Genomic DNA, 61,053 nt, shown 5'->3' with positions numbered 1-61,053 from the left:
GTGGGGGGTGGAGGGACTAACTATCCTTATAGAATATCTTATTACATGATGATCATTGATCACAATATGCACGTGCACGCAACACATAATTCTTGCCAATATGGATATATAGCTAATTGATTGTCACATGAGGGTTTCACAAGCTTTCAATTTTTCAATATATATACCTAGTTCTTTAAGTTATATGATCTACAAACCTTATAATCTCAGTTATGCTAGGTCTACTACTCAATTGCAATAGTCCATATTCAACTACGTATACGGAGTAGCCTCAATAGAAAACTCGAATACAAGTCTATGCTTCTTAGATTGCCAAGGAAAATGAGAATTACTTAGGGCCTGTTCTCTTCATATTATTTTCAGTTAAGTTAAGTTCAGTTCTTAATTTCCTCCTCTCATAAAATATTCAGTTCAGTTCAGTTCCAATAAGTTCAGTTTAGTCAGTTCAGCTTAGTTCAGTCAATCAGAACAGACCCTAAAGTATTACATGACTAGTAACTAATCTCTAGGTATTTGGGCAAGAGGCCCCGGCTAAATCATCAAAGTAATTTGCTTGTAGAGTAAGTTGAGGTGCAGCATGTATAAGGTTGCCTTAACCAATTGTACTAGCAATGTATCTTAATGCACGGCTTAAAACTTTTTGGTAATAAACCCTAGGTTGCTGAATAAAACGAGTCAGAGTTTACAATGCATATAGGAAAGCTCAAGCCTATAGTGAGTCAAGATCAATCCTAATATAACCTAGAAATGTTAAATATAACCTAGAATAACCTTCAAAAAATTCCAAATAATAAATTAATAAATAAAATTAAATTGGATGACAAAGTACATGTCAAATGAGAAAATCTAAGAACATTTGAAAGTATCACATTTAATCAAAAAACTAAGATTAAAACTCTTCTTCTAGTTTGCTATACTAGTAGTGTTCATCTTTGCTAGGATATTGTAATAAACATCCTTTTTCTAATTTCTTTATTATTAGGCCTAATACCAATTTTAATTTATATATTGAACCGATTTTAGATAAAAGAGTGAATCATAGTAGGAGCTAGGAAGAAATTTTTTTTTTTTTTTTTTTTTTGGCTAAAAAAGTAGGGACTAAAAAACCTGATCTACTTGGATACAAGATTCTTTTTTTTTTTTTTTTTAATTTTTTTTTATTTTATTTTGCATGACATACGTACAAAACACCACGCTCCATTCTTTGAGCTCTACACTTAACTAAAGTTTTAATGGAACATTTCCCTTTATTTGATTGTTTTTCTTCAAAGAAAACAAGAGATCTAAAATTTTAAACTTATAATTTGGATAAGAGGGAAAAAATAATGTTTTAGAATTTTTAATCCGGAGTACTAATATTGACTTAAAATAGTTTCATACTACTAATAAACCAAGCTTATTGTTCTAGAATAAAGAAAAACGGTGCGAGATAGACTTGAAAAACCAAAAGTCTATTAAAATTCTAATTTCCATACCCTTTTTTTGAAAAAAAATTAAAAAAAAAAAGATGTGAAAACCCAAAACTACCCTAGATAGACATTTCTCTACTTGGAAAAATATCACCACCCAAAGGCCACGTAAACCCAAAAAATTGGGCAAATTAATTACTAGATGACGTCATCCAAGACTTAGCTTACGTAATCCTGACCCAAGAACTTTCTTCGCGGACTATTCCTTATATTTTCTTCACACATAATGGACTATATATATGTACATCACTTCATGTACTTTGCTAACCAAAATATTCTAACTACACAATTCACACTAGTAAACCAACACAACTTCTTCGTCGTCTCTTCATTTTCTCTCTCTAAAAATTATAATGGAAGGTAACACTAGCGATATTGTAATGTCATCACCCGTAGGAGGGGGTGCATCGCCGTGCTCCCCCCGGTCTCCAAACTCTCCTCCTTCTTCCGGACATGGTTACCAGACAAGTTCTGGTAGCCCACCGGTTGTAATGAGCCCGTGTGCGGCTTGTAAGATTCTTAGACGTCGGTGTGCTGACAAATGTGTGTTGGCTCCTTACTTTCCTCCTACTGATCCCCTCAAATTTACTATTGCTCATAAGGTTTTTGGTGCTAGCAATATCATCAAGTTGCTCCAGGTATATATTCTATATCCTTAAATTAATCGTTATTCATAAAGTGATGCTATATGGCTTCAGCAAATTTCATTTTCATTTATATTGTTTTTATTTAATCCCTCTATTTTAACAATAATCAATAAATTATACCGCAAATTATTATTATTGTTATTACTTCGTATATATTGTAGCAAAATGTCTTTATTTTAATTTTATAAAATAACAATTAGATACATTAAAAAATGGTAAGAGTCAAACTCGTATCTTGAAATTAATACAAAGTCAATTATTATATATGGTCTACTCGACAATGGTGGAGAATACGTTAGCATAGTCATTAGGGCATGTAAGTCAAGTCCCTGCGATTGACAGAAGGTTCTACAAAGAAAATTGTAAAGGAGAACCACAACTTTTACATGTTCAATCTTCAAAAACACATGTTAGTTGTTAATGTTTGTAACTAAACACCCCTTTTGTCTTCTAAAATTGTATCATACCCTTCCTTCGCTTTTTTAAGTGTTGGTTCACTCTAAAGCATGCATTTCATTTTTCTCGACATATGGATTGATAAAGGAATAATATCTACTGTAAAAGGAATGAGACAAACTCAATGAAATCTACGGAGTATAATTTTGCTGGTATATTATGTATTGTTTGCCATAAAAAATAAATACATTATTGGTCGATAAATTATCAACTACTTAGAAATTTTGCACTTTGTATTCGTCAATAATGAGGCCAGCAAGTTATATGATCGAAAATTCATTCCATGTCTAATTGGCTATCAATCTTGGATAAATGAAAATGATGACAATATCGATTATTTTAGGATAGGATAATAGGAAATTAATAAATCCTTTACAATTTTACCAAGAAGTAGAAAAAAAAGCTTAACTAAACAAAAGCAAAGTACTGATTTTTGGACAAAAGAAATAATTAATTTATTTATTGATCAAGTATTAGCTATGAACCTGAACCCATAAGCTAGAGAGCTAGATATTAACTATTTTAGATAAAATTTGTAGCATACTTTCAAATTTCGATAGCTACTACACGTTATTAAATCAAAAAGTAAAGTACCATTTGGTATAATACAAGGTCCTAGGTTGGTAATCCTTGACTAATAAAATCATATGATCATATTTATAAAGTCATATTTATACATGAAATTGTGATTATGAAATTCACTTTTCTTTTTTAAAGTAAAATCACAAAGTCAAAATTACATACTTTACCAATCAAAACATGCATAAAAAAGCATGATTAATGATAAAGCGGGTTAAAATTCTATTGGTTAACATAAAATTTTTTATTTCTTTGATCAATTATATGTCAATCTCAAAGAAATAATTGATTACAAATAAAATAATATTTTTTCACATTAAACGAGGAGGATTTGGGACCAATGACAAGGGAACACATAACCCACTAAACGGTATCAAGTGTTAATTTCATCATGCAAAATGGTCAACTCGTCCTATCACTTTAATTAGGATAAACTATATACTTAAAAAAAAAATGAAAATATATAAATGTAACACTATTATAAATTATGTGGGTCAAATAACCATGCATATTGTCCAAGCATTTACAACCACAATCCATAAAAGATTAAAAGTACATTGTCCTTATATGTACATACACTTGCATTTTCACATTAATTTGTAGCACCCTAAATTGTTGCATTTCATATTTAGAGTTTTAGACCTTTTTATTATGTATGAACACATAATTTTTTTATACTACTAAAGTCACACGGTTGTAATAATTTTTTTTTTAATAAAAAAATAAAATAAAAGATCTATATGTAGTGATCCAATTGCATAATATATATACTTATATTTGATATTCGTATCTTTAATAATATGATTTTATATTTATATGTACTTCGTAATAAAATTAGATTACGTACGTTATCCATACATTATTTAAGCATTATATAGATATAATCAATTTTTTATCTTAAAAGTACTATCATAATTTTGAAAACTGAAAATAAAGTAGGACTTAAAAAAATGCATGGCATTGAATTTTTGTTGATTAACGAGTATTTTGTCTTTTAATAAATGAGGTTTGGAACTTGTCTAATTAGACGAGAAAGGAGAAAATGATTTGATGTTCATTTTATTATTAGTGTCTTATTATTTCACATATATTTTAACTTTTGCAATAATTTCATTCATGTATAATTTCAAGGTAATTCTAACTAATAATAACTAAGTTACAAATATTCACCAACTTGAGGGACAAAAAACTGGGCTTCAATTGACCTTTTTTTTCTAGGTGGGGAAGGAATTTTGACTGTACCATATATTATTGTCTCTATAATAGTTAGATGAAACACTATTCAGAAAGATAGGGTACTTTTTAATTTTGTATGATATGTTATAAATGCATTCATATACTTAGGATCATATATTATACATCATATGACATTTGACTAACATATGTTATTTTTATGTGTGAATTATTCATCATCAGGATCTTCCAGAGTATCAACGAGCCGATGCAGTAAGCAGTATGGTTTACGAGGCGAATGCTCGGCTTCGTGATCCGGTGTACGGATGTGCCGGAGCAATATGCCAGCTTCAAAAACAAGTTAGTGAGTTACAAGCAGAATTAGCAAAAGCTAAGGCAGAAGTTGTGAACATGCAATGCCAACAAGCTAATTTACTAGCCTTTATTTGCATGGAAATGACGCAATCTCAAGATGTTGTCATGCATAACACCACGTCCTCGTCATCGCCACCACAAGACCCGTACGAGACAAGCCCTAATAATAACAGTTTCTTGAATTTCTATGATGATAACAACACTTTAAGCTCAATTTGGGAGCCTCTTTGGACTTAGAAGAAAATTTGATATGATATTTGATGTTAGACATTTTTTTTTCAACAAAATAAGCCTAAAATTCTTACTTAGGAAAGAAATTAAATGGGAAAAAAATAGTTGTTTCATTAAGTCATAGTTTTATTAGAAGAAGAGAGACTTTGAAATTGGAAAAAAAAAAATAAAGAGGAAAAATGACGGTAATGCTATCCTTTCAATGATAGCACTTGTTAGCTACTATAACTAGTATACTAATTCTTGTATCAAACTTATCTCTTATTTGGTAACCTAATTTTATCATCTGTAGTATTAATATATTTTTTATTTAATTTCTCTCTTGGATCTTTTCATGATTATTATCAAGTAACTAATCGATCGATTTATATATACGTCCCTTTCTTCTGAAACATTTTTATGGAGTATTTAGTTTTAGACGGTGGAATTGAAATATGTATCGGTGTAGAGAACCATAAAAGATAGTAGTACAATGTTTTGTATACTCGTATATAATACAAGTATTGATTATGAAATCATGATCATGTATAATTCATGACCGTTCAATATTAATACTTTACCGATTAAACTAGCTGAGGTCCACAAAGGTGGAAGGACGATACATACATGATATGATAAAGACAAAATGGAAGCTTAATGTCAACGATTTATGTCTCCTGACTTGGTGTTGCGTTTAGACTTCAGCAATTGTGAAAAAGTACAAACTATTCGTTCTTTTAGAATAAACATAGACGAGAAAATTCTCCTGCTGTCAAACAGTGGACTAAGAAATTTCTGTCGATATAATAGTCTTATCGACGTTATCATTGATCTATTCCAGCTTACTATGACTCCTGGCTATAACATGTTCTTTTTTTCTTTCTTTAACGCGGCATGTTCTAAGTTTTTAACATCATCATAACTGACTTAAGTACTGAAACGTCATATAAATAGAATATATAGGAAGTTTCCTTGTGAGGGGAACATACATGTTACGACTGTGAACAAATAAAATAATGTTAAGGGTGTATTCTGTTCACCTTATATAAATTAAAATAGTAAGTTTTAAAACAAATTAGGTATAACCGCGGTTACTTAGGACTAATCAAGTCCAATCTCTTCGAATATTTGCTTCAAATTGTTAGTGGGAAGTTAACTCCTAACGTATAGGAATGTGCTCTATTAAGTGATTAGTTTGTGTTAGTGTGTGGAGTCTTAAGAGTAGTGGCTTGGGTTTAGTGAAATAATATTAGCACGCATGATCTAACAATCATGGGAGCAAGTTCCTTAATTTTAGTTTAGTTTTGCATGCACTAATCATATGGTTACATGTAGTATGTTTTTCAAAGGATTGAATAGACAAAAAGCTCTTCTTTCCCCTATATCTCTCATCTCTCTATTTATAATTTCAACATAATTAGGTGCACATATAACATGAAAATCGATTAACCAGATGTACTCAGGTCTAACAAATTAAGTTTGATGATATAAGTTCGGTAAAGAGAACACACATCCTTAAAAGCACTTAGCTTTAAATATCAAAACACGTTCCAATAAAAATTAATTTTGACTATGTCATGCCTCAAGTCCTCTACGACCAACCAATATGGGGTTTCATTACCTATCAATGAGTCGGCCCGTCGGGGATTCGGAGTCTAGGGGCAATGGTTATGTGGACTCGGAGTCTAGCTAGGGGCAATAGTTATATGGGCTACATTTTCTATTTTGGGACTATCTTGAGGTTTATTCTATAAATTTTTAGGAGTACTAAATAAATTTCTTATGTTCGTTATTAAACTACATCATTCTGTAATATGTATTATATTCAACATTTGTATAGACTTACTCTCGCCAAATTTTGAGACGCACATACCTAACACCTAACACATTGTTAGTAAGCAAGCCACGTAACTTTATGCATGATTGTTTTGTTCTACGCATTAATCTTTTCCACAATTCCACTTATGTTACAATACAATGTAGCCAGTCTATTACTTGCTATATCTTCTCATCTTGATAGATATGACAATGTCCAAACTTCGAATAACATGTTTCTTATTCTAATGAACTTTCTTTTCTTTTGACGGGCATGTTTTAGCATGTTATGTATACAAGTCATTGAAACGTCATAAAAATGATTTGAAAACATGTATATATAAATTGTCATATTGATGCTAATATTTGTGTCGATATATGTTTACTAGTATAGGAATAATAAATTAACAATGCATGTCTTTTGTCCATTAATGTATATACGAATGAAGAAGTGATAGTGTAATACTACTAGCCGCAGAATTTAGTGACCCATTTGGACCGTTCACTTTATATTGTTCTAAATTCTACAATAATATTAATAGGTTTGAAACAGAAAAAGAAATCGCCTACAAAACAAAATTTTGAGCAGCCTAGTTGTTAATCCATTGAAGAATTTTTTTACTAAAAGTTAAATTAATTAAGTAAACAATTTGGCAACTAATCTTAGTTAATAGTCTTTTTAGTGTCTTTATGAAAGGTATGTGATGTCAACAAGCACAATCTGTTTTTGACTTGTTGTTGCTCAATTAGTATAATGACTTTATGTTATAAAAAAACTGATTCCACATTCATATAATAAAGTTATTTATCATCATCTATAAAGTATTATTTACGATTATAAAAAAAAAAAAAAAAAAAAAAAAGTATTATTTTCATTTTTTGATATAAGTGATGGTGATTGCTTGTTTAATAGTTGATACTCAGGAATATATTTTATACCTTATCACACGCCCCTTTACACGAGAACTCGTTAGGCTTAAAGGAGGAGATGGATACTTGTACCAAGTCAACCAAAATGTTAAGCTGATGGTTGAGGCCCACAAATATGTTTTATACTTTATAAGTGATACGAAGTATACAAGAGAATATAACAACTCCAAAACAATAATCAAGGTCAAGCTTTAAAAGTGATTTCACGTGTGATATTCAAAGAAGGAAAACTTTACTTTGAAACAATAATCGAATTCATCTTAGCTTAGTGAACTAATAATGATACATAACACAAAGTTTTTGTCCGTCGTGTCGGTAAAATTAATGAGAAATTATGAAAATCTACTTTCTTAAAGCATCTACCATATCGCTTTTGTTGTGCATGCAAGGAGACAACAAATCCTTTTTCATTATGATCATATTATATATGTTCATATTACCATATATATCGGTTGGACTTTCATAGAAAAAACACCTTAAATGTTAGATTGTGTTTAAAGTTTAATAAATACTTTTTGTACTTTGTAATTAAATTGCAACCGTGTAGATGTATAAGGTGTTATAACATCAAAATAAAAAAATAAAATAAAAAATAAAAAAAGTCAAATATATTTTGTGAAAATTATAAGATTATTGTAAAGGGTGACAAATCATGTTTCTTAATTATTATACCCATTATTAGCCTCACCATGCCCCAATTAAACTCAAAGTTGTTTGATTAAATTAAAAATCACATTAATAAAGTTGTTACTGATATTTTAAGCAACCTTGGATTTCTAATAGTTTTTTTTTTATTTTTTATTTTTTATTTTTTTTAATAGAAAAAATATTTCATATATTAAAAGTCATACAACATCTACAATAGAGATTTGATGTTAACAAATACGGAGTACATAAGATATTGAATCAAATAAAATTTTCCTTCATAAAAACTACGATCGTCGAGTTGATCTTGCACTGTGGAACATTTTCCGCTTATATCGCTGGAAAGTACAGCTTGTTGGAGAGACATCCGCTTTTGTAATAGTTAGCTTAGTCTCAAAATTATTACTACCTCTATCTCTAATTAAATTTTTGCGACTTTTGATGGTTTCTAAGTGTAAAATGAAGAGAGAAAGATAGAGATGCATGTGATGAAGAGAGAGATATGACAACTTATAAGGAAAAGAAAACATTTGTTAGTAAATGATATGAAACATCTATTTTAATTTTATTTGTGAATTTTGCAATAATATGAAATAAGGAGCTAGTACATACAAAGTATTTATTTTGGTTAGCTCATTTTGTGCTCAATTTTTTTCCATTTATATGTTTATTTTATCGAAAAGTTTAGGGTAACTCAAAATTTTGGTTAAATATGTACTTCCTCCGTTTTCTTTTACTTGCAACACTTCCCTAAAAAGGAAATATCGCAATACTTGCAACACACTATAAAAGGAAAGTTACTTTAGGGAAAAATTATACTATTTCCCTTATCTAAAGCACATGGCCCACTAAATTACACTCCTAACAACCACTCATCCCATTTTAAAGTGTATTATATCATGTGAACCCAACATTTCTTAAATACCGTGAAAAAGTGTGTGTTGCATCTAAAAGAAAATGGAGGAAGTATATGATTAATGATATGGTGTAGCATTTTTAGTGAATTTATCAATACTAAAAATGTCAATATTAACACACTTCTTTCCCGTATATTTACATATAAACATTATTACTCCAATATTTGCCGATTTTAAATACAATATTTCTTGAACAATCATATTTTAATTCTGAACAACTTATGCAAAATCTTAAACGAATCTAAAGATATGATACCTATAAAGAGTAATATGATAGTTGTATTCTACCTAAGTAGATAATCGACAGATCGACAAAACAGGCCAAAATGGATTTGATTCTTGACAACAGAAGAAATAAAATGCTACACAAGTAGAGTAGTCAATTCAATTCAATTGAGATCCAAAAATCTGACTACACACTTCCAAAAGTTCATGTCCAACGTAACACTAGAACCATTGGTATCTTAGCTTCTTGCTGTCGGCTTTCGACTTCTACTGCATCATAGATCGGATTGTTCATACAAGCATTGTTACTTAACTTTCTAGATAATTTATTTTGTTATGCTATGCCCTTTTTAAAACATACTTGTACATTGTAATTAACTATCTACTAATTATTTATGTACCTTCTATAATAATCTTTCTTGGATTATTTGTCAAGAATGTGTGTTGCAAGTAATTGAAACAAATAATGTATAATGAATTATATCCCTCCATTTCTAATAAATTGTTCAATGTTAAATATGTAGACATGCTAATGCTTATATAAATGTATTCTTTAAGCATAAATATACATATTTTAAAACAATAAAACATACGCGGTAGTCATATGAAAATTTGTTAGATAGATTTCTTATTACCAAAGGTAATAATAATTTTTTATTTTTAATACCTAGTAAATTAAGAGACAAACTTATCTATACTTCTATACTTTTATACTAAAGTAATCCCCGTAGTTATCCCCTAAGTACACGTGTCACCACCTTATACAAAATTTTCCTGCCAAAAAATATGTTTTTAATTTATTTATTTTTTTGTTATTTGTCATTGAAAGAAGTTTGTTGTTGTATCTTAGGGAGAAGTTTTAGCATTATATTTATTAAGGAATGATGTCAAACAATAATGATTTAAATTAAATTATAAAATATAGTGCTAAAGAATAACAAATGCTACATAATAATATAAAATACTACTTATGATATTATCAAAAAGTATGATTATTTAATTTTTTTTGTTATCTCCTTTCATCTTACGTACATTAATTATACCATAAGTTCACAATGTTTATTGTACTTTTTTTTATTTATGTTTTTTATTTTTATTTTTTTGTAGTTATAATAATTTCGTTTTGTACAGTTTCTAGTAAACGATTAATGAAATACTATTGTAAAATCGTGCATAGCACGGGTTTGAACCAGTAACTTAGGCCCTGTTCTTTTCACCTTAAAAAAATAATATTAAATTAAAATAATTTCAGTTCAGTAAAAATAAGTTCAATTCAGTAAAAATAAGTTCAGTTCAGTAAAATTCAGTTTTCTTAAAGAAGAATTATAATAGAAAATCAGTAAAAATAATTTCAGTTCAGTAAAAATAATTTAATTTCAGTAAAAATAATTTCAGTTCAGTAAAATTAAGTTCAGTTCAGTAAAAAAAGTTCAGTTCAGTAAAAATAATTTCAGTTCAGCAAAATTAAGGTGAATCAAACAGGACCTTATTGTCACAAAGTAAGTTGGGCTAACTATAACATCATCCAATATTCCAATCCCTTCTCCGTAGTATTTTGCAGTAAGTTGGGCTTGGGCTAACTGGATTTCATTGGACCAATTGCCATGATTTTACAATGTTAATAAATTGATGATTATGCAGCTCATATAATCATATACAAGTATGACCGACTTGCATGAATCAACCTTCCCCTCATCAAAACCTTTTATGCACATCCGGATGCATACAAACTACAAAGATAAGTCAAGTGTACCAAAAGATGGTTTTTTTGTTCATTTGACTTTTTTTTTTTCATTTTAAATTCTGAAATGAACAAAAAAATATTAATGGGATTTTCTCATTTTAAATTCTGAAATGACCAAAGTATATTAATGGGCTAAAAATTTATAGAGTATACCAATCGATCTTTACAAATTTTTCACTACACTCTAATGTAGGCAATAATCCCTGCACCCCCTTTAAACGACGCCGTATCTCAATTCTCAACTCTGCTTCATTGCTGCCCCCTACACCCTATTGCTCCTGCAGCACCACCTCACGCACCTAACAACTTTCACGTTGCCACCAGCCACAATTAGGCTATTATCCACCGCACAAAGAAAGCAGAGAAGTTACCGAGTTCGAATGCGCCTTTATCAACTTCGCTCAACCTGTATCTTTGCTCGAAATTCGGGGCAGAGCTTAAATGTATATCATAGAATTTGAATTCTTATCTCGTTATCTCTGCAAATTTTCAAGAAGAAAGACAGTGTTAGAGATCAATTCATGGTACCGATATATTTGATCACAAATTGATTATCCTAACTTGTATTCAATCAGTTTAACAAGCAAACTACAAGCCTTATTGAAGCAAAAATAATACTATGCAGGATAAAGAGTATTTGATAGAGTTTAAGTTATGCATAAATTTAAATCTTACTCGTATAAAAATTGATAGTGTATGTTTAGATATCTTAGTTTATTGTCTAGTAGGTTGCTGTGTAAATATTGTGCACTACATAATTAATGAAGGTTGAATACTATGCCTAACTTTACAAATAACAAGCAAATAACACAAGAATCCTAAAGATTGTTTGATCCAAAATTGCCTAATTTTTGTTGGGACTTGGGAGGGAGATTTGACCAAAGGTTGTAATAATGCTGATTTTTGTTGTTGTGGCAGCGACAATGATGAGGCAACAAACAGTTACTCCAAAATGTACAAATTGTTTAATGAAAATGAACATAATTAGCCTCTTAAAATGAACATGTACTTATATATTAGGATAAATGGTTCATTATATATTTATAATATATGAAATATATAAATGTCAATGTTTGAAAGTAAATGATACTTGTATATTATTAACATTTGAAGATCTTCAAAAACAATAAAAAAAAATTTGGATGAATATCTTTAAATTTGAAATTGAACATTTTATAAAATTTAAATAAACATTTATTGAAGTGAAAATGAACATTAGCCAATATATGTACAAACCATTATATATGAATGAACATTTAGCAATGTGGAAATGATCATATATTAGTATGAAAATATGGACATTTATCATAATTCTAATGATCGTTTATTAATATGTGATATATACTAATATATAAATGAACATTTAACAAAATGAAAATGAACATTTAACTAAAAGACATATCCGTTGTTTAAATCATTAAATGATAGACACTATAGGTTGTGCAATCAATTTGATCTCTTATAGTTATCAACTTATCATTTTACTTGTATTGTCAATATATGAAAGTCCCAAATATCATCTAGAGCTCACTAACTTGATGTACATGTATTAATATGACAATGAACATGCATCCATATCTAGATGAATATATTTCAATACAAGAATGGACATCTATTAGTAAAATATTAGTATGTAATTCAAAGAAAATATAATAAATATCTTGACTGTGCATTTAAATTATGGGATTGAACAATTGTAATGTCCCAATAAACATCTACTAAAGATTCAAAATATACATCTATTAATATCTTGACTATATATCTGCTACATGAGAATGAGCATAAGACTTTGGTAAGAACATCAAATCTATTATTGACTATGTATCTACATGTGAATGAGCCATAAGAACACCAAATTTATTTAAAAGCAGTTAAATTTTAGTAAATTTGAACATAATACCCTCTACATATATATATGACATGAAAAATAAGTGTAGAAACTAACATGATCAACATAATATGTAAATGAGCATCTACTCATACATATATGAACATACATTGGAATGATAATGAACATGACATGAAAATTAACAAGCATTAAAATTATATGGGGTTAAACAGTTAAAGCTCCCTACTCATTGTATTTAGGGCCTGTTCATATTTACTTAATTTCAGTCCAGTTCAGTTCAGTTCAGCTCCAATCAGTTCAGTTCAGTTCCAATCAGTTCAGTTCAGTTCAGCTCTTAATTTCCCTCTCACATAAAATATTCATTTCAGCTCAATTAAGTTCAGTTCAGTTCAGTTCAGTTCCAATCAGTTCAGTTCAGTTCAGTTCAGCTCAGTTCAGTAAATATGAATAGGCCCTTAGTCTTTTGTTGCTTGCATAATATATATTTTTGTATTAGTTGTGACTTAAAAGCTAAGTACCACATATACTTAATTAAATTACTTACGACTTCATACTATACATAACAATCTTACATTATAATGTAATTTCAACATGAACATCTATTTATATGAGATTGACCATGTATCTTTATTATAAGAATAAACATGGATTTAAATTTAAAATTAAAGTTTACATCGTTCAAAATGCGATTAATTATATACCCATGTTATAACTTTATAATGAGAATTTTACGATACAAAAATGAAGAAATATCAAGAATCAAATGTACATCTATTATTAGTGGATAAATGACCGAAACATGTAACAATTTAAAAATGAACATTTTACTAAATGAGAATGAACATCATATATATATCGAACAATGCGATTATTGAAGGCTTATTAGCATCCAATTTTGAGCAATGAAGTTCACTTTGTTTATTTTTTGTTAAATTATCAAAGTTGCACTTTAGATCAACTAGATCATGCCAAATTCAATAAGGAACTACAATGAAACATCAACTTAGATCAGAAAAGGTTAGTTTATTTTTTAAAAAATCAATGTACAAAACCATAAGAACAATTGAGCTATAATCACCAACCCAATGATATAGTGGCAGCCACAAATCGAAAATGATGAAAAAAAAATAGAAAAAGAAAAAGAGAGAGAGAGAGAGAAGAAGAAGAAAACTGAAGAAGGATAAGAGATGCGCCTTGACAAAGATGACGTTATATTATGGCAGTGAATAAATGGATAATGGGGCACTGGAGATCAAACGATGCCGTTTAAGTGGGGGTGTAGGGAAAGATACATGCTTTAGAGTGTAGGAATATATAATTAATCGATCTTGGGTTCAATTATTAACTTAAGCTTTTAGTTGAATTAGTTCTTTAACTTGATATCGAGAGCTAGTGTGACACAAAGATCACAGGTTAAAATCTCATCTACCCACCACTTCAATTGAAATATTTTGTGCTGACCCTATGAGAGTTTAAATGTCATTGATTGATTAATGTTTTTTTTTTTAATATATATATATATATATATATATATATATATATATATATATATATATATATATATATATATATATAATAAATATAAGCTTGTATTTTCTCAAAACTGATTAAGTAGCAAAATAGGATATATATTGTTATCAAAATTTCTTTTATTTTGAGAGTGGGTTATTACTCCCTTCATCCCAAAATATAGGAGTATTTATTATGGAGCTTAGAGTGTACTTATTAGTATGGACTATCGAGCAAAAACAAATAGGTTACCAATGAGGGAAGGGAACCTTAATGACTCTCACATGGTTACTTCCAAAAAAAGACAAAATTGGAACAAAATATTGATAAAATCTCGGTACCAGTGTGATATTTCAGAATTGCATAGAAATGGTAGCTTTTTATGCCCAATTATGAATTTTTTAATTAAGTAAAAAAAATTGGAAAATCACATTGAGCCGCGTGAATTGTTCTAATAGAATACTCGTAGCATCGTAGGAGTAGAAACTCTAATTATTAAATAAAATTCATACGACATGAGAGGTTTATACCTAACAAATAACTTCATATATAATAATTGAGTTAAGGTCTATTCTCTTTTACTGAATTGAATTGAACTGAACTGGACTGAGCTAAATTATTTATGAGAGAAGAAAATTAGGAACTGAACTGAAATAAACTGAACTGAACTGAAATTAAGATGAAAGAGCAGACCTTTAAATACAAATAATGTTTCTACAAATTTATAATTGTTGTTGCAAATCATATATTTTTCTTACTCTCTTTTACATCACCCTTTCTTAACGAGGGGTTTATGATATGTTATAACAATGAAAAAAGATTAACCTTGTATTCAATCTGGCATAAATATTAATTTATGAACAACCTCTACTATACTAAACTAAAGAAAAGTAGTACTACACTCAAAGAATGTAATTTTATTGAAATTGAAAACAAAAAGTGAAGAAATAAAGGAATTGGATCGGAAATAGTCAAATTTTCAGAGAAATTTGATTATTTCCGACCTAGAAAATACTAATTTTGAGGAACCCTATGGGCGTAGTGAAGGAATATTGATACCTTATATGCAGTGCCAATTTCTACAGATATCGTCCCAATAAGAGTAATATGAAGTATGTGTAATATGATAATCAGCCTTCTCTATGTAATTATAATTAGTTAAGAGTCGTTAGAGATACTGATAACTGAAAATTGCACATTGACAAAGTAAAATTAGACACGTTAATTAAAATTGAATCATAAATAAAGTGTGATTGAGAAATTGGCAGATATAAAGGGGTCACATTGACTGTCATGGGTGAAAATGCAATAGTGAAAGTCTAAATGCCTAACTAGGTATTACTTGTAGAAATTTGTAGCACCTAAATTTGTCACAACACTTGAGAGTAGAGGAGAAAAATAGTTTGGTTTCAAGTGTATCTCACTGAACCCAAACTGATTCAGACGCCCGAATCAACACCAATGAAAACAGTGGTTCATGACCTTGGATTACTTGGCTAGAAAACAGATGACTAGGAGCAGAGACACAGGACATTCATGGTGATACTACATTAATCTTCCTCAATTCCATTCATAATCAATATCGACGAAAAACTTGGATTATAAGCTAGCCAGGGAAACTAGCACAGTCCATATATGAGCCAAGTCATAATGAAAAAGCCAATTCCAAACGCTAAAGTTAAACCTATGGCATCAACAGATTCAACACACTCCATATACAGATGCTTTTGAGGACTTAAAACTAGCCCCGTTCATCACCAGCAAAAGGAGGATAGGGGAAAAGCCACACAGGTGCAGGGGAGTTTACTCAGCAATAATTGCGTAAACAGAATCAGTCAAATTAGAAAGTTCCGAGTTCAAGAAACCTTGTATATTATGGAAGCAAGAGTACAAGAGGACATAAAAATCAAAATTGTCAAAATGCAAAATCTATAGTAACAACCGTTCAGTCCTTAAATCAGAACTACTTCTGAGACGAAGCTCAGAACACGCCTTTATCTAGTCTTCTGCATCTTGGAGTCATTCTTCAACTCTTTTGCAACAAATAAAATGATCCTACATCCAATTTCTGTACGCTCCTAAGAAAAGTCGGGGAAAGGGAGGAGAGGTGGGGGTAAGACGATCATGGATAGGTAATTATCTGAAATGGTTACAAATACGAGTGCTTTTTATTTATGCCTAGGCCCTTGAACCCAAGCACCATCAATGGAATCGAGAACTCCAGTCAAGCCATCGTCAACAAAATCACCAATACTCTTTACTTTTCCCTCCTTGGGCTCAACAGGGTACTCCCCTGAAAAACAAGCATAACAAAAGTTGGGTGAATCGTCACCCAGCATTTTCCTCAAGCTATCAATAGACAAAAACGCAAGCGAATCAGACCCAATGTACTCCCTAATTTGCTCCACATCCAACCTATTTGAGATGAGCTCTTCAGAGCTAGGAGTATCAACACCATAATAGCACGAGCCAATGATGGGCGGGCAAGCAATCCTCATATGTACCTCCTTTGCACCAGCCTCCTTGATCAATCGAACAATTTTCGATGATGTAGTTCCCCTAACAATCGAGTCATCCACAACCACAACCCTCTTCCCCTCCAAAACAGCCTTCACTGGTGCCAACTTAAGCTTCACACCAAAGTCCCTAATCCTCTGGGAAGGCTCAATAAACGTCCTACCCACATAATGAGACCTAATCAAACCCTGCTGAAACGGCACACCGGCCTTCTCAGCATACCCAAGAGCAGAAACAACACCAGAATCAGGCACAGCAATAACCACATCACACTCAACCGGCGATTCAGTAGCCAAGATTATACCAAATGCTCGCCTAGACTCATACACAGACCTACCAAACACAATCGAATTCGGCAACGAAAAGTATATATGCTCGAAAATACACTGCTTGGACACAGGATGAGGCATCAGACACAATGACTGAACCCCATCTTTGTCCACAACTAAAACCTCACCAGGATACACTTCCCTTTCATAAGTAGCCTCAATCAAATCAAGTGCACAAGTCTCCGAAGCAAAAACAACAGCCCCATTACTCCTCCTACCCATAACAAGCGGGCGAAACCCGAACGGGTCTCGAACCGCCACCAGCTTATCCTCGGTCAAAAACACCATACTATAAGCCCCTTCTAACTGTTCACAAGCATCAACAATCCTCAAAAAAAATGGTCTAGCCTTAGAAATAGCAATCAAATGAAGCACAACTTCAGTATCAGAACTAGTATTAAAAATTGAACCATTTTCTTCCAAATTTTGTCTCAAAGCTTTATAATTAACTAAATTACCATTATGAGCAACACCCACTGAGCCGAACCGGTAACCGGCAACAAACGGTTGAACATTCTTAAGCATAGAAGACCCAGCAGTCGAATATCGAACATGACCAATCGTTGATTTTCCCGGTAACTGGTCAAGTTTCGTCTCATTGAAAACCTCTGAAACTAACCCAACTCCAGTAATACTCTGCAAAACGCCGTCGTTTACAGTGACGATTCCAGCACCTTCTTGCCCACGATGTTGTAGAGCATGCAACGCGAGATAGCAGAGACGCGACGCCTCGGAGTCGCCGTAAATTCCGACAACGCCGCATTCTTCGCGGGGTTTATCATCGTAGACATCGATGAATTTTTCGTCGTTATCTGGGTGTTGATTTTTGGGGGAGAAAAAGGGGGAAATAGGGTTGATTGAGGATTTGAGGGAGGTGGGTTTTTGGGGGGATGAAAAGGGGGAAAAACAGGGTTTTGAGAGGGTTTTAGAGGAGAGAGAAGAAGGGTGAGGAGAGAGAAAAGTGGGGTTTTGAAGAGATGGTGAGCGTAAAGCTGTTGACGCCATTGATGAAAGGTTGGAGTTTTGGAGGAGAGAGAAAGTTAAGAGAGAGAAATTGAAGGATTGGTTATGGCGGGCTAGGGTTTTGAGAGAGAAGGGGTGATAACTGATAAGAGAAGAGTGAGTGGTGGTGTTCGGCTAATTCAAATTGATTTTTTTGAAAACGCTGCGTTTTAGGGTTAGGGGAAGGAGTGTGGATGTTGAAACGATGCGTTTTGAGGGGGTGTGTTGTGGGACTTGTGTTGGGCACAATTTATTCCAAAAAATAAGGAAAAATTATCGGTTTTACAAAATAATATCTGGATACTAAATGATATAAAGATATTATAATTTAAAAAAATAATTTATTTGATTTTATTTATAAAGGAATATAACTTAAGTTTGAAGTTTTCTATGTAGGCTTGTAGGGTTGATAAATTTGTTTCAAGTTAATGGAATGTAGTAATGTGATTTCCCTAAAAAAAGGAAAGTAATGTAATTGTTTATTGTATTGTAATTTTCATATTATTATCCTTTGAAATACGTATTAATGTCATATGAAATACGGATACTCCTTATAAATTCCCATTAAAAAAAAAAACATCGCATAAGTAAATAATTCAATCATTTGAGGCCGAAAAGTAAAAGATAATAATTATATGTACTCTTACAAAAAATAATAATAATAATAAAAAAAAACTTAGTTAAATGGAGATAAGAGACATTTTCATTTATAATATTAATAATACGAGTATTTTCTAAATATATAATCACTTATACATTGACTATCCACTCAGCTCATTTCAACAGGAATAATTAATTTAGTTCACAAAAGTTTGTTCAAGAGAATTTGGGTTTAGTTAGTCTTGATTCCAATGATAAAGGTTCTCTTTCCTTTTGAGGTTGTTCCGTTAGAAGGGGAAGATAACCATTTATTGCATGGAGAATAATCAACTCAACGAAATAGTCCTTCAATAAATTATACTCCACCCAAAATAGCCGTATAATCTATGCAATTAAATTACTTGTACAACCAATATCATCAATTCAAAAATGTCATTTTCAGGAATATTTCCATCATTATCTTGTAACGCAAAAGAATAAGCACATATCATCACACTTTTTTCTGCCTTTTGGCCTTTGTGTACACTAAACGGCTGTACAATGTGCATGCAATGCAGCCGTGTTTTATGGGAGTCTTTAACTGAACGATTCAAGATTAAATTATCGTTCGAGGGACCCGAAAAAAATAAAATTGTGTTGTTTTTTTGACCAGGAAAAAGGATCCTATAGGTAATGAAAGTGATGAAAAAAGGGATAAATTCTGCATCAACAGTTTCCAGAATCGCGTTTCAAGCAAAAAGATGTAACTACTTCTGATCTATGGAGTTACGACATCCATGGGGCGAATAGATTCCCCCCTACAACAAAAAATAACTGAGGGTGTTGTGAAGTGATACATGTTAACGCTTGACCCATTGGAAGCTCTTTCTTGCTTTAGCTTTACCGGGCTTTTTACGCTCCACGACTCTAGGATCTCTTGTCAAAAACCCAGCTGAAATGTGATGCAAAGAATCATTAGAATGGTAGGAATGAAAAGCTGCAGAATAAGAATACAATGCCAAAACAATAATGTAATAGGCTAGAAAATGCTTTGCGAGTGACTAGGATTCTATACCTTCTCTGAGTGGAGGGCGCAACCCAGGTTCCCAACATTGCAATGCCCTGCTAATCCCTAAACGGATTGCATCAACTTGACCTGTTCCAAACAAAAAATAAAGTTAGGATTAATTCTTTTTCCTCCTTAAATAAATAAGTTCCAGAAAAATAAAGTAAAACAAAGTTTTTGCAAGTTCCAATGAAATCATTCGAGTCCAGGGAAGGCTACACAAGTTCGATGCACAACTAACATAGATTTAGACAAGTTCATGCGAAGTACTGTATAAGTTTAGATAATCTTCCAATTGAAAAGGAAAATGTGAATACATGCAAGAAACAGCAGCCAATTGCTTGAGTGCCGCTATAATAAGCAATTGTCGTTCACACCAAAGACTAAAAACTCAAAATTGATAATTCAGTTACAGTAATTGCTGGAACAAAAACTAGAAAACCTACAAGTCCAAAAGGTGGGGGAAAAACAGTAGAGATTGCTCTGATAGAAGACATGAACTTCACCAGTGCTTTAGTAAAAGATGGAGCCACATGATATCAGCATAACCAGCTTAATGAATTGCAAAACAAACACATGTATTACAGTTTTCAATTTTCTGACTGATCTAAATCATATAATGCACCACCAAATCAGCAAACTAACAAGAGAAGAGTGAACCAAGCTCCCATGACCCCTCTGACGGTCAAGATCACAAATGCCTTCGAGCATGTTCAGCAGCACTGCTGTAACTCTAAAAAAGGACAGCAACAAGTAAAACAAGCTCAAATGTATCTCAAAGATACCCAATAATAATATTCTCATACCAACATCCAAACCAAGCTTCATTGCTTGATAACTCCGTAAATGATGGTCTAACGATCTAACCTTTGGTCTCTCACTAACTCTTATTTAGACAATAGACATTAAGAGTCCTTTATCGTTTACATGGAATAATACATTTATATTAGATTATAATGAATAATCTTGATGTTAAGCAAAGTGGTCAAATTGACCTTGAGTTTTTACAAATATGCTTAGGTTATGGATTTCCCTAAATGATGACAGAGAGTAACACAGTAAGTAATCCTCTCCTGTCTTCCTGGTCTTCTTAAAGCTAAATAAACAGGTTATATCTTTCATATGAAAAATAAAAAGAAAGACAAGGAAATAAAAAATCTACCTCTCTTTTACATACCACCCCCCAACCACCACCAATACCCTTGCAGCCACCACTCACTCCAACCAAACCTTTCAACTAGTGGTTCTCATTCTTCTCAATGTTACTTGTTTTTCTGGCTGACCTAAAAAAGGAGGGGAACTCAGAGAAAGAGAGCAGTGTGTCATGTACTGACAGCACAGATGATTTATGCATTGTAGTCATGATTATTGGCAATGGTGGTGACACAACTGCTGTTTGTGACGTGTGAAGTTTTGGATAAAATATCAACAAATTGTTAACTAGTGGATAAGGACACTGTTGTAACAAAACCTTAAAAGTTAGAACGGTTAAGGTCTTCAATAATCTGCTGAAGAGAAAAAACTGTTTCACGAAATGTTAATACACAAAGATAAACTAGAATGCCTTTACTAAGCAGTTAGCAAAACAAGGGCCCCTTACCTTTAGGAAGGCTTCCATACATGGAATAGAATGTCATCTGCAAGCACATTCCATAGGGTTACAGGAAAGGGGAAAACTTTCAAGGATAATTAGAGGTATGGTCTTTTAGTAAAGCATGTGATTGGACACTTGGAGAGGAGACTAAGGGGCTGCCTGGAATGGGTGTAATGGGAGGGGAAAATATACACGAGTAATAATTCTAGACTTTTTTTTAAAGTTGGGATCTAGGGTAATTGATTAGTGGGGTAATCTATTCCCCTAAAAGGGAGTTAATAATCACCCACCTCCCCCCTAGCATAACTATTTCCCCTGTAAAAAAAGCACTCTCCTCTGTTATACTGCATCTTCCTTCTCCCTTGCTATATACTATCTCCTTCACCTCCATATTCCTCTGCCGAATTGAAGTTGTTGGCCGCCATAATAGCCGCCATAATATCAATTCCAGCGAATTACGAACATGTATCTTGAATCGGAGCCATTGGTTGAAGAGACAGTTGAACAAAAGGTTAGGGCTTTTGATCCTTCAAGTGAGGCGATGCTTGTGGTGATCTCAAAATGATCGACGACATGGTGGCTGCCGTCGATTGCCATGAAGTGGTGGTCTTTAGCCCAGCATTGTTGCTAAACCTTAGAAAATGAATTATTACTCTCTAAATCAATACTCAAGTAGAATCTACCCCATTAGATATTACCCCCTTCATAATTTCTGGAATTCCAGGCATGCCTTAAGATAGTGTTTGGATACTAGCATTTCATTTCAAATTTGGAATTTCAATTCTGAAATTTCAATTACAGACTTTCAAATCTAAATACTTTGTTTGGGAAAACTTAGAATTTCAATTCAATCATTTAAAATTCACTGTATTTTTTAGAATAATATGCCATTTTTATATAATTTGAAGCTTGAATTCTTCTTCAACATTACTATATATATATATATATATATATAAAAAAAAAAAAAAAAAAAAAAAACTTCTTCAACACATTTTCTCTCTCATGATCGGTCAAATCGGGATCAGATCATCATCAACAACTTCAACTCACCGTCAATTGCTTCTCACCGTAACCCTAACTCCGTCTCATATTTGGCCCAAGAAATCGTCTTCAAATGTCATAGTTGTCGGATTAACGATGGAAAATCGTGTGTATGCCTACTGTTGTTGTCCAAATCGTGCTCTAAATTCATAATCCCAACTTGAATTCCATAAATTTCCAGTAAATAAATGCCGTGAATTGTTACGGCAACGAGGAATGATAATCATGAAAAGGATGAGGATGAAGAAAGGGATTCAATGGCACAAAAGGCTCACTCACCGCTTCAATGGAGAATCGAGAGTACAGTCTAATGGAGGAGAGAAAGCATGGAGGAGGACACAACCTGTTTCAATGGAGGAGAGAGAAAATTGGGAGCCAAGCAAGAGAAATTGGAAGTCGTGATTTTTTCTTCTTATTTTTATTTTACTGAGTGTTGGAATTTGAAATGATGGGTTTAGAGTTGGAATTTCAATTTTATCAAAATAAACTTATGTCTTCATAATCTTGGAATTGGGCCAAATCCAATTCCCAAATTCAAAGCACATCCAAACAAGGTAATTGGGCCAAATCCAGAATTTCAAATGAAAATCTGATTTCCAAACAGGCCATAAGGGTAATTCTTTAACAGCCCATTTGGTAGATAATAATAAATTATAGTATTGTGAATGAAGTCAAATGTAATTCATGTACACATTAATGCAACTCAATTTCAATCTTGTTTTTTTCTTCATAAATAACAATCACACACAATACCTCTCAAGCGATAGTGGATGGCAATGAAATTTTATGAAGAAATAGAGATATTTTGGGAATTACCATGAGCATATTGCATAATAATTTTTGGTCATATGTACATATATATTCATTCTCAATACCACTATTTATTACTACCTACCAGATGGGCCATTAGAGTTTTTTTATAATTTCCCTCACCAAGATTTTCAGGGTTTATCCTTCCATTTGCCACCGCATAGTGCGTCCCTCTACCCATATGGTACGGTGAATGATTATTGCTCCCATATAATAATTGACACTAAAATTTTATTTATAAGAGAATTTATAAGCCCTACTTGGGTAGTCTTCAACATCGTACACAACTTTGGAAACTTCTGTCTGAAAAGTTCTTTTTACCCCTTAGTCAGCAGAAACTCTTGTTCTATGAAGTGATTTTGTAAAACAAATTACACATGATAAAATTAAAACTGCTTATACATAGTAAGGCAATCAATCACATTATCTAGCTCCACAAATGTATAAAGAACTTGTTGCATGTCCTAAGGGGCAGAGCTAGTGTGGTTTGGCATATCTTTCCAGCTTAAACAACTTTAAGAAAAACACGACAGTAGAAAATGAGCCATACTAAAATATAACCTGGCCTACACTTTTACCCTAATCCCTACAAAGTATTTGGTTGAGAAGAATCATAATCATTATCCCAGCATTTTAAATGAGAATCTTTCCCTGGGGGTGAAGAAGGTCACATGATGTATGGAGCCTTTTTGATGATAATGTATGCCTTACACTGCAATGTACAAAGGCTGTTTTGCTTAAACCCTTGATTTTAGTGCTTTGACTAACTACAGCCATACAAAGTTTATTGAGCTATTTTGATCTAATAATTCCAATAACTCAAATTAGTAACATTACCATATTGCCAAATGCCAACAATAATTCATTCAGCTTCATTGGCAATGCTTTAAACAAACGTAGAGTGAGGCTAAATACAAATACCCTAAAATATTTAATGTCATAGCTATTTTAAGCATGGGATACTGTTATTTCCCCTTCTATACCTAACAATTAGGTGCTTCATATACAAATCCACATAACAGGTAGTGCAAGTATTTTCAGGTTTGATCCAGGTAGGTAGTGAGCTAAGAATCCATCCTTTCCTAGGATATTCTAAAAGCTAAGGAATTAGCATCAAGGCTGAACATTTCATGAGAGAGGTGACAGAAACTGATGGTCAGCGGTGATTCATTCACAATTTTGCTACTTAAGTGACAATGGGAAGACCTTTTTCTGATGGAGGGGCATGTATAACTTGCTACATAGGAGAGAACCAGGTACAGATATGTTACAAGGAGAGACAAAAGTTCATAGGGTAAAAAATGAGCTACCATGTCAGGTTAGGTATAGAATTTGCTTCAATCCTTTTGTTTAGATGCATGACATACATCTATTCAAAGTGATCATAGGCAATGATAAAATTAACAATTCTTCAATATCCATCAGCTGATCAGCATCAACCCTTCTTCCCTCAAAACCTCATTTGAATAACAAATTGATAATCAGCCGCCATTTAATTACATACTTTAAACAACACTAGTAAAATATAAAAAATATCATTCAGTGAATAATTAGCGAGCTAGCTGTTAAGACTTGCTGCTATTCCTTTTACTAATTATTACCATCCTTGTTACTCACAACCATTACACTCCATCCATACATAACCTTTTTTATTCCTGAAAATCCTTATGTGAACACAAACAAAAGCACCAAACAGCATTGGCCAAAAAATTTCTTACTCTCATCAGTCTTTCCATCTACACCCCAATACCTATACACCAAAATTGCACAGCAAATCTTATAGCCATACTTGGATGTTCTTTATTATTTTCTCAAGTTTTAGCAATTTCTATAGAACAACCAGTACAACCATGTGCATGGTACAACCAAGACTATTCTCTTGGCTAATCTACTCATTTAGGATAGTTCCAAATGAGTAGATGTGCCCAAAAATAATCTTGGTTGTACCATGCACATGGTACAACTATTGTATTATCACTACTCAACTTTGACCTTCTTTGGTTAATAATACCAAAGGAATAACACAACAATGTGGGATCTTGTTAGATTTGTCTCTGTGTGTGTATATATATATATATGTGTGTGTGTGTGTGTGTGTGTGTGTGTGTGTGTGTGTGTGTATATATATGTATATATATATATATATATAATATATATATATATATATATATATATATATATATATATATATATATATATATATATATGTATGTATATGTATATATGTATATATGTATATGTATGTATATATATATATGTATACATACATATATGTATATATACATATGTGTGTGTATATACATATATATTCAATACATCAAATTTCTTTAACAATCTTTACTAATAGAGAACTATTAATACTAAAGGACAAAGTTGTGTGATGGAATACGTTACAAGTCAATAGGGTAGAACTATCAGTAAACAAAGGAAGTAATTATCTACAACAACGCTCAAACAACCTCTTCCAGACAAACCCAAACAACCCTAGAAATTCCAAGGGATTACAACAAAACAAACACAAGACATGATGATACTCCATCGCCTCATCTAGACCAGACCACCCTAATCTCCAAAGGGGAAAATAACACCCTTATCTGTCTATCGGGGCTAACTTGCAACTATCTTAAGAGCTAGCCACATCATATGGCAAGCCTGAAGGGGAACAAAGTCCCTGATATGTAGGTGCTTTCAGGGCACACTTATAACATCTACTTTAATATTTTGATATAATAGCTTAATATTGAAATTTCTTTTCCTGTGCAGTCATCAACTCATCATGTAGCAATCTCCTGAAACTATAGCTCTTATTCTAACTTAGTTATTGAGATCAATTGTGTCTTCACACACATCATCCCCTGTAACACACTAACCATACTTGAAAAATAATTACATACGCCAGCATTTGATAACCAAAAAGTGGAACTCTTGCCTCTTTTGGTAAGGTTGAAGAAAGGACTGCTAATCCTCAATTACAAGTGCACTTTGTACCCAAGTGAGTTGGATAATGAACACTACCTTAAATTTAGATTGAAGAATTTGCTTATCCATTTAAGCACTAAGAGTCGGACCCCAAACCCCACTAACTCTTCTACAAACTTGAAGAAGCGGCCATTATAAGTCAAATCATTGTCACAGTGGTCGAAAGGTGTCAACATCACCAACTAGACTGTCTGCTTAGACAGGAGGTACAAAGTGAAGCAAGAGTTAAAACAAAATACATAAAAGAACCGAGCAAAATAATAAAAAGAAACCCTGCTGTAGTCAGTATAGATAATACTTCGACAACACAGCCTAACACTAAGCACTATATTGAAATTTCTTTTGAGCCTTACATGCTCATTTTACAGTCCATTAGTGAAAATGGGCATTAGATATTGCCTAAAGTTTCTTAACCCCCAAGGAAATAGCCTAGCAATCTATCTTACGATTCTAGAAGTATATCCAGATTTCAACGTTGTGGGAATTGCAATAAAAGATGATTTATCATTCAATGACTTTCAAAGAGAAATTTCGAAAGGATGTTTCACTCAAATGTTACTGTAGAATACAGCCACTAAGAAAAACCTTTGGCTAAGGGATTGTTCGTCGTTTTTTGTTTCCAGTTTTCCATTTTTTTGAAAACAAAAAACAAAAATATGACTACCAAAAAAGGTGACTACCAATTTTCAGTGATGAGTATTCAAAATTAACATGATTAGTACAGGTATGGCTAGTTTTAAGTTCAAATTACAGCTTTTAAGTATTTTAAACTCTAAAAAACAAAAACAAGAAACTAGCAATGATGCTGAATGTGCCCTAAACAACTAATGATAATTTTTATCCAAGTTAATACATGAAAAGAAACAAACACAATTGTGAGCGTACAGATTCCCTCTTCAAGGATTCAAGTCTCAGCTGGGTCAAGTTTTAGTCTTTGAGTGATACTTGGCGCTTCTCAAAAAACCACTTATTATCCTTAGCCCTCTTTTAGTATATGGGGCAACATCCCCTTGGTGACATCTAAAATCTCCTCCACCATTCCATTCCAAAGACATAGTGATTAAGGGTTAGATTTAATGTATGGACATTAACAAATAGCATGGTATTAGTGGGACCAGAGGAAAAAAATTGGGTAAATAAGCATTCATTAACCTAAGAGAACAGAAAGGTGGACGATTTTTATGAGGTAGATGGAGAAAAGTTCATTTTTTAAGAATCAAATTGATAATTCCCTAGAAAGATATAGATAGACACATCCACAACATTTATCTTCATATTTTAGAAGAAACTAAAAGCTCTTTTGAAGTTCCCTCTTAAAATTTTAAAGCCAAACTAAAACTATGAAATATTATATCAATGATATTGAGAAAGTCTCCACCTTTAAGATTATGGAGATTTCAAAAGACACTATGCTATGCAGACCAAGTTCAATAGGTAAAGCACATCATACAGATTCAAAGCTAACACATTACTAGCCAATTGCTAGTTTAAGAAACATCAATTGATCTGAATCAGTCAATAATCACATTGTGGGAATCCACCATATACATGTATTTAAGCAGAATCTTAAACCACTATATTCCAGGCTTCCAGCATGCATTTGATACAAATAACACTTTTTAAGTTCAAACACTGAAATCACAAGTTCAATGAAGTGTGGAGCTTTCCTTGACTTTATAGTTAAAAAGCAACCCAAATCCATATGAATTGGGGGAAGAGGGTTAAGAAAAGCTAACCTGTGGTACCACCTCCTTTCACGGTGCATTTGATGTCCCAAAGACCTAATGTCTTTGTCTCAGCAAATGGTCGAAGAAGAGCTGCACGATGATCAAGCATCGGGAAATAGACATCAAACATCTTGTCATTAATCAAAAAACTGCCCTCGCCAGGTTGAATCCAAACTCGAGCAATACTGCACTTTCTCCTTCCTGTCCCGTAAGCTCTTCCTTTCTCATCCACCTGTCTAACCCTTGCCTTTGCAGCTTCCTCCTGTTTCTGAAGCTCCAATTCATATCTTGATGATTTTCTAAAAGTCTTCTGATAACGCTCATCTTCTATTTGTGTCAAAGGAGGCAATCCATCAATATCTTGGAAATTTTTCAAGGCAATCAAGCTATCCAGCATTGCATCAGTGATTCCAGATGCAGCAACGAGGTCACCAAAAGCACGGTTTGGACCTGAACAAAGCAACATAGACTTCAATAACATAAACAACAAAACAGAAAAGGCTGCTTCTCTAAATCTGCAGGGTGATAGGCTGCGAAGCTCGGACTCGGCCAAACACCCAGCCGTACCCGTGTCGACACGACGCGACCCGGGTGCGGACACGAAATCTGGGTCGGACCCTTGCGTGAAAAAGTGGACTCGCCAATTGTGAACCCTAGATCTAAAATAGGAGGACAGATTCACCAAACCAAGAGCCTAACCTTAGGGTTTTTGATCGAAAGTGAAAAACGAGCAGTTTGACACCCAGAAGTTGCTGGATTTCTTTGCCGGCGACTGAAAACTGGTTCTTTGAGTCTCGAGTTCTCGACCATTCAACTTCAACTGCAATTTCTGTTTTCTTTTTTTTTTTTTTTTTTAACATGGGTGGGGTAGGCAGTCTTGAAAATTGAAATAGTGAATGTGGAGGTGGGTGGAAAACTCACGTGATTTATAATCTTATTTACTGTTTCTTTCTTTTCTTTTTTACAGTACTACTTTTATATTTTTTTTAAAAGCTGAACAATAAGTACTACTCTAAACTTCTACTTTGACCTATTTTTACTTACCTTCAACTCTAATATTTTTTAAATTGCCGTGTCCCTGAGTCCAAATTTAAAATATGGACTCTTTTAAAACGTGTCCGCGGATCCTTAATTTTATAATATTCCGAGTCTGACACTTGGACCCATACCCGAGTCCGACACCCGTACCCGAGTCCGAGCTTCCTAGGTGATAGGGACACAAAATGGCAGATCTTGACATTGAAATTAGATAGCATTAAGGTGAAACAGGAAGAGAACCAGAGAGACATGTATAACTAGGGGTACATGTGATCTAGATCATCCCAAGTTATGTTCAATCTACAACAAAAAGATGACTTTGGCATGATATATGTCTTAAGATTTAAGAACCACCCAACTCCATTAATATAACCTTCTGACTACAACAAGATGCATCAAAATGTTGAGATAAGGTCACTTCACAAAAACTGCTTGTTATGTGTTAGCACAAGAAACCCACTGATGTAAAAACCTCAATTTCAATTACATGGCATTCGATTTCTCTGTCACTAGATGCAAGTAACAGAAAAGGTAGACAAGTTCCAACAAACTAGTAATAAGCCAAGCCAGAACATTGTTAGTGAGTGTTAATTTTTTCAAATGTTAGAAAAGAAAGTTCCTTTAATCTTCGTCAGTTTATTCTTCAATTCTGCACTCAATGCCCTAATGTGTCCTGCTAGCTATTGTCTTTCCTCGGTGGATGAATGACGAAATTGAAAACAAAATTTCTGTGTACTTGTATTATATCCTTCCCTCCCTACCCAAGACCGTGATGTAAGTGCATAAGGAAATTGGTTTTGATTCACTTTGTTTGCTACCATCTAAACAAAATCTAATGTATAACAGCCTAAGCAGGAATCTTTCATAATTCAACAATTTTGACGGCATCCACACAGCATTGGCTGCATTTAGATAGATTTTCAATAACCAAATTAACTACCAAGCCTAAACTATTGGCTGCAGGTACATCCCTTGCAAGAATACAGATAGATTTTATTACATAGATTTCTACACTGAATGTTGAGGATCAATGAATTGAGACAGCAGGAAATCGAAATGATCCCTTGTAGCTACAACACATGTTACTAAAGATTTTCTTTTAACATTTCCAAACTTATGAGATTAAGGCTTTGATGTTGATTCCCAAACTTTTTGATTGATTGATTGATATCCAAACTTATACTACGTATAAAATTTGCCAATCCTATGTATCTAGTATTTGTATCTACATTGCAACAGAAATTGACAAGCACACCTTGGCATCAAAAACAAAAATTTACAGAAATTTTAATAGACACAAGTAATAATATACAATCATACAGATCAACTGAATGATAAAGGTCAAAAATTCACCTTTAAGGACTTCCATGAGAGCTTGTTCTTCCTTCTCAAGCTCTAATTTCTGAGCAGCACTCACCATTTCCCTCTCCTCCACAGTCCCATCACTTCCTCCCTCACCTCGAACACCGCCTTCGAGCCCGAACAGATCATCCCCCCTCTCCTCCTCCTCTAATTTCCATGGCTGAAACCCCGGCGACGGCGACACCCTCTCACCACCCACCCCACCACTCTCTCCCCCTCCAAACTCATCAAACACACCTCCATCACCACCATCCCCACTTTCTCCAACAACCCATGATTGTTCTTGAGAAACCCTCGATTTTCTCCTCACTTCCTCCTTATCCCCCGTCAAATTCCCTTCATGGGTACTAAAAAAATCATCTAAATTACTCGTTTCTGAGCCGATTTTCCATAAATCTGAAGTGGGTTTTTCCCCATTTCCATTTTCACCATTGCTGGAGAAATAGCGACTGTGATTGATGAAATTGGTCGATTGGAATTTAGGGATTTGAGGGGATTGAATAGGAGGGTGGGAACGAGGTGAAAGAGTGATAGAAAGGTGTCGGAGTTGCCGAGAATGGATTGCAATGAAGCGTGAGAGCATTGCTCTAGTATGAGGGTTTAACAAGGGTTTCTAAAGCTTTTCAGCAATAATATGACTATGAAAGTTTGGAGGAGTGTTGAAAGGAGGCGATTTTCTTGTTTTTTTTTTTTTTTTGTTTACAGTAAAAACTAAGAAAGGAAAAACAAACAACTTAAAAAGACCAAAAAAGAAACTCCTGAACACGAGTCTTCCCAGCCAACCAATGCGCTAGAGATACCCATTGCCTTGGAACTTTCTGAATCTTGCATGCCTCAACAGTAGCCAAAAGAGCCCGAATATCCTGAATTAACCAGCAGAGAGAAATGTCGTCACGTTGTTTCTGGGCCAACGTCATACAAAGAGGTTCGCAATCAGAGAAAATGAGGATTCTACGAAAACCCCTTGTGCATACATGTCTTAACCCCCAGTAACAAGCCTGTAACTCAGAATGGAGAGCTGAAGAGGAGAAAGAAGCACGGGCACCCCTTCCTCGCACTACAAGCGAATCACAATCTCGAAAAATCCAACCCGCACCAGCCGAATTGTCCAAGGACGACCAAGCCCCATCAAAAATCAAACAGATATCAAATTCTGAAGCAATCTCCCCACAAAGAGTGGCCACCATACCTGAACTAGGTATCCTAGGCCGAAGATCCCCCGAGAAAGGACGGTTGTGGAAATCCTGAGCTTGTTGACCCCGCATAAACCACTAAGAAGCAAGAAGCAGAACATCATCCGGCAAGACTGCCTGATGCCGAAACCTGATATTATTACGCGAAAGCCAAATAGCCCATAAAAGAGCGAAAAAACACATCAAGTTTTCCCAGTCCTTAGCAACCCTCAACAGTGAAATCATCGAGGAAAACCATTGAGGAAAAGGAAGGCGAAGAAGACCCCGACTATTAAACTGAAAAGAACTACCGACCCATAAAGAGATAACAAAGTTACAATCTCTGAACAAATGGTCCACCGTCGTCTCCAGCTCCCTATGGCAAAAGCAGCAAACAGGATCAACAGACAGGCCACGAACAACTAGAGCTGCCGCCACCGGAAGACCAGACTGAATTATTTTCCAGCCAAAGATCTTCCATTTAGGAAAGAGAGGAAGCCCCCAGAATTTCGCCCACCAGGAAGAGGGAATAGATCCCCCATAAGAGCGCCTAGAAGTCTGCATGAGCAAGAGGGCATAAGCAGACTTCGTAGAAAAGGAGCCGTCTTTAGTAAATTTCCAATACACAAAGTCATCCATGAGCTTCAATGGACGATCTAGACTTAAAATCCGATTAGCCGTTGGGCTATCGAAAAACCGATGGACCTTCGAGGGGTCCCACGCGTTAGAACGCGGATCAATGATATCAGACACATGAGTCGGAAGTTCCGACTGGGATAAACCAGACTTAAACAAAATCGGACCACCAGGAGCCCAGTCGTCAGCTGTAATACTAACACTCCTACCACCACCTACCTTCCACCGGACACCCGGAACTACTGCAGACATCGCCATCTGTAAACCCCGACACCCCCAAGAGGGCCGAGACGCTCGAGCGCCCAAAATAGAAGCAAGAGAAGGGTACTTAGAAAACATGAGGCGAGAAACCATCAACTGAGGATTATGTATCATCCGTCATCCAGTTCCAGCAAGGAGGGCTGAGTTAAAATAGGCAACATTGCGTAAACCTAGACCGCCCAAGCCTTTTGGCAAATGCAAAAGAGAAGCTGAGCGCAAGGCCAAGCCCTTAGTAGAGCCAGAAGATCTCCACCAGAAACTAGTTAACATACTGTCAATATGGGAAGCAACAGAAGACGGAATCTTAAAGACCGATAAAATGTGATTAAAGGAAGCCACCAACACCGAGTTTATAATGACCAGTTTAGCAGCAGCCGACAATGGTAGGGAAGCAAAAGCGAACAGACGGTTAGCAACCTTATCAATCAAGAACCTGAACTCCGAGACCTTACTTCGCCCTATATCAACCGGCAAGCCAAGATAAGTCCCAAGTGAATCCTTTGATTGAAGTCGAAGACTGCGGGACAAGAAATCCCGAAAGTCAGGGGGAGTATTCGGGCTGAACTTGACAAAGGATTTCTGAAGATTAATCATCTGGCCTGAAGCAGAACAAAAATCAGAAAGGATAGCCAGTACATTATCACAAGCCTGCGGCGAAACCTGGAAAAACAACAGCGAGTCATCTGCAAAAAAGAGGTGGGAAACCGAAGGGCCACCTCTAGAAACACGGAGACCAGAAAACAATGACCGTTGTTTCGCCCGACGAAGAGAGGCTGATAGCACTTCCATACACAGAACAAACAGATATGGCGATAGTGGATCTCCTTGCCGAAGACCACACTGTGGACGAAAGGAAGGCGTAAGACTCCCATTCACCAGAACCTGATAAGAAACGGTTGTAACACATTGCTCAATAATATGAACCCAATACAGGGGAAAACCAAAGGCCCGTAAAACCTGACTCAAGAAGTCCCACCGCACTCTGTCATACGCCTTATTCATGTCTAACTTTAGGGCCGCATAAAACCGCTTCCGAGCCTTTGAATTGTTCATAAAGGTGAGCAGCTCATGAGCTACCAGAGCGTTATCAGAGATCAGGCTGCTTGGAACAAAAGCATTTTGAAATCCGAAAACAAGAGAAGGGAGGACCACCCGCAGCCGTCCCGTGATACATTTGGCAATACATTTATACAAAACATTGCATAACCCAATCGGCCAAAACTGAGACACCAACTCCGGTTGATAAATCTTAGGAAGAAGAACCAAGAAAGTTCTATTCCAATCCTTTAACATATAACCATGAGCAAAAAAGTACTGCACCGCCGAGATCACAAAATGTCCTGTATCCTCCCAGTGTGTCTTGAAAAAAGCCGAGGTAAAACCATCCGGCCCAGGGGATTTATCATTTGCGATGTGAAACAGTGCTGATTTAATTTCAGAATCCGAGAAAGGAGCCATTAACAAATTCTTTTGAGACAAAGATAATATCGGAAGGTCAAGATTTTCCCAGGCGATTTTCTTGTTGTATGTCAGTTGGCAAGAGTGCAACACCATATTCAGGAACGATCGAAATGAGGTTGTTTACCCATTGAGACTTTGAGAGGGGTCGATATAAGAGTCTATTAGCAAGTCCGTTAAGCTAGTAAATGGGTCATTTTATTTAGATTTGGGCGAAAATGATGAATAAACCTCGGTTATATTGATTAATGAGTAAATGACTTGAACACCCAACCTTTTATAAGAAAGATCGTTATTTAACCATCTAAGCCAATCATAAACAATGTTATCAATATTAAAAAAAAAGTATATAATTGATAATTACAATGTCTAATTAAAGTAGCAAGCGGTGCAACGCCCGGGCTACACACTAGTTTTTATTTTAAACGATAGCGTAAGTTTGGATGGTACACTAAGAACAAATTTAGCGCGGTTTTCTTGGTCTCTACTAAGTAGAGTGGCCTCTACTCACCAACCTTTTTGGAGGTATTCAACGGACCTTTTTTGCGTTATTATGATGGTATTGTTTTTAACGTTGTTGGTGTACCAACAACAACCAAGACAAGCCTAGTTGGTATTCTTTTTTGATGCCAACGAACTCTTAATTGGTATTTGTAGGTGTTGTTTGAAGTGCACCTACGTTAAATCATGGTGTGAATATGCTTGGCACTCATAGGAAGTGGGAATTGATATAATACGATTAGAGACAAGGAAAGTAGGGAGCCGCCAACAAGTTTTTAAGGAACTTGTAAACCATTCACGGATCATTATAAGGCAACCACGAAAAGGGACAATGATAGGCAACAACTAATTCCAGGAATGAAGTCTGTAAAACAAAAGTTGCGTCGAATGAAACCCGACGTAGCTCTTAAAATAAAAGAAGAAGTTCAAAAACAAATAACTGTAGGTTTTATCAGGGTATCCAAATACCCCAAATGGATCGCAAATGTAGTCCCAGTTCCGAAAAAGGATGGAAGGGTAAGAATGTGTGTCGACTATCGAGATCTAAATAAGGCAGGTCCAAAGGACGACTTCCCTTTAACACACATCGATATCTTGGTAGATAATACAGCAAATCACGCGCTTCTCTCATTTATGGATGGATACGCAGGGTACAACCAGATTCTCATGGCGGAAGAAGATATGGAGAAAAGAACATTTATAACACCTTGGGGTACTTACTGTTACACGATAATGCCATTAGAGGTGAAAAACGCGGGTGCCACTTACCAACGAGCAGCAACTGCCCTACTCCATGACATGATGCACAAAGAAGTTGGAGTCTACGTGGATGACATGGTTGTGAAATCAAAAGATCGCCCAGGACATCAAATAGCCTTAAGAAAATTCTTCGAGATGTTTAGGAAATACAACATGAGGTTGAATCCATCGAAGTGTGCTTTTGGGGTCACCTCAGGAAAGGTCTTGGGATATGTCATAAGCTTTAGAGAAATAGAGATATACCCAACCAAGATCAAAACAATCATGTCAATGTCGCCGCCCAAAACCGAGAAACAAATCCGAGGGTTTATTGTAATAATAAATAATTTGACATTATATTATAAGCCACTCCAGTTTTAGTTCAAGCATTAGTTATGCACAATTTAGGTGATGAGGATCAAGCTTGATGATCCCACAGAATATTCACACGGAAAGAAAGGAATACACGACGGTGTTCACCAAAAAAGCAAGACTGTATTCAAGAGAAAATTAGGGGAAAGCTGTAATGATTTGATTAGTTGATGATAAAGCCATTACAATACTGAAACTATATTAATAGCTCATTTCTTACAATCTTTTTGTTATAAAAAAATGCTAAATATCTCAACAATCATTCCCCTTAATAGCATGCTCATGTGCCTTCTGCGTGCTATCCAATGCTGCCCACTTTGGCCTCTATGCCTGCATTATATGTACTATAACTAAAGTGATTATTAGTCAAATTAAATTTATGGCTGGCCACACATAATAATATGCTAACCAATCATAGCAAAAGAAAAACTACAAAAAAAAAAGCAACCAATTACATTAACACATAAACTACGATTAATTACACACTAATCACCAAGACGAAATCACATTGGGAGACCGTGCACGTAGCGCGTAGGCCAACAAGTAGTAAAATTAAACAAGAAGATGTAGACACCTACTTTTGGCCTCTTGTCCCGAAACGGAAGTGCGATGATGTTACAAAAACCCGTTCTTCATGCTAGATCAAAGTTGAAGTGTTTATGGACTACGAAAAGCATTATGAAGTAAGTTAAAACCCATATTTGAGACCAAGTTATCTTAGAGCCTTGTACGATTACTAATTAAGCCTAAAACGTGTTCATACATGTTTAAACTTGATTAATAACGGACCCAAATGCGTCAAATGCAATGATTGGATCCAATGGAACCTACATTGTTGAAAACCAAGCCAAACAGATAAACCAACCAAAACATTCCCATGCAAGGCTTATACAGATGTATACCCCTTTCAAAGAGATTTCAAACGGTATATTATAAGCCCAATTCCGAGCCAAAACAAAGAAGTTATGATCAAAACACTAAACCGGGCCCAAACCGACACCCTTGCACTCCAACGGCCATAAATTTTTATCTATAACATATTTAAACCTAATTTTAATGGCATTGGAAAGTAGAAATCTAGATCTTTCCAATGATATCTCACACGCCTAAATCCGGCTTCACAATCAAAAGTTATGAAAGTTTTAAAAACGCATTTTCGTATAAGGCAAACTGCAAACCAGCGCAACTCAATATGTTGCGCGCGCGACTCATTGAGATGCGCGCGGCACTCGAGCGCGACTCTATGAGTTGCGCGCTCCACCTGACGGCACGGCTCTAAAACTCTAAACCGAGATTCCTACGCCTATAAAAAGGGGTCTTCGCACAGCTCTAAACACACAGAAAAATCAGAATTAAAAACCCTAAATTTCTGAAATCCCTAATCTCTCAAACTCTCTTACTATCATACTACTTTTCTTCTCTCTTCCCAAATACTTTCCAACCCTAATTGAATCCATTGAAGTCCTTGGAGGCACAAAGAAGTAAGAAGGTCCATAAACATCTAAGACGGAGATCTAAGCATACATAGAAGAACGGTTAGTTTCCTGAGCACTTAGATAAATCACTTTTCTTTTATTGTTTAAATAACTTTAATTAATTTATTAGTGTTATTTGATCACCTTAAAATAATAGATTAATTAATTTCACATAGTATTATTTCGTTAATCAAGATTAGAATTGAATAAAATAATTGTTGGTTGATCACCTAAGTCAAGGTGAATATTGTTTATTTTATTGTTCTTTTCACGAATTTGATTAAATAAGAATAACGACCTTACGATGTAATTCCTACGTGAATTAATGTGTATAAATAAAATCAACTAACATAGTTTTAGGTATCACGTTGCATATATTATTTGGTAATGAAATTGTGCAAAAGGAAGAGCTAGTAGAGGCCGCACTAGGGCTAAGATTGCGATTCCCCTCTAAAGGGAACGTTATCTTGGTACCCTCGCTCCCGAACTCATTTCTGGTTTATGTAGACCAATTTGGGCATGGGTAAACTTATGATTCATGCTAAATATCCCTTGAACTCTACTTGGGAGAAAGGCATGAACGAGGTTTATGGGTTTTCCTAAAACTCATTGGCGACTCCTACTTGTTTCTTACAAAAAAGCGTGTATGATAGAATCATTTCTAATTCAAGGTCTCCCAAACAGTAAGGAATTCAAATCCTAATACACCCTAACAAGTGTAAAGTCTTAGGCTTTAAAGGGCCATGGGCATCTAAGGAGAAGGATCCCCTACGATGGGAACACCCTCCTTACAGTGGCGACTCCACCGGGGACTTAGAGGTTACATGATTAGTTCGTAGTTATGATCCAAGGTTTCCAACACCAGGTTGCCTATGGGTTGTAACGAGAACTAACTTGGATAATCTCTAGTTAGAGAGCGAGACTTGAACGCATAATATCTTCCTTTTTCACAAAAGTAAAAACCAAACAAGCAACATTGCATCATGCATAAGTATAGCACACTTAAACATTGGGGATTGGCTCATTGATTAGGGGTTGCCAACACTAGGCTTCTATCCCGAAATCAATAACAATCATCCCACCCATATCGCCAACAAAATGTTGGGAGAGCGATGTCATGAGTCAACTCGTTGAGTGATTGATTTATGCGTCGTTTCTTAAGATATGGTACCTTGGACACCTAAGCCTTTTTTTGACCTTAGAATGGCATTGTATGCTTAGACGATTCCTTTTATGTGCTTATGTGACTACATGAACATGTGCTTCGTGTCTAATCTAACTAATTCGAACTTGTTACCTAGACATATAATAAAAAAAAAATTCGCAAAAAAAATTGTGGTTCGACAGAAAAAAAAAATCTGCGCATCGATTTAAAAAGTCGAACCTACCAGGTGGCACGCGCAACCATCAAAGTTGCGCGCGCCCTCCATGCGCAAGTTCAGAAATTGCGCGCGGCACCCCCGTGCAACACTGTGTCTTGCGCGCGTCCACTGTTCAAAGTTGATTTTGACTCGTTACGAGCAATATCATACGGAGAAAACGATACTACCGCTTCAAGGTTAATCGTTAAGTAGGTGCTAAAAATATCTCTTGGGCCAACAACGTTGTCTAACTTTTACTTTGATTGTCTTTTTTTTATTTTCGAAAAATCCAAAAACATGTTTTTTTATCGTTCTCCTTGCGTTTACGCAAAAAAAAAAAAAAAAAAAAAAAAAAAAAAAAAAAAAAAGCATGTGGAAAATGTTACTCTAAAAGTTGCACCTTCCACCTTAGCGCAAGACGGAAAATTGCACGCGATACTATTTTTTATTATAATGATTCGTTTACGTACTTTATAATTGAACTAATGACATTACTTTTCATGAGGTTCGACATTAGAGGTTCACATCCCTTAACAGGACGTCATCAATATGTTTACGTGTCTATTCTCGTGTTCATCATTTTTTTAGTTATAATTGGTCAACCTTGATTTAAGAGTATAATTTATTTATCTCTTCTATGGTTTAAGAAGAAAATCCCGAGAACTTTACTTGGGATGATTGCCTCACACAAAAAAGAGAGAAATAGAACGAACAAAAAAAATGAAATATCGTTCTTAAAAAAAAAAAAAGAGTATGATACAAAAAAAATATTACTCAAAAAAAAAGAAAAGAAAAAGAGAAAATAATGAATGATAAAACCGAGAAAATGATTTAATTATTTTTTTGGATTTTACATTCGGAGGCCATCATTCTTTTTAAGCAAATAGTAAAATGTTATCCTTTAAAGATAAGCAATATGAGAATCATAATTAAAAAAAACGATATTGATCTCTATTGTAATTTAAATGATCAACAAATACTATAATATATTCGATCATTTTAAGGAGTGTGTTTGGGTCGATTAATATTTCTAAAAATTTGATGCGCACTTTCAATCCAACTTTCTTCTCTTTCTCTTCTACCTTTTTCGAAAACAATTCATTTAAAGCAAAATCCTTGGATGATTACCTTGCTGAAGTCAACACAAATCATGACATTCCATTAATGTTTGTTCGTGAATTTTTTGACATTCTTCATCAACAAACTTGCTTAAAGTGAATTCGTATTACAAGGATAAAAAAAAAGGTAAAACAATCATTTTGACTCTAGTTCATTGTTTGAATGCTTGGCAGAAAAGGTTTAAGTGAACGCACTCAATTTCTCGTGACATGCATTACTAGGTCATATTCCACATTCGCATACTAGTCCAATCATGGGTGACAAAGCAGCATTGGAGAAACTTAGACAGGAACTCCAAAACCTGAAGACCCTACAAGAAGAAGAAGCCCAATTAAAGGCTCATAAAAAAGCAGAAAAGGCTAAAATAAAAGCAGAGAGAAAAAAAAATTCTGCAAGAAAATGCAAGAGCCGAAAGACTAGAGGCCTTGGAGAAACTTATCCTTCGAGCTAGCTCAGGGACTAAGTACTTCAATTATGAGCTTGCACCACAACCTAGTGGCAAGACTCTTCCAAAAAAGTTCTTGACTACGGATTTACCAACCTTTAAGATTATGGACAATCCTAGTTCTCAATTAATGAGCTTTATTGGAATCATAGCATTGAAAGAGGTAGAGCAAAGTCTATATACATGTACTTTTCCTCTTTCATTGGACCCAACTACTAGATCATGGTTTTATATCCTCGATGCAAAACAAACTTCCACTTGGAGTGACGTTGTAAAAGCGTTTTTTAACCCAATATGGAGATAACATCGAGTTCACAAGCACCTTGCGCGATCTTGATTTGCTTAAGCAAGGGGGAGAAGAAGGCTTCATTGACCTCTTTTCCAAGTGGCGATCAAAGGTTGCTCTTCTTTCATAAAGACTTCCGGATCATGAACTTGTCCCAAAGTTCATAGACAATATGTCTCCACCATACAAGTGCCATTTAATATACCTTGGGAACAATAAAGGGACTTGATAAATGAAACCATGAATCATATAGATGGACCAGATTTTTAGAGAGGATTTCACCTACGTTGGAAACGGACAAAGCTCGAAGACGCAATCTTAAGAAGTTGTCAACAAATCAAGATGTAGCATCCTAGGTCTTGTTTTGTTTCTTTCCTTTGTTTTTTATGATAGATTAAGTGATTCATGCTGTCGAATCTACTTATTTTGTACTCTCATTAATTAATGAATAAAAAATATATTTTCAAGTACGTCTATCTTGTTCTCTTTTCAATCTCTTTATTGTTATTGGCTCACATAAAAAAAAACGCATACATACAAACAGGCAATATGAAAAAGGCATACATACTCAACGCTTCAAGAATCTTGATAAGATTTGGCTTACTAGATCTATCAAACGAAAAGAGGCCCATCTTTGGCCCACAAAGAAAGGATATGATGATTTCACCAACACAGGAGGCAACTTGAAACTCCACAAAGATAATCCCATGTTCTTAACCTTAGAGGAAATCCATCTTTTGGCAGCCCTTTTGAGCCTCGTCAGTTAAGCCTTAGTTATTCAACCTACATTATTCCATTGGGAACGGTGCAAAGAGATAAATGAAAAATTGGGGGAACGAAACATCAGAGGGGGACACAAAGTTAGTCTAAGCCCAAAAGAAAAGATCCAATGCAAAAGAAAGAAAAAAAATTGTTCTAAACCCAAAAACGAGACTTGTCAAAAACAAAAAAAAAAAAGAGAAAAAAAAGAGAAAGAAAGAGAGAAAAAAAAAGAGAAAGAGAGAGAGAGACGACAAGGAAAAGGCACCTAATGTAGGAAGTCTCCACATAAATCAGAAAAGGTTTTAATCTGAGAAGCACCAAAAGTAAGGGATTTTAGGAGTATACTTGAGCCTGTCCATTCTTCATAACCCCAAGCCTAACCACGATACAACCTTGGAAAGGCCCTCGTTGAGGTAGACCATAACCATGTACCAAAATCATCATTCCATGAAAATATGGCCAATCCTAGGCCTTTGCACATATGGACCTAATATTGTATAGTCATGCCCATATATAAAATGCATGAAGTGTTGAGTTATGATTACAAAATCATATAAAAAAAAAATCAAATGATTTAGGTGATTTGATAGCCATTGTCTTGATGACACCATTTTAGTAAAGCAATCGAATCAAATTAAATTCGATGTTTTCCATATTTTTTAATTTGCCAAGAAAAATGAGATGACTATCACTCTAAAAAAAATCATCTTATTTTCTTTTAATAATAAGGCTATTTATTGCCAATGAAATTCAAGTTCTATATACATTGCCTAGAAATAAAAAGAGTTAATACAATAAATTGATTTGATATATCGACAGCCTCGACATCAACTCTAGATGTCTTTTACAACTCTTGAGAATTGGTCTTCTTACTTATATGTCCGCCTGCGTGGGATATCTCCATCTTCTCTAAGCGAGGAACATTGATTGAACATGATCGCTACATGAAAAAATGATCGTTATCGCTATCACACATATTATCGTATACCTCACTGCCAAGTCATCACGATGATTCAAATATTAAGTCAATAATCCTTGCTTTTCGAAAACATGTCTAGTTCTCTTTCTTTATTCTTCTATGGGAAATTTGGATTCCCCTTTATTTTTATACAAATTCGTCTTTTTGTTCATTTTTTTTAGGAGGTAAGTCGGGATGATCCCTCCCATTTGGCAACTAAAATACTTGAAAAATAGTATAATTTTTTCGCTCTTTGCCTCAAACTGGAGGCTAAAAAGCCTGGACATCCCCACTTCATTCTATTTACAGATTTGGACACGCTAATCATGCTGCGAAATCAAGGTCATGCAAAACTTATTATGAACCATCTTAATAACTTTAAAATGACAAAGGGAAGAATACCACTTCCTATTATTTGACCAAGATAATTAATTATGTTACTTGATCAAACAATTCATGATAAACATATGCAATATTCCATAAATTAAAAAAATATAAACCTTGGGGCTTCAAATAAACATGAGAAACACCCCTAGCATATGTATACATGAATTCCAAAAGCCACCTAAAAGTCTACGCTTGGGGGCTTCAAATTAAAAATATAGGCCTCACCTCAACTTTCATTTTGAAATGAGACCATATTTTGGAAAGTGATTCGAATGATTTCATAAATTATTCTAACACTCCATCAAACCTAAGTTTGGTAAATATTCATTTTCAAACTACGGCACTTTTTAATTGGAAGAACTTCACTTCAATTATCAAAGTATGACAATGATGACGAACACTAAAAAGGGAGAGATGACAAAAATAGATATAAAAGTTTGCTCACATTTTCATATCTTTGTTGAAATAAGTTGTGAATTGCAACTTACCTTAATCAATCTTGGACAAAAAAGTCACACTCAATTACGAGCTAGACTTTTCTTTCCATTTTGGGTCCAGTTTTGGAAAACAATATGATTATGTATTTTGCCTACTAGAAAAAGTTGCTTTACAAAACAAACTTTCATTTAAATTATTGGACCCTTTTCAAATTTTGAATTCTAATTTGAAACAACATGTTTCTAATAGAAATAGTATTCAAAATTTCCTTTCTGAATTTTTGTTTTCTCAAAGAAATAAATTTTTAGATTCTCAATAATCGTTTTGATAATACATGTATATACATAAATATTTCCAAAAGGAATGAATCAAGATTCGACTTCTTGACTCGAACTTGTTGTCGCTTAGTTCTCCTGCGAATATTGGCTAAGGGATGGTAAACGAACCACCTACAAGACCAAAATCAAAGATTGATAAGAACAAAGAAAATATTTGATGTTCTAAATCAACTTTGAGAATAAAATCACCACAATGATTTTTACAAATGTTTAGACATTAGGTAAGATTACTAAACCTTAAACAACATTGTTTTGGTTTGTAAACAAGCAAAGAATTAACTTGCTTTCTTGAACATGACTTTAACTTAAATGCATAAGCCATGTCATTGTTCTAAGTATCTAAAAAACAAAAATAGGATACATACATAGGTCCATCCCAATATCATGATTATATGAATGGCCTAAACAATAGCAAGTCATTAGAACTACCCCAAAGTGGAGGCTCCAAGACTTGTGAAATAGCAAAGAATGTGCATAACCCGTCACATGGGGGCTCCAATATCAACAAAAAAATAAAATGAGATAGTCATGCCATTCGAGCTACTTTCGAGAATCGCCTAAACTACTAATTGTTTATGTAGAACTCGAGCCTTACAATTTTCAAATGCATCACAATGATTTAATAATCATTTTGCTCCTTTGAAAACTAAGTTTACAATTGAACTTGGCCTTGAAACAAGCTACATATTCGAGTCAATTTCAAGTTCAACTTCAAAAACTAATCTTAGTGCATAATTGTTGTTTCAATACCTCAATTTACTCTAGAGATTAGAGAGTATGACTATTAAAGAGCAAAAAAACAAAATCATGATACATAAAAAAAATACTTGCTCATACGAAAGTTTAGTACTCAATCATTCATCATGAAAATTGTATCAAGACACATAATTAACATAAGACAAACAATTTCATGAGTTAGAATGTAAACAAAAGACTCCTAAATTATAAGTTAAGGAGTCTTCATTCTAAATTATTCTCCATTGGAATTTCACAAGGAGGATAACATCTACTTTCTCGAGCTTCAAAACAGTGACAAATTTGAACTCAAAAGAAAGAATTCAAAAATAGCAAGAATAGACGAAAAATTTGAACAACATTTCATTTTTTCCTCTTACTTGTTTTAATGAATGACCAATATTACTAGACTTAGCAAATTTCTTTGTTAAAACTATGAATGGTCAAAAAACGGTTTAAACACACCAGTTTATTCGTTTCCAAGACCCTAGTTGTTATCATAATAAGACGAAACACAGGATTTCTAGACCCATTTCAAGCAACATGAAAGGGTCTAAATTATTAAAAACAAACAAGTCATCGAATTCACCAACATTGGGGGCTACAAAATTCATAACATAAAATGGGGGCTCAAAAGCCCGAAATATAGCCAAACTACTCTAGTTCGATGATGTCATCAAGAATTTCCTAAACTAACTAGTTTTGTGCAAATCTTGAGATCACAGTTTTATAAGTGAATAATAATAACCGCCGGTTATTTTTATCATTGATAAAACAATTTTGAAACTTACGCATGAAAAAAATAAACACGAGTCGCAAGAACAAATTCATGCTGTTATAAAAGTTCAAAATTTCATTTATGATTTTAATGCATAATTGTTGTTCTAAACACTTCAATTTACATTAAAATTAACAAGTATAGTCTATGTGAGCAAAACAAAAGATAAATAAAGTTCAAGCACAAAGTCAAAATTAGAACAAAAGAAAACACATATATGCTTGACATGCTCATACAGGATCAATACTTTACAACTTCGCATGAAATTTGTTGCAATATAAATAACGACAAATAAACAAATTCATGAAACCAAGTTGAATGCCACCCACACTTGGGGGCTACGATACCTGCAGTTAAACTCAGTAAACGGGGGCTTCTAACACCCGCAAGAGCCATCCTATACCAGTTTCAACTAAGCATTCAAGGGATCGGATTTTCTAAAATCTCAAAGAATCAGCTACTCTTAGGCGAATAATAGTAACACCAATACAATTATCGCCTACCAACCAATTTTGAAGTTTGAACATGGCAAAAAACTAAGAGTACACTTCGCGCCATTTTCAAAATTTTCAAAACATAATTTATGAAAGTAATATTAGTTCCAATACTATAATTCACTTCATAATAAACAAGTATAACCAAAATGAGCAAGTAAAACAACATATTCGAACTAAATTCGAAGGAAAAAAGCAAGAACATACTTAAACGAAGTAATGCTCATGCAAGGTTCAATACTTAACTATTCTTCATGAAATTTGTTGCAAAACACTCCTTAAACATAGCATAACAACATGGAGCAAACAATTTCAAGAATAATGGACTGAATCGAAAACCCCCAAACTCAAAATTTGGGGTTTAACTATTAGAAAATCGCCCAAATTCAGCTAAGAACAAATGAGTTTAGCAAAAAATTTACATTGGATTATGGCAAAAATGAATAAGGGACGAGATCTACTTCTTTTAGCTTCGAAAAAAAACAAGAAAATCCGAGCTCTTTAGAGAAAGAAAGAGGCGAAAATCGCGACGGAAGGAGAGAGAGAACAAAATGAAAAATCGCGCTCCGCAATTTTCTTTTTGCTGAACTAAGTGTCGCGCGCAACTGAATCAGTTGCCCGTGACAGACCAGCGCAACACAGAATGATGCGCGCGCCTGGCCAGCGCGACCTACTGAGTTGCGCGCGGATACTGGTCACTAAAATGACCGGTATCCGGATTTTGATCCGTTTGATCATTTTTTTCAACGGTTTTTGCTCGTTATTAGACGTAATGGCGCGCAAATTATCAAAATCCTTTTTAATTGCTTTGCATTTGTAGTTTATTTTCTTCTTTGATAGTTTTTTTTGCATCATTTTGCATGCACACCGTGCTTTGTGCCTTCCCTAAGCATACGTTTTGAACACGTTTTTCGTAAGCGTGCCTTAAGACGTTCCGTGGTGGTGCTTTACGTAAAAGCACCCATAGACAGGTTTGTCATTTTACTGTACTGACGTTACAAGTTTCCGGGTTTTCTTCTTTTTCACGTACAAAGCAAAAGGAAGGCGTTTTCATGCAGCGTAAAAATGCAAATGGCGTAGCGTACGGCGTAAAATTGTACGGCGTAGGTGTTGCGTAAAATTTCACCTCAGCCCAAGCTTTGCGAGATCTACCTCTCGGAACTAAAAGGTAGACTATTTACTATAGGCGTTAGCTCACGAGTTGACAGGCGCGCCGAACCTTCAGGAACAGACACTACTTGAATGGAAGCAAATACGGTAGTTAGTGAGCTTACTAGCTTACCGGACAATTAGGGTGTCCGCCCACCCCCTGTATAAAGAGCGACGAGACGATGTCGCACCCATGTAGTCACGTGCCCCCAGTCCTGAGGCACGTGTAGTCATCTTGTGGACAAAACTGCTGAGAGAGTTGCTGACTTTCTTCTCTCTCACTGGGTTTGGATATATGCCTCCAGTCCTGAGACATGTATTTCTATCTTGTGGACATCTGGCTCGAATACCGGACCAGGCTCGAATACCGGACCCCTTTTCGATTCGAATATCGAAAACCCCTTTTCATTCTTTTTACTTTGTTGAAGTCAGGCTAAAGTTTCAATGACATATCGAGGGACTTTAGACCAACGATGACATGATTGAGAAGAAATCATCCTCTTTTATTCTTTTTTAAAACCGATCTCTTCTCATAACTTGACATCACCCAGAATACCTTTACTTGTAAAAGTATTTTACAATTGCGAAGGATCAATCTAGATTCTTTAGCACGTTAAGACTAGAGAAAACTTTTTCTAGCCTTAATAGCTACTTGTTTCAAACACTTAGCAAACCAAGGATTGTTTCGACAGCCTTAAACATTACTGAAAGATTCTCTATCCTTAGAGAACTTCGCAGAATGAGTCTCGGATTTATTTCCTTGACTACTTTGATAATCGTCTATTCTAGACTCGATCAAAGTGGGGGCTAACTGTAGACACCTAATTTTGGCCTCTTGTCCCGAAAAGGAAGTGCGATGATGTGACAAAAACTCGTTCTTCATGCTAGATCAAAGTTGAAGTGTTTTATGGAATACGAAAAAGCATTATGAAGTAAGTTAAAACCCATATTTGAGACCAAGTTATCTTAGAGCCTTGTCCGATTACTAATTAATCCTAAAACGTGTTCATACATGTTTAAACTTAATTAATAACGGACCCAAATGCGTCAAATGCAATGATTGGATCCAATGGAACCTACATTGTTGAAAACCAAGCCAAACAGATAAACCAACAATAAAATTCCCATGCAAGGCTTATACAGATGTATACCCCTTTCAAAGAGCTTTCCAACGGTATATTATAAGCCCAATTCCGAGCCAAAACGAAGAAGTTATAATCAAAACACTAAACCGGACCCAAAACCGACACCGTTGCACTCCAACGGCCATAAATTTTTATCTATAACATATTTAAACCTAATTTTAATGGCATTGGAAAGTAGAAATCTAGATCTTTCCAATGATATCTCACACGCCTAAATCCGGCTTCACAATCAAAAGTTATGAAAGTTTTAAAAACGCATTTTCGTATAAGGCAAACCGCACGCGCGCGACTTAATAAGATGCGCGCGGCACTCGAGCACGACTCTCTGAGTTGCGCGTGCCACCTGACAGCGCGGCTCTAAAACCCTAAACCGAGATTCCTACGCCTATAAAAAGGGGTCTTCACACAACTCTAAACACACAGAAAAATCAGAATTAAAAACCCTAAATTTCTGAAATCCCTAATCTCTCAAACTCTCTTACTATCATACTACTTTTCTTCTCTCTTCCCAAATACTTTCCAACCCTAATTGAATCCATTGAAGTCTTTGGAGGCACAAAGAAGTAAGAAGGTCCATAAACATCTAAGACGGAGATCTAAGCATACATAGAAGAACGGTTAGTTTCCTGAGCACTTAGATAAATCACTTTTCTTTTATTGTTTAAATAACTTTAATTAATTTATTAGTGTTGTTTGATCACCTTAAAATAATAGATTAATTAATTTCAGATAGCATTCTTTCGTTAATCAAGATTAGAATTGAATAAAATAATTGTTGGTTGATCACCTAAGTTAAGGAGAATATTGTTTATTTTATTGTTCTTTTCACGAATTAGATTAAATAAGAATAACGACCTTACGATGTAATTCCTACGTGAATTAATGTGTGTAAATAAAATCAACTAACATAGCTATAGGTATCACGTTGCATATATTGTTTGGTAATGAAATTGTGCAAAAGGAAGAGCTAGTAGAGGCCGCACTAGGGTTAAGATCGCAATTCCCCTCTAAAAGGAACGTTATCTTGGTACCCTCGCTCCCGAACTCATTTCTGGTTTATGTAGACCAATTTGGGCATGGGTAAACTTATGATTCATGCTAAATATCCCTTGAACTCTACTTGGGAGAAAGGCATGAACGAGGTTTATGGGTTTTCCTAAAACTCATTGGCGACTCCTACTTGTTTCTTACAAAAAAGCGTGTATGATAGAATCATTTCTAATTCAAGGTCTCCCAAACAGTAAGGAATTCAAATCCTAATACACCCTAACAAGTGTAAAGTCTTAGGCTTTAAAGGGCCATGGGCATCTAAGGAGAAGGATCCCCTACGATGGGAACACCCTCCTTACAGAAGAGAATATTAAAAACAAAACCATTTATGAAGTTTGAAAATAAATAAATAAACAAATAAAATTTAGGTTCAATTCTAATGATATGACGTAATTTGTTAATACACAAACAGTTTTAATATTATTTGTTTTATAACAACAATTAAAAAGTTACTTTTGTAATTGCTTTGTATATTTAAAGAAGGTTAGAGTAGTGTAACTCGTGTGATTAAATTAGATGTTGTTTGGAGATTGGTATCTCAACATATTTGGAGAGTTGTTTTCTCCAGATACTAAGTTATCAATCAAGTAGAAATCATTACTTTGCTTGTTGCAAAATTAATATGATTTGTTTATTGTTTATTCTTTGTTTGCTTGAGTTTGATTCCCTTACAAATCATTGAAATATTCAATTCTAGCATATAACGTAAACTAAATTGAATGAAATTTTACCAACGTATGAATTATTGACAATCTTCCATTTCTTTCAGCAACATCGTCGAATCAATGGAAGGCATTACATTATCTATTCTGATTCCCAAAGCGCTCTTCGCTACATTTCTCAAGAAAATGAACAACTCCGAATAAACAACCTTCGTTATAGGAATCTTGCTCAAGACATTTGCAGGGTCATTGCTACCGATTTTGTAGGCTCTGATACCATGACAAACTAGGGAGAAATAGAATAGAATGGCTATTGTATTACTTGATTATTATTCATCAATAGGTTGAGTATTTATACAAAACCTAAGTTCATAAGATAGTAAACGATTTTCCTAAAAGATATACTAGCGGGCCTAACCATAAACCCTAAAGATATATTCTCAAAATAATATCATAACATAAATATCCTAATTAAATATATTATTCTCTTAAATGATATATACGGAAAATATATCACACACATATTTTTCGATATCTCATATGTCTAACAGTTTTTCATATTAAATTAAAGTTTAAAAGATTGATTAATTCTCAAGTGGGGTTAAAAACGACTTTGTAAGCCATTGCATCTAATCCCAACTTTTGCTTTGTGTTGCTAGGAGCCTGTCCGGCAGTGGAGGTGTTGCTAGTTGGTGGCTAGGTTGTTTTGTTTTTCTTTTTTTATTTTTTTTGTTTGATTTTAAATTAAAAAAAATTTAAAAAATTTTACCCAATAATATGGTGACACATGCACATAGTAGGCTCAGTCGTTAACGAATTCATGGACGGAATCCGTTAGTTCGGGACTTGAGGGTGATCAGTAGTAAAAACCAACTTTAATTTTTATGTGTTGGTAAAATAAAACTTTTAAACCAAAGTAAACTTTTAATTTATAATGTGGTGGTTATTTTTAGGTGGTAAAAGTCAAAATTTCCGTAAATACCCATTGTCATCAAGTCGTCAGACTCCAAGATCATTCTAGCATAGGGAAAAGATCTTAGAGTAAGTCCACAAAGCATACAATTTTACTGGAACAATCTCAACATACTCTTCACCTTGCATATTGTTACCATTTTTTAAATACCAAAGAGAAGAAGCAAAGACAGAGGCTGACAAATAGGCAAAAGCAGTAACTAGGGGAAAGAGCTTATATTGTTTGGAATTAGCATGTAATGTTACATTGACATTACAATGTGGCAAAACTTAAGGATCTTAGCAAGTTATTTAATGGAGCAAAACCATTTAATACTAATGAAGTTTCACTGTCTTGAAATTGAGGTCTATTTGTCTAAGCAAGAAGGACAGACTAAGGACTTAGGAGCAAAGTAAAGACAGGGTCGACAGTCTATTGTGAAAGCCTGTGACAATCAAGCTCGAACTGGACTGTATGTGAATAAGTGACCGGTGTGTTTCTAAGACTTTCTACCCTTTCGGATTCTAATTTTGTTTATTGTTGGTATGGACCCTGGCTCTACCTAGAAAGACGAACTCTGCCGTGATTATAGTATGACTTAGAGAAGAATTGTTTGAGATCCTTTTCATCCTTAACTAATTCATCTTAACTAGTCTTTTGGCCCGTACAATGTACGGGCTTGTTATTAGTTTTTTTTTTATTGGTGCATGTATTTAATAGTTTTTATGAAACTACTCCACTCTTAAGCATGAACATGACAAACAATTTTTAACAAACACTTTGGCTAATTACCTAAGAAAAGATGAGTGCATCATCTAATAAAGGGAAAATTTTGCATGAGTACATGTGAAAACACATCTGTAGGACAATGTGTTCTCAAATTTGTTGTACACCCAATGTTAATAATTAACAATTAAACATTGTTGAATTATAATTTATTTTCTTCACTTTTAATAAGGTAATCTAATTAGATTTGAATAAATTCTAGTGTAATCTAATCCGTCTTTTTAGTACGGAGTATGAGAATAACTGAAATTGAAAAATAAAATTAATACTCTGTATTACATCAAATTGTAGAACAAATTATTATTTAATATATGTCTGAAGTAACTAAGTTTACATAGGATAGATGGGAATGATGAGATGTCATTCTTTGGTTGCATCCGCATTTGTGTTTTCTTTTTGGATTCCTTTTTTGATGCTGTGTATTTTGCGTTATGTGTTATTTTTGCTGTTGACTTTCTTCTATTTCTGGGCTTGTGCCTTCTTTCCTGTGAATTAATAATATTGGTAATATTAACTCCTGATAAACTATAACTTGAATCTTATCAACTATGACTCACTATCAATCAGATTATGCCGAAACCAACATCTATTGGTAATATTAATTATGAAAGTAATATACAGAGAAAACAAACCCACTAACACAAAAGTAAAAACAATCCAAATTCAGATACGCTAATGCAACAACACAATTTCGATTCCCCAAAAATGTTGAAGCTTATACCAAATATTAGATTAAATTAGCCAAAGTGCTTTACCTCTTGCAACAACCTTCAATTTGCATCAAGCTCTCTACAAAATCAAACAACAATTTCTAAATAATCTTGTTAAATGGGGATTTCAATATAAATTCAACAAACCAACAAAATAAGAATAATAAGAAAAATTATTTAAAAAAAAAAGCACAAGATGATAGAAACTCACCAAATGTGAAGGTGTTTCTGCATATAAATTTGATGATGGAGTACTATGTTGTAGAGAGTTAATATTGTATTGAGAGATGAGTGAATAAATACCCAAAAATCATTATCATCATTATTATGGGATGATGAATTTGTAACCAAAAACATGATTTAAGACACTTTAATTTGTGGGATTTGAAGAGGGGATATGAAGAGGAAGAGTGTGTGGGATTATTGTGGGTTAATTTGCCGATGAAGATGGAGTGTCCATGGAATTAATGGTGGGTTTGTTTTCAGTTAATTTTAGAAATAGATGTGTAATAAAAGGTAATTAAGAGAGAAGATGATTATGTTTGAAAAAAAAAGGGGAAAAAAAAAAAGCTTATGTGCTCTAAATTGTACAGGTGGAAAGAAGGTCAAAGCTTATGAGCTAAATTGCGGCCATGTTTGTTTAATTAACTAAGTATATATATATTTGTTTAATTAACTAAGAAGATGTGTTTGTATTATTCTTATTTTTTTTAATAGTGTTTGTATTATTATTTACGAAAATTAATTTAATTCCTTTAAAATATATTGCCGACATACATAATGATATATACTTTAGCTCAGACCCGTGAGGTTTTAGGATGTATACAATTGTACATTGTACGGGCCTAAAATACAATAGACAAATCTAATATATATTTTTAAAGGGGATTTTTTCCCCGAGTTTTTAGAGAGTCACGTAGGATCTAATTTTCTTAGTGCGCAATGTAGGATTATAAATTTAAGTTGCAGCCAGTTAAATAAGAGATTATTAATTTATTTTACAATAAAATAATTCAAATGTCACGTAAGCAAAATTGACAAATGAGATTTTAAAGTTTAAATTAATTAAATACAAAATATTATCTTTTGAGATTAGAAATTTTATCTAATATTTTAAAACTAATTATAACAATTTTAATTACATAAATATGAAAGATACTAGATGTAAACCCGTGCGATGCATGGTCTTTTTACATAATATTTTTTTCTGTTCTAATTTCTACTCCCTCCGTCCCAAAAAGAAGGATCCTTTTGGCCAAAACTTTGTCCCAAAAAGAATAACCCATTTGCATTAAAACACCCACCGATTTGCTACAATATTTGTGCAAAATTAGCTTTCCCGTATAAAAATTTGATTTTTCATGTTATTTTATTACTTTCTCTCTCTATTTTTTTTTACAAACCCCATGTAAATTTATCTTTCCAATATACTTTTACTTCTTGTTACTTAACTTCCTTAATACCCGCGTAATCAACCCAAATGGGTCGTTCTTTTTGGGACGGAGGGAGTATTAGATAAATAGAAGAAATAAAGATTATTTTGTTTTGGCAACCCCCTATAACACCAATGAAGTAAATATAACATTAAATATTCATAGCACGTACACGATGAAAAATGAATGACCTTCCTCATATCTAACATATTTGTTTATCTCATGGATCGTTGATTGTGCTAGACGTTGAGTCGCATGCTCTAATCCACCCCTCTTCCAAAATTAACATTTTGGCTCCTAATTATGAAAAAATCTGTTGAATTTAAAGTGGTGATAAACTATTATCATGAATATGATAAACTTTGTACTGTAGTACTTAATCTTTTTAGTCGAATAAATGATAAATAATGAATGATTTTTTATTTGTGCAAGATAATGAAAAAGAATATTTTGTTTTTTTTTATTCTAAAGATTTAGATATATATTTTTTGTCTAATCCAAAATTTAACTTTTTTTTTTGTTTTGATTTTTTTTAAATATAATTCTTTATGTTTTGATTGAATGTAGTTTATTATCAGTTTTCTATTTTTTCTTTTTTATTTTTTTTATAGTATATATATATGTTATTATAATAACTTAGTTTTACATACTTTATCGTAAATTCTTTTTTATCATAAACATGTTTAAGGTTAATTGAACGTGAATTTTAATCTGTTATTTTAATATTTTATTATTATTTCATTTTTAATGTTTATATTTTTTTTTTTTTGAATGGAATAGGGAGGGGTGATTTCATTAAATAATAACAGTCATTCGGCACTTACATTCATCCCTTAAGAGATCTAAATTCTCAATACAAGAATTAAATATCCCTAAACTAATGGCATCTCTTCTGAACTGCTCCTGGATAATTTTAGATGTCTTTGCATCGTTCTTGACGGAGCTCCATTGATGTATAGCCGCAAAAGAGATATAACTTAATTGATCATCAAAATTTGCAAATTTGTCAGACGAATCTTCTAAATCTGCACCCCTATACCAACAGACGCGCAATTCCACAAATTTACCAGACAAATCTTCTAAATTTGTAACCCTGCATACACTAAAACCAAACAAACAAAGAATACTAAACCCTACATGGAGGGACTGACAAAACCCTACATGGAGGGACTGACTATAATCACTATACTGATGATGATCTTTATTGGCCAAAAACATTAAATTAAAGAAGAATTTGGGGCTTACCATCAATAAAAATCGATGGCAGCCCCTAAGTTTTAATATGGTGGCTAGGTTTGAAGAGAGAGAACAGAGAAAAGTTTAGGGTTTTTGAAGAGAGAGAAAATAAAATAAAATGTTTATATTTCATTATAATCATTTTATATGTTATTATCTTTTTTCGATCTAATTCAAAATTGAACATTTTTTTTAAATTTTTCAAAGAACTTGATTTTCATACTTTACAATTTAATAATTTTTATTGAATGTGATTTTTATTTTGCTTTTTAATTAATGTAATTATATTCTCATAACATTTTATTGCACTTGTGCATCAATCATTATTTTTTAGATTTTAAGTAAAATACATATATTATCATGAATTTTTTAATGTGTAAATACGTGTAAGTTGAATTTAAATTGTTAAATCTCATTTGTTAATTTTCCTTAGGTGTCGAATGAATTTTTTAATTCTAAAAAAACAAAAATTTAATTTTTTCATTGGTCGAAATAATATCGTGCGGTAGATGCATGATTTTCTTAATAAATCATTTTATACATATATTTATGTGCTAAATTTTGTTATATATTTAGATAAAATTCTTAATATCAAAAGATAATATTTTATATTTAATTAATTTAAACTAAGAAATCTCATTCGCCAATTTTGCTTCTTGTTATTTAAATTATTAAATTCTAAAAAAAAAAGTTAATAATCTCGTATTTAATTGGCTACCACTAAAATTTATTATCCTACATGGCGCACTGAAAAAATTAAATCCTACGTGGCTCTCTAAAAACTTGGGAAAAAACTCCCCTTTAAATATATATATTAGATTTTGTAAAAAAATACTAACAAACCGTGCATCGCACGGGGTTTAGCTAGTATCTCTTTAAATGGAGTAATATTAGTTTTAAATAATATTATTATATTATGTATTATTATTATAAGGTGACTATTATTAATAGATAGGACAATTGCACACGTGGCACATTTGATTGGAATACACATTAAATTAGAATAGTGAACATGTGGCACATTAGATTGGAATATTGAACACTTGGCAATATTACTCCGGAAGAAATTAAGGAAGCCATGTTTGGGATCAAAAGTGATAAATCTCCGGGTCCATATGGTTATAATGCAGAATTTTTCAAGAGGCACTGGGAAATTGTTGGACCTTCGGTTATAAAGGGTATTACTAGCTTCTTCAATAGTGGTTTTATCCTAAAATCTTGGAATGAATCCATCCTGGTTATGATTCCTAAGATTGAAAATCCAGAAGAAGTAGGACATCTTAGACCTATAAGTCTATGTAATACTATATACAAGTGTGCCTTTAAGTGTATGGTAAACAGAATAAAGCTTGTCCTGCCAAAGCTTATTTCAGACTATCAACATGCTTTTGTCCCGGGTCGGCATATGTCCGATAATGTTCTTCTTAGCCATGAGCTTCTCCATATGATAAATGGTAGGCGGAAGGGGGCAGACTTGGCAGTGGTTAAAATGGATATGAGCAAAGCTTACGACCGAGTAAGATGGGATTTTCTGGAGAACATTCTAAAAAGATATGGCTTCCCGAACCATTGGGTTTCTTTGTGTAAACAATGTTTCTCTACAGTCTCCTTCAAGATTCTTATAAACGGGAGTGTCTCGTCAAATTTCAATCCCAGTTATGGATTACGACAAGGTGATCCCCTATCTCCGTACTTATTTATGTTTTGTATGGATATTTTTTCAAGAATGCTACAGCTTGCGGAGGACATTAATCTTCTTAAAGGAATTAGATTGTCAAGACAATCCCCAAGGATTAATCACCTTTTCTTCGCGGATGATGTCCTCCTTTTCTATCGCCCATCGAAAGAGGCTTGTACCTCTATATCGACTATTATTGGGCGTTTTTGTAAGATTTCAGGGGAGCAGTTGAATTTGAACAAATCCTTTATCAAATTCAGCCCAAGCACAACTTCGGAAAAGCAAGATAGCTATAAAAATATCTTGCGTATGAACATTACGACAAATTTGGGGACTAACCTGGGAGCTCCAGTCGATTTTCAATCGAATAAGAGCTCAAATTTTACATTACTAGTGGATAAAATTGCGGGGAAAATTCTATCATGGAATGCTCTTAACATTTCATTTCCAGCAAAATTAATACTAGTAAATACAGTCCTTGTCTCGATGGCAGCACATGTTATGAATTGTTTCAAGCTTCCGTGTGCTATTGCTAACAAGATTGAGAGTTTGGTGATGAGGTTCCTATGGGGTAATAAGGGAAATAGGGGTATCCATTGGGTAAAAAAAGGGATTGTTCAACTGCCTAAAGGAATGGGGGGTTTAGGGGTAAGAAAGGTGGAAGTTTTGAATGATACCTTGCTAATGAAGCAAGCTTGGCGTATGCATAATAACCCATAACTATTGATTTCTAGGATCTATTCCATGAAATGCCCTTCTATGCTATTAAAGGGTAGGGGACACTCCCAGGGCCGTATCTGGCCCGGGGCAGCCGGGGCAGCCGCCCAGGGCCCCAAAATCCGAAGCCCATATATGTACTACGTATTAAACACACACAAAAAAACATAAAATAAAAAATACAATCCGTAATTAATTATGCAGCATTTTCACTTGCCAGTTAATCAATTCATTGATTTCATTCCCTTTAATACTCCGTAATCCTCTCACATTAATATTCTTCCTTGAAAATAGCTCCTCCATTTTGGGAAGTTGAAATTGCCAAATTAATTTCCCTAATCTAACCAAATTTCAATTATTTATATCTTTACCTTTATTTTTCTGATTTTTTTAACTTCCTTCACAACTTAATTCTCAAAAGTTGATTTCTTCCGTAAATGTTCTTTGCAATCAATTTTCAATGGGATTTTCCTACGAGTACTAATTTTCCTATAAAATTTTACTCTATCAATTTTCTTAAACACTTTTTTCCATTTGTTTCTATAATTTTTTCACCAGTTTTATAAATTTAGGCAGCAGCCATTAATTATCCTAAAATCATTGATAAATTCTTTCATTTTTTTTTCAGAAATTAAAAGTTTTAATTTTAGATGAAATTATACATGTATACGAATTATAATGTTTGATTTATAATAAATTATCAATGTGTCAGATTTATATTTTCTTTGAATTATGATGTATGATTTTGAATTATCAAATTGTCAAATGTTGCTTACGGGCTTACTGCTCTACCGCTTCTACATGAATTTTTAGTAATATGCTTTTTTATAAATTAAACGTATTATTCAATTATACTGAATTTATGTTATTGTACTTAAAATTTCATAGCATTGGATTAAGTATTATAGTACTCCGTACTTAATAGTTAAATTTTTTTTGCATACCCAATTTTTTCCTTCAACAAATTCAATCGTTAGTTAATTAGGGCCCCATTTTTTTTCCCGCCCCTAGGCCACCACAATCTCAGAAACGGGCCTGGACACTCCCTAAAGAACAGAAGGATCTCTTGGGGAATGGGAGGTATAAGGAGTAGTGAAATGAAGTTTAAAGAAGGATACGGATGGAAGGTAGGAAATGGGAGTAATATTAGTGCTTTTCGTGACGTTTGGGTAAACGGGAAAATTCCAGAGCCTAAGTCAAGTGTAACTCTTCGACAAGCTTTAAGATGTAAGGTGAGTAGTTTTATAAAAAGGGAAGACCGATCATGGGATGCAAGGAAACTACGTGACTCCTTCACGTTTGCAGATGCGAGAGAAATAGGGGCTATGGAACTCCCGGAGGTAGATAGGGATGATGTGTTTTGTTGGAATTTTACCAAGGCTGGTGACTTTACCACGAAATCGGGATATGCCTTTTTACTAAGCAAACAAGTTCAGAATGATAGAATTACGCTTGATGAGGTAAAATTTTTGAAGTTCATGTGGAAACAGAAACTACTTCCGAAATGGAAAATATTTATCTGGAAAGTGTTTTATAATGGTTTGCCGGTTAAGAGTAATCTGCTTCATAGAAATCTAAGCGATTCGAGCTTGTGTGAGCTTTGTAATAGTGAAGAAGAAGATATCAATCATCTTTTGCGACAGTGTAGTACTCCAAGGAGGGTTTGGTTTGGTGGAACCCTTAATATTAGATCAGAGGAAAATATGGAGAGTACTATTCAAATTTGGTTAATCTTTTATATCCGACTCTTTTATAGTCAGGATGGTCCCGCTAGTGAGAGGGTTCCAATTTTCTTAGCCACCTTATGGGAGATTTGGCTAGCAAGAAATGAGTTCATATTTAGAGGAAACATGGTGCCTGCAGAGGAGATTCTAGAGAAGGTTGACAAGCGTATGGAAGAACATCGGACTTTTGTGAATCAGGAAACACGTGGGCTAGAAGAAATGTATCCTCAAGATCTAGACCCTATGCGTCCTCCGGGGTTCATAGTTGCAAGTTTAGGTAAGATAGTTCAAGGCTACTCCAACTTCTCGATACAAATAGATGGTGCTTGGAATAAGCAAACAAAGATAATGGGTACAGGTTGGGCACTAGCGGAGGGTGGAGTATTAACAGGGCATTATGGCTGCAGTTTTGGTATGGCAAGCTCTGCTCTTCAAGCGGAAGCTATAGCTTGCCTAAATGCTATAAAATGGTGCCTCCAGGAAGGGTTACATAGTATGGTATTTATGACGGATGCTGTAAACTTGGTTACTCTTTTGCAGAAGGGGAAGGCTAGAGATAAGACAGTTGATTGGACTATCTCTGAGATCAAGGAAAAGGGTAAGAGTTTTAACTGGTGTGTTACCTGCAAGGAAAACAAAGCTAAGGTGGAAGTAGCACATAGATTAGCTAAGGATGCAGCAACCTTTTTAGTTTCTTATGTTACTAGTTCTTCTTCATTTATGTATTAAACTGTTTTTCCCAATGTCAAAAAAAAAAAAAAAAAAACACTTGGCAAATTGAATTGTAAAGAGAGAATAGGATGAGGACATATGTGTATCATGGTTTGAGTTTTTAAATACTAAGTATAGATAGATATAGATGTAGATCAAGGGAAAGTCATTTTAACACAATCCAAGCAGTGAGCAGCACTTGTTTAATTTAATGATGCTGCTCTTAACGATCTAAAAATTATTAAGACTAAACTATGCAAAGTTCAATATATATTACTCCGTAATGGAAATACAAGCAGACATTTCTAACAAAACAAATGTGCTTTCAGGTAAACCTCCATAATAGATGTAAAAAAAGACACTGAAGTTTAAGAGAAAGTACTTAAAACTGAACGTAACAAGAGAACTGAATAGGATTAAGATGGCCTACACGTTTCAAGATTGAAAAACTTTTTAATGAACAAATCTTTTGGCTTTTGATCTGCACCATATTTTATCAAATTTGGTTTGTATGAATCACTACTCGAATACAGTAGTAACATTACAGTACACGTGTCCAAATGAACTAGACCGCGTAAAATAACAAAAACATATGTGCATTTTGTTTGTAACTAAACAACCAAAAGCTACAAATATGAACATCAGGCAAACAAAGATCTGCCACATTAAATCTAAAACACATGCTGCTATTTTCGGACAGGAAAAAAAACCTCAAAATTTTTCCAGCAGCAATTACATGCTATCTCTATAGGAAAACAAAAGAGCCTGCAGCTGTACTAAATAGAACCAGCTTAACAACAAAAGGAAGGCGGTCCAGTGTTGTTTTAAGTAGAACGTTAATTTGTTAGCTACTTCTGTGGAATTTCATCCACTGTTGTCGATGATGTTTCTTCATTTTTAATCATGGCATTCTTTGCAAGCTCATAACCTGCGAAATTCATTGCACCTAGGGGAGCAACCCAGAAAAACCTTGGTAGTGCTCCTTTAAAGAATCCAAGGGGGCCTTCATGGCGAAGAATAGAAAATGCAATCATTGAAGTTGATACTGGTAGGCCATGAGGCGCCGTCATCATTCTAGTCTTTAGCACATCAAATGGTGTAGTGACAACAGCAGCAATCCCTCCGGATAGTGCCCCGACTGTGATCGTCTCCCATGCCTCTAATTCCCGACCCAGGACATGCTGAGCAAGCTAGTGAGTAACAGAAACAATTCAGCATTTGATAAGATATAACAGAAATATATAAGAGAGTAAATTCTGAATATGACCAAATACTGAGTGATCAGTGTGAAAAGTCCATATGCAACACGGATTTATCATCATATAGTTTGTGATCAGTTGTTCAGGTAAGCTTTGTCACAACATTATCCAATGAGATTTAAAAAGTTCTCTAAATCTTTTCAGCTGTGCACATATAATATTAGTATGTACTAAAGCATAATCCCATAAGATGCCCATTAACAATTGTGAATGCTTAGCATTTCATATAGAGATATAAAATATTTTAATTGCTTATAGAAGAGGGTAGATACCTTTTTGGACTCTGCATATAGCCCCATGCCAGCTACATATAGGGGAACCTCTCGGCAAAGGGTTACACCTGTCCCACGAAAAAATCCCTTGAGACCATCCTGTTGCCAAGTACCCACAATGGCCTCCCCAACATTGTTAAAAAGCCCAGCCTGTAAACGCTGCTTCAGTACCTCACATGGTATTCTAGTTGCAGTGCCGAGGATTGTGCTACAGAATGATGCTAATGATTGGATCTGAACAAGGGGAAAAAAGATAGGTCAGAAACCA

General features: G+C 34.1%; 4 protein-coding genes across 4 annotated transcripts in view; 1 reads left to right on the top strand and 3 right to left on the bottom strand.

The window, feature by feature from the left end:
• Positions 1-1,822: 1,822 nt before the first annotated feature.
• LOC145594969 (LOB domain-containing protein 1-like) lies at positions 1,823-5,198 on the top strand. The gene is made up of 2 exons (XM_081651321.1): positions 1,823-2,107; positions 4,568-5,198. Exons 1-2 carry the CDS (start codon positions 1,823-1,825, stop codon positions 4,934-4,936), a joined length of 654 nt encoding a protein of 217 aa, XP_081507447.1. The 3' UTR covers positions 4,937-5,198.
• An 11,196-nt stretch (positions 5,199-16,394) lies between these two features.
• On the bottom strand, positions 16,395-18,506 carry LOC145594707 (amidophosphoribosyltransferase, chloroplastic-like). Its single transcript, XM_081651040.1, has one exon. It carries the CDS (start codon positions 18,392-18,394, stop codon positions 16,712-16,714), a length of 1,683 nt encoding a protein of 560 aa, XP_081507166.1. The 5' UTR covers positions 18,395-18,506; the 3' UTR covers positions 16,395-16,711.
• A 950-nt stretch (positions 18,507-19,456) lies between these two features.
• On the bottom strand, positions 19,457-31,240 carry LOC145594706 (small ribosomal subunit protein uS9m-like). Its single transcript, XM_081651038.1, has 4 exons — positions 30,579-31,240; positions 28,197-28,637; positions 20,046-20,126; positions 19,457-19,922 (listed from the first exon to the last, which is right to left on the bottom strand). The coding sequence occupies exons 1-4, from the start codon at positions 31,168-31,170 to the stop codon at positions 19,831-19,833; spliced, it is 1,206 nt and encodes a 401-aa protein (XP_081507164.1). The 5' UTR covers positions 31,171-31,240; the 3' UTR covers positions 19,457-19,830.
• A 28,567-nt stretch (positions 31,241-59,807) lies between these two features.
• LOC145596104 (calcium-dependent mitochondrial ATP-magnesium/phosphate carrier protein 1-like) overlaps positions 59,808-61,053 on the bottom strand; it is a 9,524-nt gene continuing 8,278 nt past the window's right edge. Inside the window, exons 7-8 of the mRNA XM_081652530.1 lie at positions 60,786-61,019; positions 59,808-60,444 (exon numbers count right to left, since the gene is read on the bottom strand). Of these exons, the coding sequence (XP_081508656.1) occupies positions 60,103-60,444; positions 60,786-61,019 (576 nt within the window). The 3' untranslated portion in view covers positions 59,808-60,102. The remainder of the gene's footprint in view (positions 60,445-60,785; positions 61,020-61,053) is intronic.

This window comes from Chenopodium album, chromosome 19 (genome assembly GCF_948465745.1).
Source record: "Chenopodium album chromosome 19, dcCheAlbu1.1, whole genome shotgun sequence".
Lineage (NCBI taxonomy): Eukaryota > Viridiplantae > Streptophyta > Magnoliopsida > Caryophyllales > Amaranthaceae > Chenopodium > Chenopodium album.
The sequence above is the reverse complement of the archived record's forward strand: the minus strand, read 5'-3'. Positions and strand labels throughout refer to the sequence as shown.

Excerpts from the sequence above, each read along its gene's own strand:
- LOC145594969 (XM_081651321.1), top strand. The coding sequence starts at position 1,823 with ATGGAAGGTAACACTAGCGATATTGTAATGTCATCACCCGTAGGAGGG. Across the intron at positions 2,108-4,567 it reads ATATCATCAAGTTGCTCCAG|GATCTTCCAGAGTATCAACG; the intron begins GTATATATTCTA and ends ATTCATCATCAG.
- LOC145594706 (XM_081651038.1), bottom strand. The coding sequence starts at position 31,170 with ATGCTCTCACGCTTCATTGCAATCCATTCTCGGCAACTCCGACACCTT. Across the intron at positions 20,127-28,196 it reads GAAAGGAGGTGGTACCACAG|GTCAAGTTGATGCAATCCGT; the intron begins GTTAGCTTTTCT and ends TGTTTGGAACAG. Across the intron at positions 19,923-20,045 it reads GCGCCCTCCACTCAGAGAAG|CTGGGTTTTTGACAAGAGAT; the intron begins GTATAGAATCCT and ends ATCACATTTCAG.
- LOC145594707 (XM_081651040.1), bottom strand. The coding sequence starts at position 18,394 with ATGGCGTCAACAGCTTTACGCTCACCATCTCTTCAAAACCCCACTTTT.